The sequence below is a fragment of the Ochotona curzoniae genome, unplaced genomic scaffold (assembly GCF_017591425.1).
Source record: "Ochotona curzoniae isolate NIBS_2020 unplaced genomic scaffold, NIBS_Ocur_1.0 scaffold_3835, whole genome shotgun sequence".
NCBI lineage: Eukaryota > Metazoa > Chordata > Mammalia > Lagomorpha > Ochotonidae > Ochotona > Ochotona curzoniae.
In genome coordinates, this window is record NW_024467114.1 from 11,854,915 (window position 1) to 11,926,385 (window position 71,471).

Here is a 71,471-nt window from a genome sequence, read left to right on the forward strand (position 1 = left end):
TGATGGAAACCCTATCTGAGCTGGAGCATGATTCATTAGCAACTTGAGAAGGATAATGAGAGAAAGGAATGGTTTATCCACAAGATGTGAATAACACCGGTGTTACTTTAAAAAATTTTTCTTGGTCATTGTCTATGAAAATATCCTCATGTGGCTTATTCTTTGTGGTATAATATGGAAAACTAAAAATTCCAAAGCAGCTTCCCACTCCCTTTTCCATCTTTCCCTTGCACACTGCCATTGTGGATGTCAAGCTGCACTTTCTCCAAAGGTAACTCAGTTACCTTCCCCATTAATCCAGGCAATTAACTCACTGCTCACCCCGTTCTAGCTGAAAACCTACAGAGTGTAACATGCAAAGTATGTAACAGCGAGTAAACAGCAAAACAAAGCAGCACCATTCCCAAGCAGCAAGGAGCATAGAAAGGGCCTGGAACTCTATTCACAATTTTGTTTAATGCAGGCTGCTGCTACCTCTTATTATGACTAATCAAAAGCTGAGGTGTAATAGAAAGAAACCTAAACACCCGGAATGGGAAGCAGTTCTTGTTTAGCTTTTAATTCACTGTATGACCCTGGGCAGGTCATTTAATCACACAAGATTCCCATTTCCATCTCTAAAATGAGAGGTTTGGATGGGAAGTAATTTCAAAGCTCCCTTCGAAGTCTCAAATTCCCATTTATGATTGCAATATATTTATGTGAACTGAGCAATCATCTAATTTATTCCAGAAATGGCAAAATTAACTTTATAATTAACTGATGCTCTCCTCACTTTAATTCCGAAAACTGAATAAAATGGAAATTACAAATGGAAATCAACATGCAACAAAGCTCTTAGTGTTGCTGCTGTTGGCCAGAAAGTCAGCAGCTTGGGTTCAAGGGACGGTTACATATTCCTTTTGTTTGGCTTTTGCCTGAGCCATCGTTGCTGAATGGAGAAGCCCTGCCGCCTGCTGCCTAACTGTGCTGTGGGGTGCCCGGTGGTGGTGGGGCACACATGGACACAGGCGTGCAGAAATCTCAATTAAGCACAGAGGAAGGCAAAAGAGGGCTTGTTACTCAGAGCTCACAATTAATCTACTCTTTGCACCAGATGAGAGCTTCCTCTTGCAGGCTGTGGTTAGTCTTGCTTTTTCACTGGAGTGCTGGGCAGGCTGGTTCATGGGCACACACAACTTGGCCGCAGACTGTGCCCAGACCCTGCGTAGCTGAGAACCGAGCTTAGGTGGGGTGGTCCCGACCCTGCTGCTGGGCTCTCACAGGGTGCAGTACAGAAGAGCTCACATCCCTGTAGTGTCCTCAAGATTTTTTTTCTTTCTTTAAAAAAAAATTTCAGCATATCTTTGCTTCCCTTTGATTCTTTTGAGGTTAAGGGTGGCCACTGGCAGAATGACACAAATAGTGTTCACAGCTCAGCAGTCCTTGGATCCGCATTTGGAGCCCGACGTGGGTGGCATGGGAAAAAATGCCAGCAGAAAGCCAGGACTGATCTGTTAGCAGAAATTAAATGACTCAGGATAAAGCTTTCATTAAAAGACCCGAAAGACAAAGTGTAATAGTCAAAAGGTTGATTTAAAAATTGCTAATAGTTTGAATAGTAGTAAGTTTTCAAAATCCTTCTCATGTATTCCCCAATTAGTATTTCTAGTGCCTTTAAAATTGTGAGTCAAGGTAGCCTTTAGACTTGAAATCTAGCAATAATGGAATTGTGGAAACAGATTAAAAAATGAGAAAGATATCACCCAAAATAGAACTGGTAAAATACAATTCATTCTTCTAAACTTATGTCATTGTATATACAATGTTATCAGTTGTTTTGAATTTATCCTAACTTTCTTATTGGAAAGGCAGACATAAAGAGAGAAGGAGAGACAGAAAGATCTTCCATCTGCTGGTTCACTTCCCAAGTGGCTTCAATGGCCAGAGCCGATCATAATCCGGGAGACCGGCTTTTCCTGGGTCTTCCACATGGTGCAGGGTGTTGAGGCTTTTGGCCATCCTCGACTGCTTTCCCAGGCCAGAGGCTGGAACTGAAGTGGAGCAACTGGGACATGAACCAGTGCCCACATGGGATCTGGGCAGATGCAAGGGGAGGCTTTAGCCACTAGGCTATTGTGCTGAACACTCATCAATTGTTTCGATGCAATCAAAATTGACCTATTGATCTCAACTTTCACATCCTCGTTAGTGCAACATCATGATCTATGCCCATGCTTCTTTTTCTTTTCTTCTTCTTCTTCTTCTTTTTTTTTTTTTCAAAAGTATTGGTCTTCCTGTTCAAGAATAATCTGCTCAGGGTTTTCATCCAGAACGCACAGTGATTGAACAGCTTATACTGTTTATATGTAATGGAGTATGTGTGTATATATATATTTGTATATGTATTCGCTGGTCGTAGCCTGGGTTGAGATCTGTCTCCGAGGTGGCTTCCCACCTGGTCGGTGGCCACCCAGACTGAACAGCTGCTGATTTCTACGTCATGGTGACGTTTTCCTTCAGTTATCATACTGTGCTAGAATTGGCGTGGATGAAGACCTCAGACATGGTCTCCTGGGACAAATTTCTGTGTTCTTCCCTGCCTCTTTGCCAGGGTGATGATTCTCAGGCAAAGCTGTTTCCAACGGACTTCCAAGGAGACTCTCTGGCTACCAGAGGAGGGATTTCCGAAAGGGCTGTAGTGCTGGAAGAACTCATCCTAACCAGATATGTTCCCTGTGATCTCACAGAGCAAACTCAGAGAAGAGGCCCCGTGGAAGGATTCTCATGGGGTTTCTGCCATGGAGGGGTAACCGGGTCTGGCCCTGTGCACTTACACGGGGGAGATTTAGACTGGGAGGTAGAATTCTTCTCTGCAAATCATGGAGAAGGAAGGTCATGTCACATGGCAGGAAGCAACGTGTGGGCACCTGAGGCTCCCTGACGTCTTGCGCTGAGTCTGCAGAAGTTCCACTAGAGGCAACTCCAGTCAGTGCAGCGTCAGCTTCTGGGGATGCCTTGCTGAGAGGAGGACGTGACGCCACAGGCTAGGTGTCCTGAGTGCTCGGCCCCCGGGTCCTGTCGGCCCTCCTAGCTTGCCCGAGAGCTCTCAGGCACCAAGGGCAGCTTCTGGAAACTACCGTGGCTCGGTCTTTTGGTGTTGTGGACTTCAGTTCTTTGACAGAATGTTTTTTTTTTTTTTTCACAGAACATGTAGCAGGCTGGGCCTCTGCAAAATAAATTGACACCATGGACAACATGAACATGGATGAAAACCAGGATATGTCCACATTTATATGGGAATAGGTGACATTTATGACTGTGTTCAGGAAAAGCAGGACAAAATGAGGAAATGGGCAGTGCCTGTGGTGCTTGCCCTGGCTGGGGGCAGGGGAGTGAACAGGGGAATATCCAGCCTGTGGGCCACACAAGGTCCAGAAAATCATTTAGTCTAACCTTGTTAAGGCAATCATAGGCAGGACTTGAAATTCAATAAATCTGTAGCAAACTGACTTTTAAAAAATAATTATAGTTTTTAAATTGTAAAGGCAGATTTACAGAGAGAAGGAGAGATATAGAAGGTGTTCTATCCTCTGGTTTACTCCTCAAATGGCTGCAATAGCCAGAGCTGAGCTGATGTGAAGCCAGAAGCCAGGATCCTCTTCCAGAAATTCCATGTAGGTGCAGAGTCCCAAGGACATAGACCTGCTTCCACTGCTTTTCAAGGCCACATGCAGGGAAATAGATAGGAAGTCGGGGAGCTGGGACACAAATAGGGACCCTAAAGGATGCTGGCATCACAGGGTGGAGGAGCCTCCTGAGCCACATCACTGGCCCTAGATGAATTTTTAATTTGGTGGCTCTTGGTAGAAAAACAGGTCCCCACTCCTGCAAGAAAACTCTGTCCTGGACACAAATCAGTCAGTGGGAAGTGAAGATGACCTGCCACATCTCTATCATTATTAGACCCTGTAAACAGTTCCATGCATTAAAACAAATCCATATAGAAGCCACATCCATTGTACAGGCTTGTTAAAACATGTAGGATATGTATGATCAAGGGTGAGAGGCAACCCAAGTGAGATTGAATGTTATAGCTCCCGTGTGTAACAGCAGAGAACTGGTGTGCAATTTAAGACTGACAGGTGGTTCTGCCTCACAAAATAACTCAGGAGTTTGAGTGTCTTCCATCTTGTTGCTGTCTTTCTTTAGAGGTTTGCCATATTCAAAATTGCTTCACTAGCTTTTATTGTACTAGGAAAGAAGAGATGGGAAGGGAGATTAGATAAGTTAATTATGAAAGTATCTGTTAGCTTTTCTCCACACTCCATTGGCCAGGTTTTGGTTGTGTGTATCTGGCTCCATGCAGTTGACACTGGAAAACAGCCTCCCAGCTTGGCAGTCATGGATTCTATTAACAAGGGCGTTTTCTATGTCTGCACAGAAGAAGTGAGGATGGTAAGGGGACAATAGACAATACCTATGACAATAGTGTTATGGAGTTCTGGATTCTATTGGGTGATGCAGGTTGAAGCGATTTTAATACTGAAGTCATGGTGCTTTCCTTACATTCCCTTCTCTCGCCTGAGCTTTTGCCGCCACATCCAGGCAGGGGTCACTGGAGAAGTCCCAGACTGAAAGGAGATGCAGCTGGAGAGCTGATTGGCTCCAGGTTTATCAGGCACTTTTTTTGTTCCCCTTCAGGTATTTTTGTGCAAACACTGTTATTGGTAGTTTGAGCAAGAAATAAACCAGCAGGTACATACTTTCTGAATACCTGACCTGGCCCAAGCATTGTCTTGAAAACCCCGAGAAATGAAAGATGCACAGGTTGCTACGTGCTCCTTGTCTCTGGTAGTAGAAATGCCTGGAGATACAGAACTGATAGGGTACTGAAGTAAAAACATAGAGGGGGCATATTTTAGGGGTTGGGATCACTTGATCATGACAGTAGAGGAGTCTCATGACAGGCCCTCTGTAGGCTAAGTGCTGGGAGCATGCCTCAGTTCAAGCCCAAGGTCCTTAGTACCAGGAAAACCAGGAGTGGGAGTCTCATGTTGAGGTTAACAACCTGAGTGCCAGCAAAGGGGCCAGCCACAGGTGTCAGTGCTGGAGCCCAATGCCTGGAGCTGACATCTGAGGCAGGAGCTGTGCATCTCGACTCTATGAGCCCAGCTTGAATCTTGTGTCTCTTGGGCTGTGGGTCAGTTGGTGGTGTCTGCCCACACCAAGGCTGCGTCTTCCAAGCTAGTGCGCTCAGACTCACATGCTAATGCCTTTGAGACACAGAATCTCCCAAAATAATGCCTTTCTACATTTCTGGGCATCCCCTATTCCAAGCAGGATAACACAGAAAAAAATCAGCCATTGTATCTCGAAAAAGCACCCCATCATCCTGGGTTGGCTCAATCTGAAAAAATTAAAGAGCAGTGATATCATAAAAATAATTATTACAGTGTACTCTGAAACCACAAGAAAACTATGATCTGCCTATGTAAGCTCCCCGGTAGTTGAGCTGTTTTCATGCAAACTCAGCAAAGCTAAAAGCAACCCAGTTGAGTGGAATAAAGAGGAGAGAAAAGTTTTAAGTGCAAGTAGACCTAGACTGGATAACTTCTCTTGGTCTAGATCGTCTACCGCCTTACACCTTTTCATGATCCTGTGAACTCTATAGACAAGCATGATGGAGCTCGAGGGGGGGTGGAGCATGCTTGGGTTGGAAGCTCTCTCTGGAAGCTTCCTGAAGCAGTGAAGCAGTGTCACCTCTCATTGGAGGATAAAGAAAACGGAGAAAAGAAAGGAAGACATAAAAGCAAAAGTGGACAAATGAGAAGCAGCACTTGCTAGGACTGGCTTACTATTCCCACTCATTGGGGTGAAAAGCTGTGCAAGAATGCAGTAAAAGGACCTTGAGTATGCAGTCAAGAAACCTTCTGAATGTTCTTTCTGTTGTGTGAAGCAACTGGGTGGGCTTGGCTGCAGATGTTTTTCAATAACACACTGCACCTAGACAGTAAAGGGCTACCATTTAGCTGCATTAGAATTTAAATGTCAGATGAGAGTTGCGAATCACAGTGGTTTTTTCTGGAACTCGGGGCATTCACAGGAATTCCTTGCGATAGATATATATTTAAGGAGCTCTGCATCTATTACAGACTTCAAGTGTTTGATCAGTTTTGAATGTTTAATCAGCTTTGAGTTTTGATCATCTTCTGAGGAGCCTGGTCTCACAAGGCTTTCTTTGGAAGTTCCTAAACAAAAGTGCCTTTAGACAGGAGAGAGGAGAGTGAATGGTGGTTCACTGCCACCCCCACGCCTGTCCCAGCCTCCAGGGAGTGTGGGGGCTGCTCCAACAGAACCAGTTATTGGCACAAAGCCCTGAAAAGATGAACACAAAATTTATTCGTTGCAGTTTTCATGACTCAAGACAGCTACCCAGCTACCCATGAGCCAGTAGGTGACATTTCTTCTAGAGAATTACCAAAGTGAAAAAAAGAATTTGCTTGGAAGTAATTCTACTTTTTAGTTAATTAAGGGAAGGTAGAGAAAAATGAGTGATTTAGTAGAAAGGCAGGGCTAACCTTGAGCCTGCCTTGCCAAGATCCTCCCACAGTTCCAGTGGGAAGCATTGGGTGAGATGTATGTTTGATGGAAACGTGCAGTGTGTGTGTGTTGGTACCATCCCAGTGCCCAGCCCCTGGAGCCTGGGAGCCCCTCACCGACGGCTGTTAAATGACTGAAGGAGGTATTCTGTGCTGAACAGTTGTGAAGCAGCCACCCACAAGCAAAGTCGTGAACATAATCCTGCTTGGGTAGGTTTCTCTGCTTGCTTTTGTTTTAAAAATCTCAGAAAATTTGGAGGGTAAACAAGAGGAGAAAAGTATCAAGGAAAATATGAAACCACCTCCCATCTTTATGTTTTTAGAGGTTCCCACCAGTGACATTTAGGGAGATTTCTTTGTCTTTTTTTCTCTCTACACCTTTATTTACAGAAGCATGAGTTATTAGGCTACCTGGGTCTGAGGATGTGCTTGTATAAGCCCCTGTTATAGGTGGGCCACTGTTAACTTTATCACACTTGCTGTATCAACTGTTTCATCAAGCATGTTTAGAGTCTGCTGTGTTAACACACACTTGATAGCACGCATGTGTTCCTTCTTGACCTCAACTTCTGCAGCATTCATAGTAATCAACAACAGGAAAATCCAAAAGTTTTGAACTCTTCAGCTTTCTAATTATTTATGTATTTATCTGAAAGGTAGAGTCACACACACAGAGAAAAAGAGAGAGAGGAGAGAGATGGAGAATGAATCTCTTATCCATTGGTCTACGCCCCAAATGGTTGCAACAGGGACTAGTGTGGGATAAAGTCAGGAGCCAGCACCTTCGTCCTGGTCCCCATGCGGGAGTCACATGCTATCCTCTGCTACCTTTCCAAGTGCATTTTTAGGGAGCTAGTTGGGAGCAGCAACAGGGGTTTGAACCGGTGTTACATGGGATGTCAGCACTGCAAATCATGGATTCACCCACTGTACTACAACATTAGCCTCCGCTTTTTAGTCTAAATAACCGTTCGTCTACATGTGCCATTTATCAACCCTGGCTTTCTTCACTGAGGGTCTTAACAAAATGCAGAGGGAAGGCAGAGGCCTTTCCACGCCCTCCCATTGCTTATTCTGCTGGAACACGATTGCAGCCACTGACATTGGCTTCCTGAGGGGGCATCCTGTTGGCAGATGTTTGCTGAAGATGGTATTTGGGCCAACAAAATAGTTGAATACGTTGGCATTGTATGCTTGGGCATGAGCTTTGCTTCCCACAGGCCTTGGAATTCTCTCCACATACAGGGAAGTACCAAGGACTTTGGGAATTCCCTACCCTATCAGCTTTAGGTGAAATCATAGGCTTTTCATCTGCAAGATAAAAGAGGGTCTCTCTGAAAGGCACCTAGTTTGCAAAGAACTCTTCTGAGCTCTTTGCTTACCTAGCTGTGGAGGAGGTGAGGGCAGGAGGGGGGGTTGCAGGCACTCCCTGCTCCCCTTCCACCTCCCATCCCTTCACCACAACTCCAGCTGCCAAGGCTGAAACAGCCACACAGAGAGCTAAGGAAACTTTAAAAACTTGATTAAGGGGAAAAAAGCAAACAAAATAATACTATCGTGGATTTACTTTGTCCGTGGCCTTGCCAAGGGAAACCACAGTCTTGCATTTGTATGCTTCTTATATAAGACCTATCTAATTAAAACAGAAGACAGGACAACACGCTTTCTTCTAAGTTCATTTAAATACATGTTTATGTTGCATTTAAATTCCCTGTGGGGTAATGTAATGAGGATCCGAAGGCATAAAAGCAATTTGATTAGGCAGCTGTAGAGCTTCCTGAGTTGTTTTTAGCCTTAAGTACTTACGAATCAATGGCCGGACTGGACTTCAGAGAAGATCCATCTACGCAGTTTGGGCAAAACCCCAAACCCGGAGACGCTGCTGCCAGTGCTGGATGGCGCGGCCTACCCTTCTGGTGTTCTTTCTCTCTTGTCTTAGCCTTTTTACTCAAAGATTACATTTTACTTTATTTTTGTTCTTTTCTGTAATGATTTGTAAGAATTTTTCGTTAAAAAAAAAAAGAATTTGCTTGTTTGAAATACAGAGTGAAAGAAAGAGGGGGAGAGACAGAGGAGGAAGAGGATGGGGAGACCCTCCATTGGCTGGCTCACTCCCCAAATGCCCATGACAGCTAGGGCTGGCTAAGGCCAAAGCCAGTGCTGGTTCAGACTGCCAGTCCCTCCGGGTCCCCTGTGTGGGTTGCAGGAACCCAAGAACTTCCTTTGTTTTCTTTCGGATGCATTAGTAGGAAGCTGGATGGGAAGCGAAGGTGGAATTGATGCTAGATAGTTCTGTTGGGATGCGAGTGGCCAGGGGCTCAGCTGCCTGTACCACGGGCACCCGCCTCTCTGCCATGACTTGAAATTAGACCTCAATGTGAACAATATTTTTAATGATGTGAAATGCTTTATAAATCACACAAAGCTAGAGTTTTATTTCTCAATATGAAAGTAGTGGGAAACTTTCTAATCCAAGGTTGAAAGTTTAAAGCAAACAGAGTTGACCATGTGACCGGAAAGATGTCCTTTTTGTTCCCCTCATTTATTTGAAAGGCCGAGAGAGAGCGCCTCTGTCCATTGGCTCACTCCCCAGAGGCCCACCGTTGCGGTGGCAGGAAGCAGGAGCTCTGATGGCTTTCCCACATGGGCTGCAGGGCCCCAAACGCTGGAGCCCTCATCCACTGCCTCCCGGATGACCAGCAGGAAGTGGAAAGTGGAGGCAGCGTGGCTGGGAGTCAGACAGGCACTTTGGTATACAGGAATACCAGGCCTCAGCTGAACCGGCTGCACCTCAGTGCCCACCCGAAAGACAGCATTCTTTGACTACCAGCCAAGTGCATCGAGGACTAGCATCTTGCTATTTCCTTATCTTTGTTCTGCATGTAGATTTTCTAAGTTTTCGTTAAAGTTGCACCAATAGAGACTTCCTGCCAGTCACTCACCTAGCTTCAGAGCCCCTTCACGTTTGCCTTTACTATGGCTTCGAGGCAACCATATTGCGCATGACTGTTCAGTAAACTGCTGAGTTACTCCGGTTTTACTGATTTTCCATTACGGTTCTTCTTCTGTTCAGAACCCTTCCCAGATTGCCGTGTTGCATCCAGACACTCTATGTGGCATATGTTCGTGTCTGTCTTTCCTTGTTCTGTTAGGACCTTGAGATTGTCTTTGTGCGGGTTTGTCTGTCTCCTTCGTGGCCAGACCTGGTTTTACCAAGCCGCAGCTGCCTTTTTGTGGCTTCGTATCAACACAGACATTTTAACTGCTTCCAAGGCAGTGTGAGTAAGAAGGTGAAGCTGCCGCAGGCGGAATGCCTGTCAGCTTGGGTCTGGGTTTGAAGACGGGGTTTGTTCAGCTCTAGCTGGTGGTCGGGTGGCACTGGTGTCCCGCGGTCTCTGCCCTCCTCCTGTGCCCCACAGAGTCTGCACTTGTGTGTTATGCCAGTAGATGTGTTGGCTTGGGAAGCACCGACATGGGTACGGGCTTCCCGGACAGTCATCCCTCCGCCAGGCCAGCCCGAGATGGCAGGACCGCTCTGCGCCAGCAGCACTCGGAAAAGCGCCGCGCCTTTCGGTTTGGTTTTTTTATCTGATGACTCACCAGAGGAGCCGGCCTTGAAGAAGAAAAAATGAAGAAGCACAGCACACATTTTTTAACCTCCCCTTTAATTATGTCTAAATTTAATTTATGATTGTTCTGGATTCTAAAAGGATATTTTTAAAGGATGGAGTTAATTTTACATTTATGAAAACATTTTAGTCAGGTTCTTGTGAACGCAGAATTCCTTTAATATGTATTTAGGAGATACTTAAAAAGTCTATTTCAAAAAGGATTTAAAAGATAGGTCTATTTTGGTACGAAGTGTTTTTGAAATACATGCATTTTTTTTTTATAATATGTATTTTTACTTTCAGGAGAAATCCACATATGTCTATGAAAACCAATCCCTGGAGTCTTTATTCTCTCAAAGTTCTTGAAAAGGCTAGAATTCTAATACACATCTATGAAAGGAGACATGCATTTGTTCTTCCTTGGTTTTTATTTTTGTTAATACAGATTCTATCTGATCTGACTTTTAATGTACATTTCTTTTCTTTTTTTTTTTTTTAAAGATTTATTTATTTTTGTTGGAAAGGCAGATTTACAGAGAGGAGATAAAAAAAAAAAACCTATCTTCTGTCCACTGGTTCACTCCCCAGGTGGCCGCAACAGCCGGAATTGAACCAGTCGATCCAAAGCCAGGAGCCAGGAGCTTCTTCCAACTCTGCCACGCGGGTGCAGGGTCCCAAGGCTTTGGGCTGTCCTCAACTGCTTTCCCAGGCTACAAACAGGGAGCTGGATGGGGAGTGGAGCATCCAGGACATGAACTGGTGCCCATATGGAATCCTGGCACATGCAAAATGAGGATTGAACTACTAGGCTACTGCACCAGGCCCTTCCCTTCAATTTTAAGAGCACCAACTATAACAAAACATGCGGGTTAGGGCCTTCAGTGCAAATAAAAATAAAAAATCTTGAATAAAGAGAGAAGGAAAAGTGAATTAAGAGAAAAGTCTCAGCAGTCAGATATGTAAAGAACAGGAAAGATGTCACAAATGGCCAGAAAGAGATATGGGTCTGAGAAAACGTTCTTTGGAGAAAAATGACGGGGTTAGTTCGGTACTGATCCTGAATGGGGACAGCGCCTGCAGTTGGACCTCTCCAGGGGTTCCGCAGAGCAAGGCTGCAACCGCGGAGGTCAGAGGTGTGGGAGCTGTGGTTAACAGTCGGCTGACGTGACGAGAGCGGGCTTGGCCAGGCGGGGGCAGCAGAGCATTGCCAGTTGCTGGGGGCGGCTGGGCAGGCCGTGCGCGGTCCCTGAGCTGTTGCCGGGGAGCCTTGGGCTGGGGGCTGCAGGCACTGCACAAGGGGCTCACACACACGTCCCGGATCTCTGTCCAGGGCGTCCAGGCTGTCTATGTAAGCTGTGCTCCAAAATGCTCATTTTCCTAGAGAAATATGTGTTTTGGGGAGAGGGGGAGTGTAGCCTTAGGGAAGATTCTGGGGGAGCATCAGGCATCTATGTTCTCTCAGTTATGGTTTTTATTTTTCTTTTTTCACTTTATATTCTTTTCCTCAGAGACAAATTCCACTTTCATGGGTTTAAAGTGTTGTTAATTTCCTTGTTGCCGGGAAATCTCAAACAGGAGGCTGACCGTTTAGTAAGCAGCTCTCACGAGCCCAACATGAACGCCTTGGGCGTGTTTCCAGGGACCCAGTGTCTCTGAGAGGGCGATTTCGGCTGAAGTCCATGCTGGCTGCCCATCTGACTCACCTTAGGGGAGCTTCCAAGCACGCTCATTGTCAAGGTCACACCCACTGCAGTTCAGAGTGAGTCCTAATTGAAGCGCTTTGGAGAGAGGCCCAAGGATCAGTATTTTCTACGAGTTTCCTAGGTGATAGGAAAATACAGTGAAAGTTGAGAAGCACTGACTCAGGTCATTAGGCAACTGCACACAACTAGGCAACTTTTCAATGCATGCCTTAGGACAGGCTGCTCCTCCTAGCTCAAAATGACTAAAATAAGATGTGTTTCCACGAGTTGTTCTCCCTCCTGAATGTAATTGCTCTTGCAACAAAGGAAAATGTGGAGACCTCTTAGTCTTAGCCCCTGTCTTCCATTCTCTACCTGTGACTGGTCCCTAAATCCAGCATCCTCCGTGGTCCTACACCTGCTCTCCCCGAGCATCCCCAGGGTGCCTTGGTTACACTAATGCAGTGGCTGGCATGTGTTTGCTATGGGTCCTCGCAGGTCTTTTTCTTTGAATGAGCGAAGGTGGGAATTCATCTGTTCTCTCAATGGTGTGTCCTGCCCTGAATGCCAGGTTATTCTGTTTTTCTTTTCTTTTAAAAAGTATTTTCTAGATTTAATTTACCCAAAGGCCACAGACACAGAGACAGAAAGAGAAACCTTCTGTCCGATTTACTTCTGTTTGACTTACTTCTCAAACACCCATAGAAGCCGAGTAGAACCAAGCCAGAACCAAGAACCAGAAACTGCATTCAGGTCTGACACACGGGCGACCAGGACCCAAGTACTGGAATCTTCATCTGCTGAGGCTAATAAGCAGGAGCTGGAAGTGGGTGTGGAGCTGGGACTTGAACCCAGGAACTCTGAAATGGCATATGGATGTTCCACACAGGCATCCCAGTCACTGGGCTGAATGTCCTGCTCCGATTTTCCTTTATAAAAGACTCATCGTGTCCTCCTGGTTCAAACCTGGCAGGAAATGCCCGTTTCCAACCCACTAAAGATGAACTGCTCTCTGGACCGTGTAAACTCCCTTTGAGTCATCAATTGAGGTTTGGTATTTAACTTCCCTGACCCCAGTTTTACCAACTATTACAGAACTACACACACACACACACACACACACACACACACACACACACACAATCTGAGGGTGTTTCAGGCAGTTTTGCAAGGGGCAGGTGTAGCAGCACAGTGGGTTAGGACATCACCTGGGACGTGCATGCAGAAGTAGTGATCTGAACCCTTGCTTCTCTGCACTGCAAATCCAGTGCCTGCCAACACTCCTGGGGGGCAGCAGACAATGGCTCAAGTATTTGGCTTCCTGACACCAGATGGAGACCCAGATGGGGCTCCAGGCTACTGGTTGTAGCCTGACCTAGGCTGGGCTGTTGTAGGCATTTGAGGTAGTGAACCAGCAGAGGGAGTTGCTCTCTCTTTCTGTCTGAGATTCCGAGGTAAGATGAAAAAGAAGGGATCACTTCCGATGTTGGAAGCTTATTCTTCCTCTTCTAGATCTCTCAGCGTATGAAGTTTATTTAGGCCAGAGAAGTGTCTTGTCCCAGACTTTTTATTATTCTTGATGATTTTGGATTTCAAATTTTAGTCATCATAAATTCAAAATTGATCTAGGTATTCAAATAAAGATGTTGTTTCCTTATCGGATGAGATGAAACTATTTCTGAATCCTGTAATGCCAGCCGCTCCCACTTCCCCAACCCCTCGTTACATTTGCCATCAAGAAAATGCTTTAATGGGATTTGATAGCAGAGCTACGACGTTTTAGTGGTCAGACTAAGACATAATCCACGGTAGCAGTCCAGTGTGTGCCATGTGAGCGTTCTCTTTCTCTTGTTTTTGTCATTTTTTTTTCTATCTTGTTTGCTCTCAAAATTTTCTATAGTTCCAACAAAATTCTCTGGCCAGCCACCTCTTTGCTCCCTGTTTGTGCGGTAGGCGTTCCACGTGGGTGGAACCGTCTCGAAGAGTTGGCTGCCCGTTGATCTTCTCTGGGCGTGTGCCCGGCTGTTAGATTTTGTGGACCCTGAAGGGCTTAGATGGTAGGCACATTCCACACGCTTAGGATGAATTTGCCTCTTTCTCTTGCAGCAAAAACCCCTTCAAAGTATATGTTTCGCTTTATAAAACGTTGGGGAGGGAATGAGATTGATCAAGACTACGAGTTAGTGAAATTGGAAGTCCCCTAGCTCATCCGACAGAGGGGAAATCCAGGCACAGAGCAGCGCCTTGACTTGCTGAGTAACACACAGGCTGGAGCCGCAGGGAGAAAGGAGAAACAAAGATGGCAGGAGCTCGCCGGGGCTCCCGGCCAGGAAGAGAGCTCACATCTCGGCTCTTTTGACCACAGAATGGAAACTGGTCTGCAAAGTGAAAAGTCCAGGGGGTCATGGAAAGCTCTGTCCTCAAAGCAGAGCTCACCGTCCAACTCATTGTAAAAATCAGTCCATCAATCAGTCAGCAAGAAGGGCCACCTGTCATTATCCTCACTGCCCTTGCTAATCCTGCTCCCCCAGACCTGACCACACCACCACGTCTTGGCGTCTCTCTTGCCCACATCCCTATTTCCAAGGATTTATTTCCCAGTGCTTTGTGGATCTTTCCTGCTCCTTTTATGCTGAATTAATTAAAAAAAACCTATTAATTCATTGGCAGAATGTTTTCTTTCCACATTTTTCTAAGAGTTTTGGCTCTGAAATAAGTCTCCCTTGTACATGGACTTTAACCCCAAAGGAAACCAGAAAAGAAAGTAAACTGGAGCAAGAAATTAATTTTCAATTTACAGGGATATTAACAGATGAAGTATGGTTATGAAAAATTTCCTGAAATAAAATAACCGCACTGGCATGCAATCTTTGCCATCCAAATTAATCTTTGCACAATTCCAAATTAAATCTGAAATTAAAATTAAATCCAAATTTTACAAAAAATATTCAATGTCCTTTACATAAATATTTTCCTGAAATTGAAGTGAAAGAAATAACTCCATTTAAGACAGTGCATGCGGGAGTGCTTGCTATTTGTAAGGCCCAGGGATTGGCCAGGAGGACCGGGCTCTCTCCTGCACTTCAGCCTCTTTCTCACCAGCCAACAAGCCTTACTTAGTTCAAGGAATGTGCATTGCACGGACCACTAATCATACACGAACTATCATACACGTTAATAGCCCATCTTTATTAACAGCATCAGATTTAAAGACTGAGGGTCCGGGAGGCACAGGGGAGGAGCAAGAGGGAGTTCCCGCACCTCTGGGTGGGAGGGGAAGCACCTCACTTCTCTTTGACCTGTTATCTAGTGTGCATTTCCATACCAAACCAAGATTGCAGCTAGTCCCGGCTCCACACTGGCAAGGCTTCATAATCTCCTCTCTGAATCAATTATCTTCCTATAGATCTAATCAGTTGTCCTACAATGCACTTGTCCAGTCACCAGTCCTGGAGTCATCTATAAGTCACTCAATAGGCCACAAGATCCCGTCTAAATGGAATTGGTACAGTAGTGGTGAGAAACGTGGAAATGATATCAGTGCCAACGGAAAAAGGTGGGAGGTAAAGATGGGAGGACACACGGGATTCCCTGGCAGGTGCCTGGAGGCCGAGGGCCAGCGCAGCGGGGTGGGAAGGACTCTTGCGGGTTCAGGGAGGGTTCTGTCCATCTAACTGATGTCCATTTAGGCAGATCTGACAGGGGACACGGCTGGACGGAAAGGGTGGTGGGCTGGCCCTGCAAGGTGACAGCCGGCTCTCGCTGCAGCGCACGCGGCCCCCGGCCAAGAGCCCGGCCTTCCGCCCACTGTCCAGTCGGCGTCTCCGGAAGGACCGGATTCCTGAGCGGACCGGGCCGGCCGCTGGGGGCGCGCCGCCTTCCGCCCCACTTCCGGGTCTCTCCGGCTTGACCATGGGGCGGGGAGAAGCGCGGTCGCTGTGCGCAGGCGCCGGCCGTGGAGACGCGCGCGGCGTCATGGCCGGACCGCACATCTTCCGGGTCCGAGCCCTGTACCGGCGCCTGTTGCAGTTGCACCGGGTTCTGCCCCCAGACCTCAAAGCCTTGGGCGACCAGTACGTGAAGGACGAATTCAGGAGGCATAAGGCCGTGGGTGCTGCCGAGGCCCAGCGTTTCCTACAGGAATGGGAGGCAAGTGACCCAGAGCTTAGGGGGGGTTCCTTGCTGGTGTCTCGGGTTGCCCTGCTCAGAGCGCGCCTATCTCGAGCAGGGTGGAGAGGTGCCAGGCACGCCATCGCCTCCCAGGTCACTCCAACTTTTTGAGTTCTTGCAGAAAAATGCCAGGCGCTGGAAAGCCAGGGAAATGCACGGAAGACGGTCCAGGGCTCTAGAGCGCCCCGACGTGTCCCGTGCCTTTGCACCTGGCGAGAGCCCGTGGACCAAGGCAGGCTTCTCTCAGGTGGACCTGAGGTAGTGTTCACTCTCGGGCTTTTGACACTCTTGATTGGGCTTCAGCTGTTTTCCCCGTTTGCTGATAGGCAAATCAGGTAACAATATAAACGTGACTGCCTTTGGGCTTCTCAGCTAGCAAAGAAACTGGGCAGAATAAGGTTAGGGAAACTTGGCTTTTCCAGGATCTCAGGTCACACTACCGAGCCCCGTGACTCACTTCTGTTGCAGTAAGTGGCCCCCTCCTTAAAAAAAAAATGTGTTTCATTTATTTGAAAGGGAGAGAGAGAGAGTTCCTGTCTCCTGGTTCGTTCCCTAAATGGCCATGGTGGTTGCTGTTGAGTCAGGTTCAAGCCAGGAGCCAGGGGCGTCTCTTGTTGCCTGCAGGTGGGTGCAGGGCTGCAATCACTTGGCCACCCTCCGCTGTTTTACCAGGCCCGTTAGCAGGGAGCAGGATGAGCAGTGGAGCAGCCGGGACGCAAAGCGCCCGTATGGGATGGCAGCATTGCGGACTACTGCATGTGCTCAGACACACGAGCATTAAGGATCGGCTTGCAACCTTTTTTTGTCTTTTTCTTTTTTTTTAAAGGAAGGTCAGCAGATATGCAGGTGATTTTTTTTGGGCCCGGGTTCTACAGGACTCCAGAGTCGTGGTCCACAAATATTAATAAATGAATTTGAGGTTAAAACACTATCTCAGACACTTGAGGGCCAGAAATGGCGTTCAAAACGGAAGTGAGGGGTTCTTGGCTCAGAAGCTCATGGCTAAAGAGGAGGTAAAAAGTCTGCTTTTTTAGAATTCGCAGAAGTTTTGGTTTCGTGAACAGAGCTTTTTTTCCATTGAATTTGGGCGTGCGTGGTTCTAGAACGGCAGAGGCCGTAAGGAGGCACCCAGGGAATCACACAGGGTTGGCTGTGATGGCCTCGTGGAAGCTACGGACCGTACCGTACGTCTTAGGATGTAGATCCTTAATGTGTTTGCAAAGTGATTTGCTCTTGGGGCCAGAAGAACTGGGTTCAGTTCTTAGGTGTAAAATAGTAATAGTATTTATGTATTTCCAATTTACTCTAGAGGCACTTTGTTGTTAACTGCAGTTTATTAAGTGGTGTCAGTTTGTGGTTGGACAAGGAAGGATTAGCTAGCCCTGTGTGGGCTCTCAGAGCCTGAAGTGAAAGAACATGGAAGCTTTTTGGTGGAAAAAGTGGGGAAAAGCAGGAACTCCGGATACCTGAAATGGTGTAGGAGAGAAGAGAGTGCGAAAAAAAAGAACTGGGTACATTTAAAGAAGAGTGAGGTAGAGGCTGTTAATTAGGAATTTAGCTGCTCCCTGTGTCGAGGGCCCATAGAGCCTTCACTCTGCCTCGTGTGAGCATGTCAGAGAAGCGCGGTTTATTGATGCGCGTTTTGGGGGCAGGGGCTCTGATGCTAAGCAGAGACCTTGTTTCTTGTTCAGCTTTGCCAGGCGATGTTCCAGGGATGCTGGTCTGTTTCTCTATTCCTTCAGAGTTGGTCAGAGTACTTTTGTAGGGCGCTTTCGTCTCTTCCCACTGTTGAGCTTGCTTTCTCACTCAGGTGTTTGGAATGAAGAAGGGACCTCCCCCCCTCGCCGCATGTTAATGGGCTGGCAGCTGGGGAGACATAACTATACGGCTGGGGTGTGTTTGGGAGATCTGTTAGAAACATAGTGGCTGGTTCTCAGCAGGGCTGCAGAAGACCTTCTAGTTGGAACAAGGCTTGGCTCCCAAGCTCTGACAGACATTGAAACCTGCCCGTGCTTGAGGCGTGGAAGGTGGAGACACCATCTAATTATGGTGCCGGTGCGGGTGGGTCTGGAGGTCTCTGGGGGCTTGCCTGGACTCACCTGGGAGCGGTTGGCTTTAGAAGCTGAGCCTGTCCAGCTTCTGCATCCTTGGGCACCCAGGACTGTCCTCCCCTGCACTCCTCTCTCTCCAGGTGCCTAAGCCAAGGGAGTGGCCCCACTTGGGGTTGTGAAACACATTTTTCCCTCAGTTGCTGCTTTCTTTTGTGTAGTGGGGCAATGTGTGAGTGGAGGTTGTGTTTCTGGATAAAGCAAAAAATGTGTGAACAATCAATCTGTAAGCGGTTGAGATCATTGTTATTGCCGTAAGGGGCACAGAAATGATCATATATTTTCCTTTGTTGTTTTCCAAGTGGAATAGGCCAAACTAGAGAATTGTAATTCAGATTAGTCCCACATGCAGCGGACATTAAGAGGAATGGAGGAGATTGAGGGACCCATAGGAGGGTTAGGATGACTCATGAGCAAGTCAGTTACCATGTCAAGAAGGACTTTCTGGGTTGTAGTTGTGGCTTAGTATGTAAAACCGCCACCTGTGACACTGGCATTAGTAGGGAGATGGATTGGAAGGGGAGCAGGTAGGAGACGTACTGGCATCAGTATGCCATGTGGGCTTTGCATGTGGAGCCCCAGCTGGCCACAACACCGGCCTCCACTTGGAACATTTTGTGTTGAAATTTCTGGTGAGACCGTTTGGGGTAGAGGCTCTCGGCTCTGCATTGGTCTGCCACTTGTGACACGGGCCGTGTCTGGATTTGGAATTCAGTGTCTGTAGTTGTCAGTCCAAAGGTGTGTGTCCAAGTGCAAGCATACGCTTTTATCCCTTTTCAAATCATGGCTTAGTGACCATCGTATGGTGGGGCTCAGCGTGGACAGCCTGTGACAGAAGCGTCCCCATTCAGTAAAGCACCAGCAGGAGTCGAGTGAGTGTCCTGTAAAGCAGACAGTCCCACTGGCAGGTGCCCAGGTTACCCACTCGTGGCTGTGGCCATTCCCTAAGCAGGCCGCTGGTGCGCTGCTAGTTTCCACCAACTCAACCCAATAGAAATAGAGGTGTTCAAAGTAGTGCCCTGGTAGCCACAGTATTTTAATATGCCCGTTTAGCTGTTTGTAAATATTGGATTTACTAATCTATGTGAAATACGGTAATATTTGAAAGACATGTACTTCATTTTTATTACCCGTTTTGCTGTTACAGTAGCACTGAGGTAAGATTAGAAAAATCAAAGATGCCAAATAAAACTGTCAAGGAAGTTAAGACATTTGTCTCAGTGGCTTAGTTCATTTCATAGTGTAAATCATGCCGGAGAGGCCAGATTCTCTTTGGTCCATCTCTAACGTCAGAGGCAAACTCTTTGTTTTTTCTTTTGAGAATACCGAGGCTCAACCAAACCCTTCCTTCTCTTGCGCTTTGTGCCTTGCCGTTCTGTTCAGGCTGCCGTGGCTGTCCCTGCTGCCCGTCCATTTTCCCTGATGGGTAGCAGCCTTGCCGTGCTGTCCATCAGCTTTTCTCCGCTGTGACCGTGGAGCAGTGTTTTGCTCCCACTGCTTTTCTGCCACGACCCCCCTAGGTCCTGGGTCTCCGTGGAGATGTGTGAGTTGGTGGGTTTGTTGTCAGGATGGAACCTGGAACATCATGGGCAGAAGCCAGGCCTTTATTTTTTTTTTTTAAATACTGGATTTTGAGTTAAGGGACCTGCCTGGTTCCGGCCTGGTGGCACTGTCCCTGTCCAATGACCCTGTCCCTGCCTAGCTCCTGCCCGATCCCTTCCTGTCTGATACTTGCCTGATCCCTGGCTGATCCCTGGTGGATCCCTGCCTGGCCACTGCCTGGCCCCTGGGCTGATCCGAAGCCAAGAGCCAGGAACTTTTACCAGGTCTCGTGTGGGTGCAGGGCCCAAGGACATGGGCCACCCTCTGCTGCTTACAGCTAGCAACTGGTGCCCAAATGAGAAGCTGGTGCCTGCAGGAGGTGGATTAGCCTGTTGAGCCATGGCACTGGCACCTTGAATATGTCTTAATGTTTGGTAATCTGATGGCTTCAGCTTTGTTCTTACTGTTTAAAATTACTTTGTCAGGGCCTCTTGTGTTTTCATATAAACTTTAATGTCAGATTTTCTGGATCCAAGAAGAATGTAAGATATTTTGATTGGGATCACATTGAATCTGTTCTACTTTTGGCAGCATGTGCTTTTGGCTCATATCGAGTCTTCCAGTCCATGAACATGGAAGATTTTCACGTATTTTGGTCATCTGTTGCTTACCTGATTGTTTTCTAATCCTTATTGTGGAGGTTGTTTACATCCTTGGTTAAATTTGTCCTAAGATATTTACATTTTTTTGTAGTTATTGTGAATTGTACTGATCCTACAAGTGCTTTCTCAGCCGTAGCATTGCTTACGTACACAAGTGTTACTGATTTTTGTGAGCCTTTTTTTTTATCCTACCACTTTACCAAACTCTTATGAATTCCAGCAATCACTTAGTAGAGGCTTCTTATTCTCCTCTGTATAGAATTGTGTCATCTGCAAACAGGAGTAATCTCACTTCCTCATTTCCTATTTGTATCACTTTGATTTCTTGTCTAATGGCTCCTAAACTTCCAGAATTGTGCTTGGTAGTAATGGTGAGAGTGGGCGTGCTTGTCCTTTCAGGATCTTAGTGGAAATGCTGTGGGTCTTCCCCATTCTACAGGATGCTCCATGCTGGATGATCTGCTCGCTGTGAGTTTGTTACATATTGCCTTTAGTATGTTGAGATACGTTGTATCTCAACCCAACTTGCTTACGATTGTTACCATGAAAGGATGTTGTATTTGATCAAATGCGTTCTTTGCGCCCACTGGTATATTATACGGTTTTATTCATTTTGTTAATGAGGTGTATTCCACTTACTGATTTGCCTATGTTGGACATCAAAGGTAAATCCCCACTAGGGAGCTTTTTGATGTGTTGTCAGATTTTATGAATATTTTGTTGAGGATTTTGTGTCTATGTTCATCAGGGATGTTGGTCTATAGTTTTCTTTCTGGTATCTCTTCCTGGTTTTCTAAGCTGATGCTGGCCTCATAGAAGGAATTTGGAAGGATATCCTCCGTTCAAAATGTTTTTGAATAGTTTGAGAACTGGAGTTAGGTCTTCTTGAAAAGTTGGGTAAAAGCCAGCAGTGAAGCCATCCAGTCCTAAACTTTTCTTTGTTTTGAAGGATTTTTATGTTTGACTCAATCTCTGTCTTGATTATTGGTATATCGTGTTTTCTGTGTCTTTATGATCCCAGTTTGGAAAATTTATTTATTTATTTATTTATTTTTTATTGGAAAGGCAGATATACAGAGAGGAGGAGAGACAGAGAAGAAGAACTTATGTTCGGTGATTCACTCCTCAAGTGACTGTAACGGCCAAAGTTGAGCCAATCTGAAGCCAGGAGCTAGGACCAGTTTTGGGTCTCCCACGCGGGTGCAGGGTCCCAAGGTTTTGGGCCGTCCTCTACTGCTTTCCCAGGCCACAAGCAGCGAGCTGGATGGGAAGTGGAGCTGCCGGGATTAGAACCGATGCCCTTATGGGATCCCGGTGTGTTCAAGGTTAGGATGTTAGCTGCTACACTATCATGCCAGGCCCAAATTTGATAAAATTTTATGTGCCCTGAAATGTATTCATTTGTTGCAGATTTTCCAATTTTTGGCATATGGCTTTTGAAGTAATTCTTGATGATTCTTTTAGTTTCTGTGGAAATTGTAACATATTCTTTTGTATTTCTGATTTTTTTTTTAAAATTTGCATCTTCACTGCCCACTCCCTCCAACCCCCTCCCAGTTGCACCTTTTTGGTTAGTTAAGGCGATGGTGTATGCATGTTGTAATATTGCTCTCATGTGAATCGATGGGCACTGTGGCCTAGCCTGTGTTTTCTTGGCTCTTGTGCTCACCAGTGGGTGCTGGAACCTAGCCCAGACTGTCCTGCCCCCAGACCCAGCCCACATGCGTGCTGACAGCTGTAGCCTTGCCTACCCTGGTCCGCCCATACCCTGGCTCTCACGGTCCTTGGTGGGAGCTGTAGCCCAGTGGGGCAAACCCAGAATTTCCCTACCAGACCCACTCCCAGCCCTGGGTCTTATGTGTGCTAGTTGGTGCTTTGCCTCAGTCCAGCCCAGCCCACCTCACTTCACCCCACCCCACCTGCAGTCTTGGCTCATGTGGGTAGGTATTGTAGCCTAGTCCAGCTGGGTGCAGCCTACACCCAGTCCTGGTTTTCATGCTTGCTAGTGGGTGCTGAGGCTTGGCCCAGCCCATCATGAGCATGTATTTTTAATGTACAAATATGGTAGATTTGTGATAAAAAAATTAAAGTGATTGCCTTTGTGAATAACTGCAGTGTGCATTAAATATAAATTTGAGGGTGGAAGACTGAGATCAGGGCTGAAAGTCTAATACTAGTGGGCTTGTCTCTCTGAGAAAGTACTTAGAAATTCTAGCTGGGAGCTTTGTCAGACTCTCCTCCCTGCATCATCTCCCAGATCCTACACAGCCTGCTGGGTTGTCCCTCAGAAGGGAGCCCATCCCACAGACTTAAGTGCATTCTGTGAGCGCAGGTGGAGTGGAGGAGCAGCTGTGTGGGGGCCCGTCCTGTGAGCCCTGGCCTTAACAAGCTGCGTGTCAGGGATGGTTGCCGAGGGATTGTTAAGTTCCCAACAGGGGCGGAGAGAGAAGTGTGGAGGGCAGTTCAGACAAGGATGCAGAGGGAGAGTTCAAATGAGGCCGGGGGTCACGCTGGACGCCGGGGTTTCTCTTCCTTGCACGCGTGTCCTCCTGAGGCTGCAGGGCTCAGGCAGTGTGCTGAGCCCCGTGCCTCCCATGTGCTGGCTGAGGACGCTGGTCTTGGCAGCGGCGATTTGGGGAAGGCTTCTCTTTCTTTGCCGTTGGATTTGTGGTTATGCCCTTCTCTACCCACTCGCCTGCCCTGCCACTTGCCACCCCCATTCTGTGGCTTTATTCCAGGGACGTCTTTACGTTTCTTTTAAGAATGGCATTATGGCTGCGAGAGATTCCATTTTAAATTTATTGTCACTCACCGCTTTAGTGATTGTCTGACCTTGGTTAGCATCTCAGTGCTGTGTGGCTTGCTGTAATTTGATTAAACACTCCAAACCTCGGTTTGCTTATTAGTGAGATGGGTGTCCTAGTACTTCACAGTGAACGTAAGCGTTAAATAAGTGTGTGCGTGATAGTTGCTCAGCATTGGCTGTTTCAGTTCTACCATGGAATAAGGAGGTGGTTCCTGGCACGAAGGTTGAGGTGCCAGGGAAAGGTTGTGAGGGTAGTGACAGCAAGTTTTGTAATTTCCCTGTTCTTAATTCTCCCTTTATACACCTGATTAATTGCCAGATCCTGTTGATTCTCTTTGCTTTTTAGATATAATTATCTAATAACTATTTAATAACTAATCTAATAACTATGGCCTCTTTTTTCCATCCAGTTACTATCTCTGAATGTTTTTGGCAATTTCACCAATAATCTGTTTCCTTTTGTCTAATCACCATTTGGATAGTTTTGTTGTCCTCTCACTGCCTTTCATCCGTCTTCCTTTAACCCGGAAGTCAAAATGGTACAAACGTGGCCCCGCTGTGTTTCCCCTGTGTGTCCTGACAATCTGTCGTGCCCTGTGGCTCCTGGCCGCTTCTCCGAGGGCTGTGCTCTGCAGGCGGCTTCGCTGTCTCTTTGCTGTAAGTGTTTCCTGTGTGGCCCAATTCTAAGACAGCTTCCCAAACATTGCCAATGCTGTGCTCGCAAGCTTTTTTTTTTGTTTGTTTGTTTGATTAATTCTTTCAGTGAAAAACAAATTTCCATGTCTTTTTTTTTTTGTTAAAGATTTATTTATTTTTATTGGAAAGTCAGATATACAGAGAGAAAGATCTTCCATCTGATGATTCACTTCCCAAGTGAGCGCAACGGCCTGTGCTATGCTGATCCAAAGCCAGGATCCTGGAACTTCTTCCAGGTCTCCCATGCAGGTGCAGGGTCCCAAGGCTTTGGGTCATACTTGACTGCTTTCTCAGGCCACAAGCAGGGAGCTGGATGGGAAGTGGAGCTGCCGGGATTAGAACCGGCATCTATATGGGATCCCAGTGTGTTCAAGGTGAGGACTTTAGCCGCTTGGCCATGCCGCCGGGTCCAGATTTCCATGTCCTCTAAATTTTTTTTACATTTATTTGGAACTTACTGCCTTGTACCCTGCATTATAATCATTTCTGTACAGCCTGTTGCCACTAGAAAATAGTAGGTCTCTTGAGTACAAAAAAATTAAAAAATATTTTACAATTCTTGGCTTGCTTTAAAATGACCAGGACAGCGTTTTTAGATTTACTTATTTGAAGGGTAAGATGATAAAGTGGGAAGACAACTTGAGAAAGAGCAGAGGTCTTCCGTCTAGTGTTTTCTTCACAGATTCTCCCAGTAGCCAGGACTGGGCCAAGCTAAAACCAGGGTGCCATCCTGGTTTCCCCCGGGGGGCTGGGCCCCAGCTCTTGGCCCATCATCTTCCACTGCCTTCCCAGGCACACCAGCAGGGAGCTGGGCCGCAAGTGGAGGAGTTGGCACCTGACTAGTGTTCTGTAATGGGATGCTAGCATCTTCTATGCCAACTTACCCTACTCCAACGCAATGGCAACACCAGCATCTTTTTTTTATAGATGCTCAGTAGGTCTTTGAATTTTACCCTTAGCAAAATGTCTGTCCCCAGAAAAAAGTTGAACCAAATACGCAAATTGTGGTGTTTGTACAGATTTATAATTGATGCAAAGCTTTAAATTCCTAAATCATATTTTGTATATATGTGAGAATTCAGTGTTTCACAGATTAGTAGGCATAGGCAAAGTACCTAAATTCATGGGTTGACTCAGTTTTTATTTTTGTTATGTGGGTCTTTTGATCTTTATAAAACTAGTGTTAGGCACCGCTGGTTCCTAATATTCAGGACAAGTTAATGTGCTTGTTAACATATTCCTGTTTCTGTTGACAGTTGATGCAGTATCATAGCAGCATGTGTTATTTCAGCAATCGCCACACGATGGCAGTAGATCCTTATTTCTGGAAAGACTAAGAAAATTGTATATTCCATTTGCATCTGAAAATTTTTTTTCATTTTCTAACTAGCAGTTTCCATGTTTGTACTGTCTGGCGTGTGTATGTGTGTGTGTGTACATATTTTAAATATTTTAAATGTTAACAATACACACACACTAACTTTACAGTAGAAACAATGTTTTTTTCTGTTATACAATTTAATTTCATTTTCAAGGTTTCAGCAAAGTGAAAGTGTTCTTTCAGTATTTGTTTTGGCAGTTGTATTTTTTTTTCTTAGTCTCCCTAGGAGGAATTGAGCAAAGCTATTTGTTATTTATAAACATATGCATATAAAACCCAATACACTAAAATTTTATTTGACTTTATTTTGAAAAATAGAGAATCAATTCGACATACACTCCCTTGTGTTAAGAAGTGTGTCCTTTGATCGTCGCCAGGAGGTCTTAAGTCTTCTTTGAAAATTTATTCATTGAGCAAATATTTATTAGTTGACCACTGTAATTCAGATAACAGCTTAGATGCTGGTAATTCCCATTCCAAAAACATTCGCAAAGCCCAGGAGGTTTTGAAGTCCTTGTTGTTTGAAGTCCTCAGTCGTGCCAGGCAGGAAGCCCTCACGTATGTGCGTGTGTTTAAGTGGCTAGTTAGGGCTGCTAGTTCTTCTTCTTTAGAATTTATACATTTTTATTTATTTAGTTCCATTTCATTTTGAAAGAGAGAAGCAGATTCAGAGATATTCTGTCTGCTAGTTTACTCCTCAGATGACCACAATGGCAAGGGTTGGGCCAGGCGGAAGCAGGAGCTAGGAACCAATCCTGTTCTTCCGGTGGTTGTCAGGGACACCAGAGCCTGAGTAGTTCCTGCTGCCTACTTTACTGCACATCAGCAGGATCGGGACTGCAAAGTGGAGCTGAGGAGTGAACCCTGGTCCTCTGACAGCTGAGGGCTGAGCCCTGGTCCTCCGACAGCCAAGGACTGAGCCCTGGTCCTCCTACAGCCGAGGACTGAGCCCTGGTCCTCGGACAGCCGAGAGCTGAGCCCTGGTCCCCGTACAGCCAAGGGCTGAGCCCTGGTCCTCCTACAGCCGAGGGCTGAGCCCTGGTCCCCGTACAGCCAAGGGCTGAGCCCTGGTTCTCTGACAGCCAAGGACTGAACCCTGGTCCTTGTACAGCCGAGGACTGAACCCTGGTCCTGCTACAGGGCAGGCAGGTATTCCAAGCAGTATCCTCACTGTTGCCCAATTGCCCACCCTCTGTCGTTTTTATAATAAATTATACACAGATCAAATAGAAAAGATCAGATAGAGGTTTGGAAATTCTGTGAAAATATGATAATCCAAAATTTTAAAGTATTTATTTGGAAGGCAGAGTTAAGGTAGCGAGAGCTTCCATCCCCTGGTTTATTTTCCAAATGATTTCATAGGTGGGGCTGGGCCAGGCTGAAGCCAGGAGCCCAGAACTCCAGGCCTCCCATGTGGGGGTGGCAGGGGCCCAAGTGCTTGGGCCATATGTACTGCTGGCCCAGGTGGGACTTGGATTGAAAGTGGAACAACTCAGTGACGCCCACATGGGATGCCACCATTGCAGGTGGTGGCACTGAGATGCTTTGGTTCACTCCCCAGATGACCGTAACAGCCAGGCCTGAGCCAGGGGAGAGCATGTGGGAGTGCCTGGTCTTCCACTGCTCTCCCAGATGTAGGAGCTAGATGGGCAGTGGGACAGCCGGGACTTAAGTGCTCACGTGGATGCTGGCCTTAGTGGCACAGTCAGCCACTGTGTTACCACTGCACTGTGACACCAGCCACCCTGCTGTGCTTTCTGAAAGTTCATATTAGGATAACAAGAAAAGCTCCTTTGCACAGTTGTTGAAATAGTTCAGAAACTTGGGGAGAGATCTGCTTACTGGACATAGTCTCACATTAGTATATTTTTAGTTTAAATGTGTGAGTTTTTAGGCCCAAATATATTTTTAAAAGATTGTTATTTATTTAAAAGTCAGTTACATGGGGCCCGGCATGGTGGCCTAGCCTTGAACGCACCGGGATCCCATATGGTTGCTGGTTCTAATCCAGGCAGCCCCGCTTCCCATCCAACTCTCTGCTTGTAGCCTGGGAAAGCAGTCAAGGATGGCCCAAGGCCTTGGGACCCTGTTCCTGTGTGGGAGACCTGGGGGAGGTTCCTGGCTCCCAGCTTCTGGGACACCTTCCTGGTCTATCCTGGTCACTTCCTACTGCTTGAGACTCAGGTTAGGTGGCACATTGTCCTGGTCGCCTCGTGGGCCACAGGCTGGTGACTCGGCCCAAGTGCTTCCAGTGAACTTGGTGTCTATTTCAGTTGTGATGCACTCATGGTCTTCATTAGACAGTGTGGTAATTAGCTTCTCATTTGTTTGCTTCCCCCTAAATCATAAGCTTCTCTGACTCAGACGTGGTGAGCTCATCTGTGTGTGTTGAGCCCGGCCTTTACTGAGTAACAATAAATGATCAGTGCTGTGTGAGCAGCAATGCCCCATCTCGTGACTCCCATGGGGAGGGCTTATTTTCCAAAATTACTCTCCCAAACTTTTGGAGCGATTTATCCTTCATGTACAATTGTTCTGTAAGTTCTGAACTATCTTATTATCGTAACATACACTTCGGGGGTGCGTGCATGAACAACTGTGGCTAATTGGTAACTCTGAACATTTGGGGTTCCTTTGTAGCTTGATGGTCCTGCCATTTTAGAAACGTGTGGGATATTTGTCACAACTCGTGAATCAACGGGGGCTACCTGACTCCTGCCTGGAGTCTGCTGCTCACTCACACTTCACATCGAGTTAGCACTCGCTTGCATTGCTTCCTTCACTCCTCACAGCTTCCAGACTCCCCACTTCCCGTGAACTTGGCACTTTTGAGGAGTGCTAGTAGGTAGTTTGTGGACTGTGCCCTCGTTGAGATTTGTCTCAAGTTTATCTCATCACGGAGCTGGGCTTACAGGTTTCGTATGAGGAATGCAGAGCTGAAGTGCCACTTGAACCCCATCAAGAGTACGTTGCTGGCCTTGTTTCACCTTATTAATGAGGCTGTGGAGTTGGAACCGGAAGTGCCCCCTTTTCCCTTCTCTTCTGTGTGTGCATTATTAATGCTGCCTTCCATTAGAAGGGTCTTTGTGAGCATCTCTTAAAGGAGTTAGTTTAATTAAGCTAGATAATGTAAATTATGAATCCATGGAGCTGGCACATCAAACAGTAGCACATCCAGATGCCGTACACGCAAAGCCAAGGCTGTGGGGTGCAGGAGGTCTCTGGGGTCACGGGGAGCCCCTCTTCTTTCCTCACAGTAGTTACCGTCTGTCATTTATCCCATGTGGATTCGATCCACCCCCCACTGCTTTCCCAGCCCTAAACAGGGAGCTGGATTGGAAGTAGAGCAGCCTGGACAAAAACTGCTGTCCATTTGGGATGCCGGCGCTGCAGGCTGAGGATGAGCCCCGGAACACCTGTTTGCGTCTCAGCTGCTCTGCTTCTGAACCTGTTCCCTGCTAATTCATTTGGGAAAGCAGTGGAAATGGCCCAAGTCCTTGGGCTGCTGCAGCTCCCGTGGGAGGCTCAGCTGGAGTCGCCGACTCCTGGCTGTGGTCTGGCCCAGCTCTGGCCATTGAGTGATTGAATCCGCAGGTGAAGAGCTCTTTTTCTTTTCCCTCTCTGTCACTGTATGCTTAACACATGGTAAATATTTTTAAAGAGATAAAAACAGAAGCCATAAGCTTCTTCACCGAAGCGCCTTCAGAAGTTCAAGGCACTCTCCACAGAACAGACCATCTGGGGAGTTCTAGCTCTGGCAATGCAGTTTTGTGTGTATTATTAACTGCAGAAAAAAAAAAAAACATGCCCTTTAAGGATGTTGTGAGATCAGAAAATCAAGAGGGACCAGAAGGGAGATGCGCAGTGGTCCCTCATTGGCCCCCCGTGTGATGGGGCTGAGGCAGAGGAGGACTGTCTGAGACAGCTTCTGGGCTGTTTTTCTGTTAAGGCGTTGGCTGATGGTCTCCACACGCTGTCCTGATAAAGGCAGTTGGAGGAGGTGGCCTTTGTCAGGGTCAACAAGCAGAATGCCCTGAACCTCCTCCAAGCCTGTTGCCAGGACCTTGCTCTTGACCTGTCCCGGTGCTGTGCGCAGAGCTGCACGGCCACCACTCCCACGGTATGTCGTCCTCAGGTTAATGCTGGTGAAGCCATATTTCGTAGCCTGTTCCAGGTCTTCAATGACACACCTCAGCGCCTTGGTCCCACCTGTTTGAGGTGTCCATTGAACATGCCGCTCCTGTTTGCAGCTGTGCCCGTATCCACTGGGCAAAGTCTGCCACTTTAGTTTCTAGTAAAAACTTTGCCCACCGAAACATTCAAGAGGTCTGCTGTTGGCTGCTGTCTATACTGCTGGTGCCTCTCCCTCCAGCTAAGAGCATAGACGAGGCTAATGCTTCCTTGCGTGTTGATGTGGGTGGTTTGCTACTGCAGGCTTCACTTTGAGCAGCATCTTGTCTCTTCTGAAGATGCTATTCATTTATAAACTAATTTTTTTGGGGGGGGGAACATTGTCCTTACAATTAATTTTTTAAAAACTTAAAAGATTTATTTATTATTGGAAAGGCAGATATATAAAGAGGAGGAGAGACAGAGAGGAAGATCTTCCATCTACTAGTTCACTCTGAAAGTGACCGCAATGGCTGGAGCTGAGCCAACCCGAAGCCAGGAGCCCAGAGTCTCTTCTGGGTCACCCACATGGTTGCAGGGTCCCCAGGCTTTGAGGGATCCTCAACTGCTTTCCCAGGCCATAAGCAGGGAGCTGGATGGGAAGCGGGGCCACCAGGATTAGAACCAACCTCCATATGGGATCCCAGTGTGTGCAAGGCAAGGCTTTTAGCTGCTATGCTACTGCATCAGGCCCTAAAAATATTTTGAGAGAGACATCTCCCATCTGCGTGTTCACTCTAGTGGCCACAGTGCTGGGATGGGACCAGGCTCGATTCAGATGTGGGTTGCAGAGATGTAACCACTGGCTCTAGCCTTGGCTGCCTGGACGGGGAGCAGAGCCAGGGCTTCCACATAGGTGCTCTCATGGCGGAGGCGGGCGGTCACAGTTGGTATTCCAGCTGCTAGGCCGACACCTGCCACCACTCCCCGTAAACTAATAAACTATCGATGACTTTGCCATTCTCTCACCAAAGCTTCACCACCAATGTGATGTTTATTTTTCTTTGCTTCAGTTTTAGCTGTGTTTGTCTTGCTTTCAAGGGGACTGTTCTCAACTTGTTGTTTGATTCTTCTTAACGCTCAAGCTAGATCCTGTGCAGACCTTTTAGCAAATGGCAGGACTTTATTTTGGTGCAGAAAAATTCTAAATCCACGCTTTTTTTTTTTAAATATACACTTCCGATGAATATTTTAAAGATCCTCTCCTACATGAATTGGGTCATTGGAAAAACGACATTATAAAATAGTATAAATATAAATAAAATATAACTCAGTCTAGAATTTTATTGACACAAAAAGTGAATTTAAACTGTGATTAATTAGCACAGATTATTTTACTTCCAAATAGATGAGTAACATTAGGAAAGCCTTCGGTGGGTGGGTGTTTGTGGAAGTAGCTAAGATGCCCCATCTTAGGTTGGGGTGCCTGGGTTTACGTCCCAGCTTCTCCTCCGATGCCAGCTTTCTGCTGGTGTCCCTGCTGGGGGCAGCAGGGCGTGACTCAGTGCTTGGGCTCCTGCCCCCCTGTCCTGTGTGGGAGACCCACACTGAATTCTTGGCCCCAGGCCTTGGCCTGACTCAGCCCTGGCTGTTGAACTTCTGGGAGCGTGTTTTTCTCTCTCTCTTCCTCTCGCTCCCTCTCTCTACACCTGTCCGCATTCTTATGATACAATAAATGAGTGAAAAATGGTACTTTTTGGCATGGTCTTTGGTAACAAGTTCTTTGCTTATGGAGTTAATGTGCTTGGTATTTTTTGAGTCATTTCTTGAGTTCATATCCTATTGATATATACATTAGAACAGTTTGTAAAGTGATCCTTAATTTTTCTTTTTTGCTTAAAAATGTGTATCCCAAATGAATGCACATTTAGGGCTTTGATCATTCTAGTTTAACCGAAAAGAATTGCATTTTTTTCTATTACTTTCCCTTTTTTTTTAGTGATTGTGTTACTATTTTGGATTGTTCGCTTGTCATATATTACTCATGTAAGGCATTATCATTCAGAGAAATAATTGAGTGGATTTGAATGCAATTTGCATACACTTATGTTGGCTGTGCTGTGTACTCATTTTTAGCTGGAAACTTACCTATAGATTTCATAATTTTACTGCTCCTAAATTTTAATGCTAAAACTATGGTGAAACCTTAAAAAGGTCCACATGACAGCAAGCTTACATTTTAGTATACCTGATTCCTTTTCTTGGTGATTTTTATTATGAAATTTAAGGTACGGTTGGAGTGAGCAACATAGATTGTTCAAGATAAATTATTAAGAAACATACACAAATATAGAAAGTCAATTTTGATGGTTTTGTTTTCTTTTTTAATGTTAGTAACTTAAATATATTAAGATAAGTTTGTTGAAGTTTAGCTAGAATGTGAATAAGTCAACGCATTTTTTTTTTAAGTTCTTTACTCTTTTATGGCAAAATACCATGCACGTCTTCTTCTTTTTTTAGATTCCAGTTCTGTATCATTTTGTTGATATTATTGATCAACTTTTTCTTTGAAAAAGATTTATTTTTATTAGCAAGTCAGATATACAGAGAAGGAGGAAAGACAGAGAGGAAGATCTTCTGTCCAATGATTCACTCCCCAAAGTGGCCATAATGGGTGGAGCTGAGCTGATCCAAAGCCAGGAGCCTGGAGTCTCTCAGGGTCTCCCACACAGGTGCAGGGTCCCAAGGCTTTGGGCCGTCCTCAACTGCTTTCCCAGGCCACAGGCATGGAGCTGGATAGGAAGTGGAGGTGCTGGGATTAGAACCAGCATCCAGATGGGATCCTGGCTCGTGGAAGGCGAGGCTTTTAGCTGCTAGGTTACCCTGATACTAACTCATATAAGAAATAATCCCAAAGTCTCTGCCATTTGTGTGACAAAAATGGATGCCTTCCTCTTGGAAGATGCGTTGTCAGTGCTACTCCTGAGGCAGCTCTCCACAAGGAGTGCCCTGTAAGCAGTGACGGGAATCCACATCCCTTGAGCATCTTAAACCTGGAGATTCCCAGGAAAAACTGGATGCTTTTCAAAACATCTCATTTTCCAGTTCTTCTCCCAAGTGGTTTTGTTCCCCTGTGTGTCCCCAGTTTCCCTGGCGCCGGTGACTGTGCATTGGCCTTGCCTGTTTCTGATGGCTGTCCCCCTGGGTTGGCGTCTCTGGCTGCTGGTAGGACTGTGAGACAGGCGAGACCTTTGAGCTGGTCCTCTGGGAAACTCCAAAGCCTTGTGAACAAGGTGTGTGGTGTTGCCTGTGGTGCCTGCCCCGTGGGCGCTGCCCAGCTGGGGACGTGGAAAGGGGTCACCATGAGCTGAAAGGCCAGCCTCGCTCACTGGGGTACAGGTGCCCTTGGAGTTGAAGGGGTCTGAGGATGCTGGCTTGGCCAGCGTAGTGCTTTGTGGAGGGACAGAATGCTTGAGCTTCCTATTGCTGTGTCCTCGGTGACGTTCAGTTGAACACATGCTAGTGAGCAAGTCTGTCTTGCAAACCTTAGGAAAGGCTGTGTTGAGAGCAGCCTAATGGCAAAGTGTCCAAATGGAGATACATTTTGGGCGGTTGTAAATATGGGACTGTAGTGAAAGTCAGTGGTGTCAGAGTTGAGATTAGGCCTTGGTTTTGGTCATTCTAACACTTTGTGTTAGAATTTGGAATTTGTGGAATAGATAGCCAAGGGTTGCTGAGGCCTGAGAAGTAATTGGAGAGCAGTTAGTCGATGTAGGTAGAGAGCTATGAAGTGGGGGCCACAGAATTTTTCTTTAAGTAGGAAAGCTCTTTGGAATTTAGTAAAAAATGAACATTAATTTCTTTTTGTTCCTATCTTTTGGTTATTGGTTTCAAACAATGTGCAGAAATAGAGTACAATCTGTATTTCTTAAAAAATGCTATTGTGTAATCTGCCTGTTTCTGATAGGTTAAGATTACAGGAAGGAGTTGTTGCTGAAAACTCAGTTCTTGTCAGTAATGCAAAATCGGAATAAGGAGAACCCGATTTGAAGGTGAAGTGGGAGAAAGTCTAGCTCAGTGTAGATGAGGACGGTGACAGATTTCTGGCTTGAGCACTGCATCCTGCCCACTGAAGATGCTTTGGGGTTCTTACAGAGGCCATAGAAAGGGGGAGTCAGGAATAAGGGGACCAGGGATGGGAACAGGTGGTGCCTGGTGGTCTCCAGGCAGGTGATGTCTGACTTGAGTCACAGTGGTGGTTTGATCTGCTTCGGTGTTCAGCACCTGTCCCAGTTCCTGGGTGGGTAGCTATGCCGTTCTCTTCAGGAATTTATCTGATGACAAGGTGGGCTTCAGGACTTTCGGCCCTGGACCTGGAGGTCTCCTAAGCAGTACTCCTCAAGACAGTGCAAGTCATCAAAGCCTTGTTTGTTGGCGAAGCACCTGACTTCAGGAGTCCAGTGATGAGAACCTGGTAGGACTGGCTGTACCACTCCCTCAATTTCAGCTGAGGCGGGGAGGGTACACTACTGGGACTCGCTGGTATCTGGCACCTGCATCCCAGGCCCTGGCTGGGGCTTGGCTTCAGAATGGTTGTGCTAGCATGGCACCTCTACTTGCTTTTTCATTATTCATTGGTGCTACAAGGAAAAAGTCCCAAAGTCATTCTTGTTTTCTTGTCAGCTTTCAGGTTGGCAATTCCCATCCTAAACTCAGGCAGCTTACTATATTTGTCACAGTATTAGAGCTTTTTAATCTGTGCAATGAGCCTTTCTTATTGTTAGTTTATTTTGAAAAGATTTATTTGAAAGGCAGAGTAACAGAAAGGTGCAACGCACACACATTACACATTTACATGTGCAAACATAGGAGAGAATGAGAGTAGATGAGAGACAGAGAAGAGTGAGTGAGTGACCTTTCATCTGCTGGTTCACTATAAATGGCCACAACAGCTGGAGCTGGGCCAGACCAAAGCTAGGATCCTGGAACTCCAGCTTGGTCCCCCATTGGGTGCAAGGGGCTGAAGCACTTGGGCTATTTCCCCGCTTTCTCAAGCTCATTAGTGGGGAGCAGGGTTGGAAACAGAGTGACCAAGATGCAGGCTGGCCCTGCAATAAGAAATATTGGCATAGTGAGTGGTGGCTTAACGTGGTGCACTACCATGCTGGCTTTTGAACTTGACCAATCCATTTAATAAATACCCGCTCTGTGTTATGTAGTCTTTCAAGTTGTCAAGCCAAGGTTATCTTGGTCTCTGTTTCATCTAGTTCTTCTTTATTTTTCTGTCTTTACTTCTGTCGTTTAATACTTTGCATAAAGACCTCTAGGCATTCTATAAGAAGGCAACACTATAATATCGGCCGAAATCTGGTATAACTTGCCCGTTTCCTGAGTGGGATGCTCAGGCTTTAATTATTTGGAACTACTACAGATACCATTGAGTTTCAAGCGTATTTCAAAAATATGATATAAACTGTGTTATTACTTGTATGGGAACTTCAAAATAATTTCTCTCTAGTGACTTAGTGTGTTACTCTTCTTTGAAAAATCAATCCCTAATTAGGCTGGAAAAGGTAAGCTCTGCTCATGGAAGTTTTAATTGCTCCCTAAGTGTATTTTGCCACACTAATTGGAAAGGGAGGGCATTCTATCATAGGCTATACTAAAGAAAATAGAAACACCAAAAGCATTTCCCCTAACAGATTGGTTTAGTTAATGTGAACAGTTTGTCTTTTAATGAAGTATATGCATTTTAAGGAAATTTAAAGTTAGGTTCATAATTCTTTTTGAAAAGTTAACTGAAAAGTTACATTAAAAATACTGCATATAAGAGCAAATGAGATGGTAAATTTATTTTGTAAACAATTTCTTTTCCTTAGGCTGGTTACCTTTGACTGGTACATATACAAGGGCAAATAATGTTGTATTTGTAAGAACTCAGAAGTTTTTGTTACCAGTCTTGAAACCTTTTGTCATGAATTTTCTTAAAAAAGATTATTTTTTAATTGTAAAGTTAGATTTAGAGAAGAAAATAGGGGGAAGGAGAGAGAGAGAGAGGAAAAGAGAGGAAAATGGAGGGAGAGTGAGTGGGAGAGAGAGAGGAAGAGAAAGAATGCAGTCTGTGGTTCACTCCCCAAATGGCCACAGCGTAGCTGGAGCTGAGCCCGTCCAAAGCCAGGAGGCAGGAACTTCTTCCAGATCTCCCACGTGGATGCAGGGGCCCAAGCATTTGGCCCACCCTCTGCTGCTTTTTCAGATCATAGGCAGGAAGCTGGACTGTTCCAGAACCTGTTGAGCCATGATGCCAGCCCCACAGGTAGATGCATTTTAAGTGATCAGAAATTGTATTTTTCTACTTTTTAATCTGAGTCATTTTCCATGTTGACCATCATGAAAATCTGTCAGATTTTTCTCTACTTTGCTTAAAGTAAAAAATTTCTAACTATGTTGATAAAATAATTTACTATAACATAATGTATACCTATTTCTAATAAGTCTAGTCCTAACAGGTTGATAGACATGCATTTTAAAGAAACTTTAAATATTACTTCATATTATAGAACATTCTTGTGAAGTTGGTAATAAATTGTAGTTCTATTATTTTTATCTTGGGATTATACTGAATTGGTTGAATTTCCATTTTAATATAATGAATATGTTATAGCCAAAGTAGAGGAAAATTTCAGAAAATTTTGCCAAGTAAAACTGATCTTTGCTGTTTTAAGCTGGTAATTTTTTAGAAACCAGAACTCCTTACAAATTGTGATTATTGCTGTTGAAATTTACTGTGGGATTAAGCAAAGTTCCATTAAACTATATTACTCTCTTCTCCAATCCACATTCACCTGATTGTCAGTAATGTTCCAGGGCCCATGTTAGCTTTTTATCTTTAAAGTAGAAATTGATTTTTCCAAATATTTACTGAAGTGAAATATGTAAGACACAGTATGATGTGACATTTACGAATGCTGGGATTTTGATTTGAATCCTTTATTAAATCTTAAACTGTCTTCTTGGGCTGTATGAGAAAGTTGTCTAAAATTTGACTTGAAATTGATTCTTAGAAACTTTATTTTGGCTTATCGGCATTTGCGGACATTTGCTTTATTAGCAAGGCTTCAGAAAGCACGCGTCAGGGTGAGCCAGAGCACGCACACCATCAGAAGCAAGTGTAGTGTTCCAGCAGTTGTCTCACACGACTTGGTCCCTTTCCACAGCCGCTGTGACATTTATGTTAAATAGAACTTACTTTCTGCAAAGGTTACACACTTACATGTAATCTGCCTTTCACATCCATGGGTTCTGCATTCCTGGTCAACAAACCCCACATAGAAAACACTCAGAAAGTTGAATTTGTACTGAATATGAACAAGCTCTCCAAGCTGAGTCCAGCAGGATGCTCTGCAGGGCCTCTTCCAGTAGGGGACTGGCCCTGTGCAATTTCTGCTGGATCGGGGCTGGAGCCCAGGAGGACGCATTCCTAACCGGTTCTCAGAGGCCGGAGCTGCTGCTGCTCCCCGCTCTTTGCTGTGTTTGAGACTTACAGCCTAGATAAGGGCTAGCCAAGGCCACCACACCAAAGGCTTCAGGATGTGGACGTGGGCTGGGAAGGAAAGAAGCCGTTAGGAAACAGGGCAACAGGAAAGTTAGGTGTAGTGTGTGGGCTCCTAAAAAATGTTTGTCATTCTTCTTAAATTTTTTGCAAGTTTTATATTTCCACAAGTGCTAAGTGAAAGTCAAGTGCTAGCAAAGCATTTATATTTAAAAAAATCACTATTGCATCCGTCCTCTCCTGTGTAATTGTTTCCCTGAGGCAGTCTGTTTTGTTATAAGTCAAGTCACATGGTCGGACATGCCTTTCTTCAGTTTATCTGTGTTCCCTAAAACAAGACAAAATAGATTTATCTGATTGAAGTGCAGAAAAGAGCATTACATTTTTTAGTATACAAATCATTAGAAGTGAGTACATTGTTATGATCTGATATACATAAAATAATTTTATTGTTAATTTGATGTCGGCTTTTTTTTTCTCAAACAGTGGATTTCAAAATATAAGGGATTTTATCACTTCAATTTTTACCTTGGTTTTCTGATTTCTGTTTCATGTAAATTATTGGTAAGAAGCATGAGGGCATTTCTGGTGGAGAGAGCAGCAAAGTATTAGTTAAAAAACAGCATAAAGAGGAGCAGAAATTGATCTGCTAAGAGATCAATTTCTTTACGGTAACCTGGCTTATCCAGAATTCAGGCAAGTCTCCTGTGGAACCTGTCACGATTCTAGCACTTTCTGCATGCCTAAACAGAAAGGAGGCATAAGAAGAGAGAAAGGGCAGCTGTTTTATGAGGATAGGGCGAGAGAAACGGTGGGTGATGGTGATCTTGAGAAAGCCATCTGCCCTAGTGTGTCCTCTGCTTTTGGGGAGAAACCTTCCTGGTAAGCTTGGGGCTGGTTTGGGGCACCCAGTGGTGCCCAGTCCCAAGAGTCTGAAGTGGAGGGATGTAGGCTGCAGACCCCATGACCTCACGTTATGGTGCGGCTTCGGTGGGGAGTGGAACTGATATGGTCCCTCCTTCTGGGGGGTTAAGGGCGGTCTTGTGACCTGATCGCTGGGTGCTGGATGGGCAAGGGCCAGGTGGTTACCACTTGGTAGGTCATGGGAGGATTCTTTTTCCTGGTGAACCTGTTCTTTGTCACAGTGTGTTAAAGTTTTGCCATACTGTGTCACATCTGCATTTGTAAGGGCAATAGGTCCTGTAGGGTCAGAGCTCTCTGGGTAACTGTTTCCTAAGGAGTTCATGTCTGTTTCCCAGTTGGGATAGATCTGAGTGTCATAGGACCAGTGGTAATATCCTTGGGCAAGCAAGTAATCTAGTCGATTCACTTTGACAATTTTTTCTTTAATATTTTTTATTGAAAAGTCAGATTCACAGAGAGGAAGAGGGACAGAGAAAAAAATCTTCCATCCATTGATTCACTCCCCAAGTGGCCGCAACAGCCAGAGCTGAACTAGGAGCCACGAGCCAGGAATTTCTTCCAGGTCTCCCATGTGGGTGCAGGGTCCCAAGGTCTTGGACCGTCTTCTGCTGCCCTCCCAGGCCACAAGCAGGGTGCTGGAAGGGAAGAGAAGCAGCTGGGACACAAACTGGCACCCATATGGAATCCTGGTGCATGCAAGGCAAGGACCTCAGCCACTAGGCTACCATGCCAGGCCCAACTTTGATAATCTCAGTTTTAAAAACAGAAATACTGCCACTTGAGGCTCTAATTTTCAAACAAGTATATTGTCCTGACAAACCAAGCACTGGTTTTCACATAGATAAAATATCTGCCTTTTATCCTTTCAGCAGAAGTCAAGGCTGGAGTAGACAGGTGTGTCTTACTACAGAGAATATTAGTTTCAGTGACAGATTTTTTGATGTTACAAGAGAAGGAATGAGGAGGGCATACTGAGAACTGCTTTTAAGTTAAACATGTAAAAGGCTAGATTATGCTTGTTTTCTTCTGGCAAGATAACGTTTCTTGATTTCACAATAGGATGCCTGAAATATATTTCCTGTGTAACCTCATCCGTTCCAATGGTCAAGTGAGTTTTTGAGAAATTGAGGAGGGTAAGGTGCAGACTGCAATGCGAAATTGGCAGTGTCACTTTTCACAGAACTTGTCAGGTGAAATAGAGCACTGAATTGTGTTGGTCAACTCATTTTATGTCCTTCTCTCTCCCTGCTTCTCTTCAGTAAGTGCATGTCAACACCAGGTGCTCCTGGCTGCTAAAGGCACATGCATTTCCAGGTATGAACTTGGCCTTCATGACTTTGCCTCTGAGTGTGCATAACATGAACTGGGCATGGATGCACTTGTGTAGAGTGCAAGGTGGTTACAGGGGCAGCCCCAGGCCAGCGAGTAGTAAGGATGTTGCTGAAGAGGGGGTATGCCTGGGATGTGGGGAAGAGCATGGAATATTTGGAAACTATGGGTATGGCTTGTAATGAGGCTGATGAAATAAGCAGCCAGACGATTTGAAGAATCAGGTACATGTCTAGAAGTTATTTGATAAGCACAGTGAGAGTGATGTGTAAGGGACTTTGTGACCTAATTGTGAGTGTCCCACTTTTCTGCATTCGTGGCTTGCATGGCAGATCGACATGGATTTGGCAGATCCGGGTGCTTGGTCACTTGAATGCTTGCCAGCGCCTTACACTTGGTGTCATGCCACAGCGGTTAGTGGGTGTGTTCAGGATGGCCTCGCACTGTGCCTTGGTGCTCTCTTGGGTTTTGTGACTATCCTTTTGATGTGAGATTGAATTTTTGTAGCTTCTTTGAATGGGATTACTTTGTAAATGTCTTTCTTAGCAACTTTGTTATGGTGCAAAAAAAGGTACTTTTTATGTTGGTTTGGTATCTAATGACATTACTGAATTTATTATTACTAAGTTTTTGGTGGCATCTTTAAATTTTCTGACTATGAAATGATGTCTGTAATTAGAGGTTATTTGACTTCTCCCGTACTTGTTTAGATGCCCTTGTGTCTTCCTTTTGCCCCATTGCCTTTTCGCAGACCTCCGGGTCCTCCTGGAGAAAGAGTGGACAGCATTGTCTCGAGCTGAACTCAGAAGAAATGGCTTTGGCTTTCCTCACTTGGGTATGGTTTTGTCTGGGGCCCTAGATTTGATCTTTATTGTGTATACCTACTTTATTGAGGGTCATGATGTTGGATTTTATTTGTGCACCTACAGAAATAAAATGGTTTTTTTTTTAAAGATTTATTTATTTATTGGAAAGTCAGATATACAGAGAGGAGGAGAGACAGAGAGGAAGATCTTCTGTCTGATGATTCACTCCCCAAGTGAGTGCAACTGTCGATGCTATGCTGATCCGAAGCCAGGATCCAGGAACTTCCCATGGCCTTGGGCCATCCTCAACTGCTTTCCCAGGCCACAAGCAGGGAGCTGGATGGGAAGTGGAGCCACTGGGGTTGGAACCTGCGCCCATATGGGATCCCGGTGCGTTCAAGGTGAGGACTTTAGCTGCTAGTCCACACCGCCGGGCCCTAAAATGGGTTTTTGTTGTTGATTGCATGGATATAACACATTAATTTAGTTTATGCATGTTGAACCCCCTTTATACCCATGGAAAAATCCACTTCATCATGTCTTTTTTGATGTGTTGTTTTGATCTGCTAGGGTTTTGTCAAGATGTCTGCCTCCTGTGTTCATTAGGGATATTGGTCTTTGGTTGTCAATTGTGTTACTGTCTGGTTTTGCTGGGATAATTCCAGCTCACAGAACGAGGCTGGGAAGGACTCCCTCTCATCAGTACTCTGGAAATGTTTCAGGAAAATTGGCATTCCTCCTTTGGTGAGATCCCTCTTGGCTCAGGGGTGACCTGGGATATGAGCCGTGGGGACTGTGTGCTGATCAGCCCATTGGTGGTAACAAGCCACAGTGTCACTGCTGCCTGCCAGGGCTCTGTCTTAAATGCTGCCAAAATACAGCTGTTGCTTTCTCCTTATTTGATCTTCTGTTGCAGCAGAGGAAACACACAAGATACTTATAGTCAGAAATCTTACTGTTTCCAAGAAAATGTAACTTTAGCATAGTATTAGGTTTATAAATATTTTTAGATGAAGATGTCATTAAGTAAGTATGTACTTGAGCTCCTGCTGCCCACGTGGGAGACCCGGATGGAGTTCCCAGCTCAACCTGTTGTCGGCATTTGGGGAGTGGCTAGCAAGTGGAAGATGTGTCTCTTCCGTTGTCACTTAAAAAAAAATTATTTCATTTTGATAATCTTTACATAGTTGATTAGGGCACAGAGGATCAAGGACTACAGGAAAGTGGGTAAGACCATTTTTTCCTCTCTCTTTCTGGGGGAAGAGGGGAGATTAAGGGAGCCCCATTCAGCCTCCCACCCTCCCCAGGTCCCCAACATGGGGCATGCTCCAGGGGCACCCCTCAAGTGGTTTCGAGAGTTCAGCAGCTCTGAATTGCTGCCTATCCCCCCATTTCAAGCATGATGAAATCTCTCCAGAATCCACTGGCTGACGTAGTCCACTTTAGAGTCTGTTTGCCCAGGTATTCACTGCCAACACATGGCTGGAGTAGTTGATCGATTTGTTCTGTCCTCCGTCCTCTGCTGTGGCACCAGGTGTCCTCTGCAGGTTCCAACGGACTGTCCTATCCTCCACGTGCACCTGCATATGCTGTGCACTGCTCTGTCTTAGCCCTAAGGAGGTTCAGCTTTGTCACTCTGCCTTTAAAGCATCAAACGAGTCTTTAAAAAAAAATAGTTCTAAATTACTTGGCTCCCAGCTTTATTTTTATTGTGAGCTTGGGGTCAGAAGTCTATGAGATGCAGCAGTAAAAATATTGAAGTACTTTTTTTGTAGGAATTTAAGTACAGTGCAGTTCCTAAGCTTCTAGGAACTTTCGGATGAATTTCACAGATATATGTAGAGCTCCCACATGTGATGTTGTGATGAGTGTGTGCATGACTCACACGAGGCCGCACAGAATTCACCCTGGACAGCACCAAGGGTGTTTCCAAGCCAGATCTCGCATTTGCTCACCGCCTTTGTTCTAGCTCCCGTGTTGCTTTGTCCCCCCTGGAGTTACTGATGAGTCCCGAGTTAGATCTGCTCACCTGAGTACACACTCTTGTGTGACATGATGTTACACTCTTGTCGACTACTTATGTCCTGTGAATCAATGCCGCAGAAATGCCTGGGGGGGCTGAGAGACTGCGGGTGATCATGCAGCAGGGGCGTGGGTGTCGCAAAGCCTGCCACGAAACGCGATTGATTCTCCTCCCCAGCAGACTGCTGTTTCCTATAGTATGTTTGTATTGGGACTTGGGCAGATGGGCTGCAGGTTTCCGAGGTATCTTTGGCCTGGTTCTTGTGATTTGGGCCACTTTCAGGAACTTTAGCCACTAGGCCATCACACTGGACCCTTCGCTTAGAGAGTTAAAGGTACCCTTCTTAGTTCATGGCAATAGCTACATGATTTACACCTGTCCGGTAAGACCATTTAAAATGATTTATGTTCTTAAAAAGGACAGACTATTCAGCTTCTGATTTTGTGGGAAAGAATGTAGCATTTTCATGATTTAATGTCAATTCTTCATATTATTAAGGAAAATATTAAAATATTGGAAAATATTAAAACATTGGGTTTTATGTATAGAATCAATATTACTTATTGTCTTGAATTATACTCTGAATAGTTAATGCCTTAAAACTGCTATGTCCCGAAGATGTTTTAAACCAGAGATTTTGCTAAATCTGTTTTTTCTACATATGAATCTTTCTGAAAACTTAGTATAGTTATAGAATTTGACAGTTTTGATTTTTTTTCAGATCATTAGTTTACTCTGGGGTTATGTATTTGCAATTTTAAAGAACAAGAAAGGACGCTTGATCCTAGACACTTGATAAATTGTGTTTTCTTCTGTGTTTATGGTCATCTCATTACAGTTACACTAAGTAACAATACAGTGTCTGGCTAGGACCAATCCTAAAGTCAGAGCTCTAACTTCCCATTTCAGCATTTCTCAGAGCTTCAGTCCTGTTTTCTTTCTCTACCGTTTAGTTATATAAAAACTTGCCGTTAAAGACAGCACAGAGATCAGAGGTTAGGAACAAAAATTTCAGCCTGTTCTCATTTTTAAGTATTGTATTCTTATGTTTTAAATATTTATTTACATATGTTACTATATAATGCAATTTCTTACTTGGGAAGCTTTTCATGTCACTATGTAGGTGTGCTCCAGGTGGGTTTACCCATTTGTATACGTGTGAGTTCCTCCCTCACCACCTGTATGTGAATGGGTCCCGTGGCTTTTCTGTACGGATATTTTTGTTACTCATAGTTAGTCTCCCAACTGTGACATCCATTTTAATGATTTCTATGACTTTGATGTGTTCCCACATCTTTTCCCTTCTTAAACCATGGTAGCCAAGATGTGTTCATAAAAAACCAACCACTCCATTTTCAATGATGGTATTTTATAGGATCTTTTATTTGAAAGGCAGAGTGAGACATGTTCCATTTGTACCTTCTCTACCCAGATCCCTTTAACAGTCAGGGATGACTAGGCTGGCTTCCTGTACAGGTGATGCAACACAAGGACTTGAGACATGCTCTGCTGTCTTCCACAGTGCGCATGAGCAGTAAGCTGGGTAAGTGGGGGAGAGAGACAAACCCTACAGGTCTAGGTACACTCAGGGTCAGAGAGAAGGGAAAGATAGTTCCACAGTCATCTTCAGGTCCTGTCTCAACACAGTCCCACCAGGGTCAGGGAGGAGGAGGAGAGGTAGCGTCGAGACAGAAGAGTGGGGACCTTGCACAGCTCCATTCAGGCCCCTTCTCCAAACTCAGGCATGCCAGGGCTTGGGGAAGAGAGGGCTAGGGGACCGTGGTCATCTAACTGTCAGAGGAGAGGCGAGGCTGGATAACGGAGGACAGACGGGGATTAAAAGGAATCGTGTGGGAGAGAGGGCTAGTCCTTGGTCATCCTGCTCAGGTCCCCTCGGCAGACAGCCATGTCACAGGTGAGCAGAGGACAGAGGCAGGAGACAGAGCAACACGTGCTATGGGTCCAGACCCGCCAGGGGTTAGGGAAGAGAGTGAACTCTGACAGAGGGAGAGGACTAGAGCAGCTCATTCAGGCTCTGCCTTCGAACAGTCAGCCAGGGATTAGAGAGGAAGGGAGTTCCTCATCCATCCTCGTGCAGGCTGTCTCCAAGCACAGTGAGAGCAGAAAAGGGTTAGGGAAGAAGAGACGAGGTATAGAGTACCTTGGTCATCTCTGTTCAGGCCCTGTCTGCAAACACCCAAAGCCGGGGTGAGAGGAGAGATGGGGCAGGAAGTGTACAGAGGATATAGACAAGCAGGGGGCAGCATACCTTGGTCATCTCCACACTCACACCGAAAGTTAGGGATAGAGGGAGGAGATAAGATAGGGAGAGAGAAGGGAAGGGAAAGAAACAGGGAACGCTAGACTGATGTCTGGGGCCTCCCCACGTGCTTCAAACAGTCGGGGTCAGGCACTCCAGGAGCCTCTCCCGTGGGGGTGGTAGCACCCCAAGTCCATGCACCATTTCCTCTGCCTCCAGGCTCACCAGCAGGTCTCTGGAGGAGCGGCACAGAGGAGGTGAGAAATCAGGCATTGCAGGGTGCACCCCAGGGCTGCCTGTCTGAAGTTTTCTGGCAGTTCCATTGGGGCAGTGCATTACTGGGGAGACGCTGAGAGTGTAAGTTTCAGGAGCTGCCTGCTGGCTTTAGGATTTAAAGCTGGTGCCGCCTACCCTGATGGCTTGGTTCCAGGTTTCTTCTCTGTAAGCTGCCATGTTTCCATCACTGCTTCGGAGACTCTGCAGGTCTTGTTTGGATTTTGTTGGTTGATGACTTAAGCCAAAATCCAAACAAAAAACCACTTTGTTTCCTTCTGTCAAATCTGCCTTTCAGTTGAGACAAGTATCTTTCACCTGTTGGCCCACTCACCAAGTGATTGCAGTATCCTTGGCTGAGCTGAAGCCAGAAGCTTCTTCCAGGTCTCCCACGTGGATGCAGGATCCCAAGGCCTTGGGCTGTCCTCCACCACTTTCCTAGGCCACAGCAGGGAGCTGGAAGGGAAGTGGAGCATCAGGGACATGAGGGGTGCCCGTGTGGGATGCTGGCCACCACGCTGACCCCTCTGGTGGCAGCTTTTCCTGATGGTGACACTTTTTCTGCCTCCCATGTTTCCTACAAATTCACAAAGAGGTCTGTTTGGTGGTGGTTTGTTTTGATACAGGCCCTACTGTATGCTTCTATGTTAGAGACCCGTAGTATCTGCTGCTTAATTACAAAATCTAGTCAAACAAATATGCCATTTTTATTCTGAAGATAGTTGTGTCCAGGGTGAGGCATGTGAGGTGCTGCTGGGCTGCCTGCCCCCTGTAATTGAGCTGGACTCAGGCCAGCGTGGTCCCCAACTCCAGCCTCCTGCTCATGTGTGCCTGGGGTGACTGCAGGCTCCTGGAGACACCTGGGGAGCACAGCAGCCACTGAACATCTCCCTTAGCCTTGCTAAGATTGGTGTGACAGAAATCAAATTGTTCATGAAAAACATTCTAACATATCCTCACCACCTTGTTGCTGGTAATTCAGTGGTACCAGTTCAATTCAGACTGATAGCCAGGTTAATAAGCAGCAGGAGTCCAGTGGAGGCAGAGCTAGACTTAAAACACCTCCAAATGTCATATTGAATCAGTATAGTATATGTCCTCTTTCACAAGCTTGTCAGGAGCAGAAGTAGCAAGTTATACCCAATTTCTTTTTCAGTGGTCAAGTTAAGGTGCCACTTCGATCCCAAGTTAGCTTAGCAGGGAAGAGTATTCCCAGTTGTTAGCAGGGTTGGTTGCTCCTTAGTCCTGGTGGGTAATGTTCCCTGCAGGAGGCCGGGTCTGGGAAAGCCCGTTTCACCTCCAGTGGAGCCTCACCCCGAGAGTGCAGGTCACCTGTGACCTCAGGACATGAAATGTGTTGGTATGTTTCATAAAGCAGCATTTGTGCCAACATTGACAGTTACACTGAAAAAGAGCAAAAGTTCATGAAAAAGTAGTGTTTTTTTCCTAACAGAACTATTGCTGAAGGCCTAAAGATTTAAAAGCATATCACAGAGAAGCATTTTAATTAAAAGGTGATTCAAAGGAGAGGAGTGAACTTAATGAATGTTGAGACTTACCTTGGAGTGCACAAGGACTCCTTTGCTGTCGCGGGCCGTGTACATGTCCAGTTTGCAAATGGTGTTGGGGGTGTGTACCTGCCCTGGGAGCCAGCTGAGGGTCCTCCCTGGCGCTGATTCACTGTTGTGACCCACCCCCTGCAGTCCTGAAAATGAGGCATTTCAGATTACTGCTGGTATTCTGTTCTAGGCCACTTGGATTTGGGATTCTTCCCACTTGCGGGATTAGACAGGAGAGCGCGTGCCTTATGTGAGCTCTGCTGATCTACAGCCTTCCTTTCCCTCCTCCTTTTACCAGGCATATGCAGCAGTGTTATGGCAACAAGCCAATAACAACAGACAAAATCCAACCGAAAAGGCATGTTTTGGCACCTTTCTCCCAGAAGAAAAGCTTAACGACTTCCGTGATGAACAAATCGGACAGTTGCAAGAGCTGATGCGAGAAGCCACGAAACCTAACAGGCAGTTCAGCATTACCGACTCTGCAGACCCAAAATTATAGTCTACATGGTAAAGCTTCATCTGGAAAATTCCGTTTTCTTTTTCCACCTTTCATTGAAATAAAGTTAAACATTTTAAACCTTATTTCAGCTTTGAGAATACTCGGCACTGAAGCCATTTTTGGATGATATGAATATAGTATTTATCTGAGCATCCCTAGGAACAACTGTAAAGCCTTTTTTTTTTCTTCCCTTTTTCTGTATCAGTGTGTATGTCAGAAATGCTGTTCTGGCACCATCCCATTGCCTGTTCTGTCGTTGCCATGAAGCACTTACCAGATGATGCCAGAAGTATTGTTGTAATGTATGGTCATTCTGGAAGTGTCACCAATTTTAATAACCATGTACACGCTGTGACTATTCCATTGTCCAAATCATTGTTCATAATGGAAGGTTAAAATGAAGCATCATGCTTTATTGTTATACTATCAAAATGTATTATAATAATCCTTTAAGTTACAGCTACCTTGAGGATCTTATTCCTTAATGCTTAGAGTAAAAACATTTTCATAAAGCTTTATTACAATTTATTTATAGGTGAAGAAACCCAGATAGTGGGGTTGTCACTGTGGTATGAGGCCTAAGTCGCCACCTGCCATGCCAGCGTCCCATGCAGGAGCTGGTTCAGCTTCCTGCTAATGGCCCGAGAAAGAGCGAGGGAATATGGCCCAAGTGCCTGGGCCTCTGCCATCCATGTGGGCAGCCCAGAAGAAGCTCCTCGCTCCAGCCTGGCCCATCATTGATCATCACAGCTGTCTGGCAAAACAGTAGGTGAAAGATTTTAGTTTCTTCTCTCCTTGTAACTCTGCCTTTCAAATAGATTTTTAAAATTCCAATGGAAAAAAAAAAGTCTTTTAAGAAAGTCAGATATACAGAGAGGAGGAGAGATTTGCCGTCCACTGGTTCACTCCCCAATGGCCGAAGCTGTGCCCATCCGAAGCCAGGAGCATGGAGCCTCTTCCAGGCCTCTCATGTGGGTCCAGGGACCAAAGCTTTATGTCATTCTTGACTGCTTTCCCAGACCACAAACAGGGAGCTGGATAGGGAGCAGGGCTGCTGGGAATAGAACTGGTGCCCATCCCAGCACTGTGGCCTAGTGGCTAAAGTCCTCGCCTTGAACACACTGGGATCCTATATGGGCACCGGTTCTAATCCCGGCAGCTCTACTTCCTATCCAGCTCCATGCCTGTGGCCTGGGAAAGCAGTTGAGGACGGCCCAAAGCCTTGGGACCCTGCACCTGTGTGGGAAACCCGGAAGAGGTTCCTGGCTTTGGATTGGTGCAACACGGGCCATTGCGGTCACTTGGGGAGTGAATCATCGGATGGAAGATCTTCCTCTGTCTCGCCTCCTCTCTGTATATCTGACTTTTTAATAAAAATAAAATAAATCTTAAAAAAAAAGAACCAGTGCCCAAATGGGATTCTGGTGTGTGCAAGGCTACTCTGCTACTGAGCTGGGCCCAATTTTAAAACAAAATATTTTTATCTGAAAAGCTGAATTGTAATAGACAAAGTTTCTATCCACTGGTTTACTGTCCAAACAGCAACAATAGCCAGAACTAGGCTGAGCTAATCCAAAGCCATGAACAAGGAGTTCTCTCTGGGTGCCACACATGTGTACAGGAGCCTAAGTACTTGGGCCATCCTCCACTGCATTCCCAAGCCATTAGCAGACTGGAAATGGAGCTGCCAGGACATGCACCGGTGCCCGTGTGGGATACCAGTGCCTCAGACAGACTTAGCGTGCTATGCCCCAATAAAATTCTTAAAATCCTCAAATGGTACTCAGTCACCTTTAAACAAATTTGTGGTTTTCACATCCTGAAACTCTTTGCAGTGTTAGAGAATTCTAACGTATGTGAAGACATTGCCCTGCTGGGGTCCCAGCCAGTGGGACCTCGGGCTTCTTTATAGAGAGCCTCTTCCTGTCTCCCCATTGGATGCCCCAAGGCCCTGTCCCCCTTGTTTCCTCATCTGTGGTACACCTCCCCATCTCCGTTCTTGCCACCATTGTGAGCTTGGTACCCGCGTGGCTGACTTACCAGTAGTTTTATGACGTCAGTCTGTCACTCAGCCACCTGGGTCACAGTACACCCTGAGCCGTTCCTCCTCTGAAATAAAGAATCAGCACAGGTCAGGCCTTTGTCGTTTTTGTCTTTACAGTGTGATCCACATTCTCTCACCGCATCTCGCTGTTCACTCAGCAAGTATCTGTTGAGAGCCTCAATGTGCCAGGTACATTTCCAGATCATGGAGATGGCGCACACACCAAAGTCAGCACGCTCCTCTCACTGTAACGGAGATCTGTGGGTAAAACACGGCAGCAAGGGAACACTGAAGCCAGGCCAAGGGACCGCGCAGCACTTCCCTAACTGAGCTGGCATGCACCGGGGCACCAACAGGGCACTCCGGAGTGCCGAAATGGATTTCATGTTTGAAGAAAACCACAGCCGTGGTCCTTGGAAAAATCACCGGCTTCAGCCACTTCAGCCTAACTGCGAGGCTGGAGTTTCAGCAGTAGCTACGGTAAAGGGAGCCATCAGCTCTCAGTGACAGAAAATGGAATTGGTGTTCAGCAGGATTGCAGCTGAGGAGCCGTGTAGCATCCCGCAGGTGCTGTGTCAGGAAGACATAAATCCAAAGATTTGGACACTTCCAAATAAGACAAGGTGTGCTTGTTGTTGTTTTTTTCCTCAGTGTGCTGTGAAAATGCTAACTTGTGGATCGTGGAGACACGAGTGTCAAACATGGTCCTCCACCATGTGCCACCTTTGATCACTGAATTCATTTAATGTCATCCCGCTGCTTTCATTTCTGTCCCCATCCACCCTGGTCCCCGTGGCCTGGCACTCCAGGCAGCCCTGGGCAAGCCGGGTGTGCACTCGGGCACAGTGTGGGTCTCCCCTCTGCACTCACTTGCCAAACTCGGCGGGACCTAGACGAGGCTGAGACCCATAGGAAGTGTCAGGTATGCAGTGCTCCCCTTAAACCACTATTGCTTTCAGTGTTGCCTAATTCTCCTGTATGTTTTCCAGTTTTAGAATGAATGGCTTCTGTTTCTATCGCTACAAGTCTTGCATTACATACCCATTGCTGCGGAGTATCAGCCTCACATCTACATTTCACGCCTGAACTTCAGCTCTCTGTTAGAAATTCACATTAACGTTTCCAGCTCCTACCCAAGGCCAGGCTTGCCTTTCTTCCCCTCTCAGTGATAAGGCGTATTAGCATACCTGGTTTACAAGGTCAGAACTCAAGGATTCAGCTGACCTGTCAGCAGTTCTAGAGGCCCCGCTCTCATTTTACAGCAACCCTGGCAGCGCGGTGGTGGGTTGGGAGGTGCCTGTGGTGCTCTGCTGCTCCTGGTCCCCATGTCCTTCGCCAGGCGCCTCTGCGTGTCCTCGCGCCTGTTCTCCAGTTCAGGACTCCTCTTGCCTTGTAACTGGGTTTTCTTAATAGAACATGATAGTGACATATGCCCACTCAGGGTGGAGACCTCCCAGCCTGGCGCAACACACACTTGGGGACCTGCCCACCTACCCACTGCTTTTGCTGGCTCACAACATGGTCAGTTTGTGAGGAGCAGAGCAAACCACCCCAGCGGAAGCCAATTGTAGGTATAAGAGGAAGCCCTGCCAAGACGCAGCTGTCTGGCCTCTCCTGCCCAAGTTGTCCATCAGAAGCTAGAATCTATTCCAGGATGCAGTCACAGCAGACATTTTACCAGTGTGACAGTGGGCGAAAAGAATCTTAAGTAGCTTATGGAAATTAGAAATGTTACCTTTAACATGATCATTACTTGGAGACCTAAGATTCTATCACAAGGAAAATATTCGTAAGTGTGGACCAAATGTTTCATACCAACATATTATTAAAAATGGTTTCTAAGAGAGTGATAATTTGAGAACAGTAAACATGCCCCAGACATCAGGAAGGTGAACCAAGGTGTGATAATCTGTATAATTAAGTTAAATTGAGGTTTCCAAGTACTTTTTAGTGAAATGGGAAATTTTCTAACATTACTTAGAAAAGATGTGGTAAAATAAATAGCATTTTCACAAAACAATTTTTTTCAGTAATGTGACGAACTATATTGAAACTTCAGAGTAGAGGGTTTTTTGGAGAGGTATCTAGAAGCTTGCAAATACCCTCAGATTGAATAATTGCCAGTTGCTTTGGCTAAGGGAGTGAGGGTGAATGTCAGCTCTGGCTGTGACAATCCTTTGTAACTTAGTGGGCGGGAGACAGCACAGAGCCCGCCGGAGGTGTGGAGTCCCAGGGACACGGAGAACTACACCTTCCGGTCAGAGTGGGCTGGGAGGAAACCTGCAGCCCCAGTGCAGAGTGCCGGCCGACCGGGGAGAGCAGCCTCAGCTATGCAGGTAGCACAGAGTGGCTCTAGAATGAGTATCTGGCAAAGGAAAACCCTGCTGTGACCCTACTATCCTCCAGACATGATTCTGGGCAGAAAAACTGTTGGGGCAAAAGCATTGCTACGGATAGAGCGAGTTCTTCATGTGATGAGGGCTTGATTTACTAGGAAGGTAATTCTAAATTAACATTCAGTTCACCCAAAGGATATTTAAGTTAGTGAGTAAAAGATTAAACTCTGGCCCATCACGGTGGCCTAGTGGCTAAGGTCCTTACCTTGAATGCATCGGGATCCCATATGGGCACTGGTTCTAATCCTGGCAGCTCCACTTCCCATCCAGCTCCCTGCTTGTGGCCTGGGAAAGCAGTCGAGGACGGCCGAAAGCCTTGTGACCCTGCACCTGCGTGGGAGACCTGGAGGAAGTTCCTGGCTCCTGGCTTTGGATTGGTGCAACACCGGCCGTTGCGGTCACTTGGGGAGTGAATCATCGGATGGAAGAGAAGATCTTCCTGTCTTTCCTCCTCTCTGTATATCTGGCTTTGCAATAAAAGTAAATAAATCTTAAAAAAAAGAGAGATTAAGCTCCCTGGTTTCTGGAAGTTAGCATAATTCTAAGTAACAAAGTAGCAACCCTAATGGAACTTAGAGGAACTGGACAGTGATTAAAATGTTTAACAAAACATATGGATTGCAGTTAAAACAGTACTTGAAAGAAATTGGTTGAACTAATGTGTCTGGCTTAAATAAATTTGACTATCAACAAAAGAAACATCTCAGAGCACAGGAACAGAGCAGTCTCAGAAGGACACCAAGATGAGGAAGAAACAGTTAAAATCATCCTTGGGAAAGAACCAGTGACAACCTCTGGCAAAGTTCAGAGCAGGTACACATAACCTATATTGAGGAACAAACGAATGCAATTATGTTGTGACATTAACTAGATGCTGAACCCATTCTATTTTTTTTTAAATGACTACTTACTGGAAAAGCAGTTACTGTGGGAGATGTCAGGAGTGAGGGGAGTCTTCCATGCTCCCCTGAATGGCTGCAACAGCTGGGCTGGGCCAAGTCAAAGGCAGGCACCTGCATGGCCATCTTGGTGTCCCACAGTGATGGCAGGGTTCCCAGGACTTGGGGCATCTCGTGCTGCTCTCCTGGGTGCATTAGCCGGGACCTGGATCGGCAGTGGAGCAGCGGGCCTTGAACTGACTTCCGTCCGTATGAAATGTTGGCATAACTAGTGGTGGATTAACCCTTGACACTACACTGCTATGCCAGTCTGCCCACTGAAGACCAGTCAGTAAGTAGTGTGTAGCAGTGGACAACTGTTAAAAAAAAATACAATTAATAAAATAGAGGACCAATTCTATAGCAATTAAAAGTAATTGACTCAGCAATTAAAAATATTCAGAGGAAACTAAACCTTAATCTTTATGGCTAGTACTGCCGTGGAGAACCAAGCAGGTCTAGATTGAAACAGACCTTTCCAGAGAACAGAAGCAGATGAATACTCCCTAACTCATGACAGCAACAACCACTTGATTCCCTAGGAAGGCTGAGAAGGAAAATCACTGGTCAGTTTCACCTCGGGACACACACACATGTAAAATCCCAACTTAAGACAAACCCAGCGAAGGGCGAATCCAGCAAGATGCAGTAGCAGGCACGCATGCAGGAATCCAAAGTTGTTTTTGCATTAGAAAATCAATGACTATCCAGCACATAATCAAATTAAAGTGGAGTTAATCACGATCATCTCGTTAGTTGAAGGATGGTTTGCTGAACGTTCAGCATTCATTCATGATGAAAATGCTCTTACACTGGATATAAAGTGCACTTCATCAATCTAATTAGAGGGTTTCCAGCAAACATCTGCCACCGGCGTATGGCATTCCTGAAAGCTTTCTCCCGGAGACGGTGCAAGAGCAAGGGTGTCTGTCATCACTGCTTTTCAAGTCTATAATATAACTGGGTACGCAGAAAACGAAAGGAATCTACATTGTTATCTGAATAGAAGAAGATAGCATGTTTCCTAGATGCAAAAATTGCTGTGCAAAATTATATTTCTAGATAGCAACAAACTGCAAAAATTTTCCAAGCATATTTTATCAACAAACATTAAATACTTCAAGGAACCAATTTAGCAGAAGATCTTCAAAGCTGGAGGAAATTATAAAAATGTGACTTAAGGACACCAAAGATGATTTAAGTCAGTCAAGTGCACTCCATGCTCAGGGTTTTGGAAATAGGTTAATTGTCTGCACGTGGCTTACACTTTCAATGCAGTGTTCATCACAATTGCAAATGCTTTTAATTGACGAGTTCATTTAACATTTATGCCTAAGAGCAAAGTATCTAGAAAAGCCAAGAGACCCTTTAAGAAGAACTAAGTGACTGGGCTTATCTTACTGGTCATAGAACTATGATGGCTTTAAATATTAACAAAGTGTAGCGTTTTTATAATATGGAGCTTTGGTCATGGTGTAGTGCACTGCAGTGGAGAAAGGCTGCTTTTCCAAGACTGGCCCTGATACAGTTGGTTGTCTGTGTGAGAAAGAAACTGCAGTGCCTAGAATTGGTTGCAGGTTCATGAAGGATCCAATCGTAAAAGGCAAAGCTGTCATACTTGTGCATAATTTGAAAAACAGCCTCCTCTGGGATCCCATATGGGCATCGGTTCTAATCCCCACATCCCTGCTTCCCATCCAGCTCCCTGTGAAAGCAAAGCCTAAAGCTCTGGCACCCTGCACCCATGTGGGAGACCAGGAAGAGGCTCCAGGCTCCTGGTTTTGGATCGACTCAGCTCTAATGGTTGTGGCTGCTTGGAGAAGTGAATCAAGGGACAGATCTTCCTCTCTCCTCCTCTCTGTATCTGACTGTCCAATAAAAATAAATCTTTTTTTTTTAAGATTTATTTTTATTATTATTTTTTTTTATTGGAAAGGCGGATATACAGAGAGGAGAGACAGAGAGGAAGATCCTCCGTCTGATGATTCACTCCTCAAGTGAGCGCAACGGCCGATACCATGCCGATCCGAAGCCAGGAGCCTCTTCCGGGTCTCCCACATGGGTGCAGGGTCCCAAAGCTTTGGGCTGTCCTCGATTGCTTTCCCAGGTCACAGGCAGGGAGCTGGAAGGGAAGCGGGTCTGCCGGGACTAGAACCGGCGCCCACATGGGCTCCCGGGCGTGCAAGGCAAGGACCCCAACCACTTGCGCCACTGCGCCGGGCCCTAATAAAAATAATCTTAAAAAAAATGTAAAGCAGCTTCAAAACATTGGAACAAGAGGATTTTTGATACAGGAAAAATGAATGTGATTTTGTTAACATTACTTAAAAAATACTGTTTTGAGGGCCTGGCACGGTAGCCTAACAGCTAAGGTCCTCACCTTGCATGCGCCAGGATCCCATATGGGTGCTGGTTCTAGCCCCGATGATCCTGTTTCCCATCGAGCTCCCTGCTTGTGGCCTGGGAAAGCAATCAAGGATGGGCAGGAGCCTGGGGACCCTGCACCCACATGGGAGACCCGGGGAGGCTCTGGGCTTCTGTGTTCAGATGGGCACAGCTCTGGTTGTTGCAGCCAGTTGGGGAGTGAATCATCGGACTGAGGATCCTCCTCTCTGTATATCTGACTTTCCAACAATATTTAAGAAAATCTTTAAAAAAAAAAAATACTATTTTAAGGGGCCAGAACACTGGCTCAATTGGCTAATCCTCTCTCTGCAAGCATTGGCAGCCCATATGGTACCAGTTTGTGTCCTGGTTGCTCCACTTCTGATCTAGTTCCCTGCTTATGTGCTGGGGAAACAGTGAAGGATGGAACAAAGCCGTGGAGCCCGGCACCTGCTTGGGAGAAGCTCCTGACTCCTGCCTTTGCATCAGCTCCGACCTTTGTGGCATCTCGTGGAGTGATTTAGCAGAGGGACGATCTTTCTCCCCATCTTCTCCTCTCTGTAAATCCGACTTACCAATAAACATAAAATAAATCTTAAAAATATCCTCTCTAGAACTTTAGAATAGTAATAATAAAAATAAAAGATGGCACTCCTCTCTATCTCCCTCCCCACCCCAAGAAACATTGTTTTGCTTTTACAGTGTTGCTGTGGGGATAAAATGAATCCGTGTGAAATGTTGGGAACAATGCGTGGAATACAGCAAGCATTGTAAAGCATTCGCTGTCATTGTTGCTGCTGTTATTAATATGACATGGCCGACCGCCGAGCCAGTGTCAGCAGCCTTGTACCCCCATGGTCCAGGACAAGTGCTCATGAAGAGCTGTTCGAGCAGCTTCAAATCAAGCAGCCTGAATGTCTCTGAACAGCACAATTACAGCTTACGAACACTCAGCAATTTCCATGAATGAACTCTCACCTTGATAAACATACTGATTAAAATAATTGAAATACATACACGAGTCCACTTGTCCCAAGTTGAAAAAGAGGCATGAGACAATGCAGGTATGAGTGGCTTAAGCTATGAAGAAAATCAAGTATTAAAACAGAACAAAAAACAAAGCAGAATAGTGGTGAAGTGCCCGGGAGGACGAAGGTTGTGATTGGAAATACACAGCATCTTCCCGGTTCCTGGGAGCAATGTTCTGTTTTTAACTGGGTCATCATACATGTTTCAGATAACTGTTCACAAAAGGACATGGGAACAAGGATACACCGGGACCTTTATGTGGACTGCCTGAAGGTCTTTAGAGACACTTGCCATGCCGGAGGCCAGCTCCGGCCGAGTTCGGAGCCCGAGGAAGGGTGTGTGGAGTCGGCAAAAAGGAGACACGACATGGTCACTCGGTGCCCTCCATCAAGAGTTCAAGAAGCTGTGCTGTTTATTTACTCAGATACATTACAAACCTCTGCACGAACAACTGATTGTTCTATTTTTAACAATGACTAAGTGGCCATCCACTTTTCACTTCTGAACTAGATTCACTATTCCAACTAGCTCTGTTTTGGAAACATCTCTAAAGTCCAGCATACAGAAAGATAGGATCTTGGCCTCAAATGCATTTCAAGAAATGCATCCATTTTGCACAAACTGTAAGTTAACTTGTGCTGTTATAGCAAAGGGAAAAGAGTTTAATGCTAGATACCTGAAATAGTACACCTTTTCCAAGGTCTCAAATTACATTAGTGCAAAAGCCAAAAGAAGCTGAATGTTGAATAATGGTTGCTATGCAACATTAGGAACATTGCTGCAGAGTGACAGGGGACCCAGGGGGCGCTGCCACTCACAGCAGACAGGGCCCTGGCCAGGCTCTGTGAACAGGGAAGATTTACAATATGTAGATATCTAGTACAGACAGGCATCCTGAAAAGTGATTCAATTTTAAACACAATTAAAGGAGATTATGTAAAAACACTTGAATAAACTAGATTTGAATAACTTGGCTCAAGTAATTCATAATCCAAGTTTTCTACAGCACAGTGAAGACGTGCGTCTGGTCTTAACACTTAGCCTGGCGAAACAGTCTACTACAGCCCGAGACATCTGTCTCACATGGCCAACTTTTGCTCCAAACTCGGGCTGCCATGGTGATGGCGAATGTCACTTCCTGAGGGCAGGTGTTCTGTTTGCTGATGCTTGCCCGTGAATGAATGAACACCTAAAGACCGTGTTACCAGTCAGGGTGCCTTCCAGAGACAAGACTGACTACTGGAAAGTTCAGCTCACCCCTGTCCGAATGGCTAGACTCCAAAACTTGGTATAGTGAATGCTGGTGAGGATGAGGACAAAGGAGAACACGTGTGCACTGTAGGCAATATGCCAATTAGCATCCTCACTGTAGAAAACTGTGGAGATGCCTTCAAAACCCAGAAATAGCCTGCTGTTTGATCCAACCATCCCACTACTGGGCATTTACCCAGAAGATGTAGGACAATAAATCAAAGAGATGCCGGCTCCATCGTGTTTATGGTAGCACTGTTCATAGTAGCCACATTTTCAGATCAACCGAGTATGATGGTAAAGACAGTGTGGTCTATATACAGGTGGAATATTATTCAATTATAACAAAGAATGAAATTGTATCATCTGCAGCAACTGGAGGACATAAAGTTGAGGGAAAGAAGCCAGACCCAAAAAGACAAACGCTGCAAGACTCCTTTATGGGAACTAACATTTAAAACAAATCTGTGTGCATCGGTATTGCTGAAAATAGTTCTGAAAAGCTTGCTTGCTTTTGTCAAACCAGTGGTCAAGAATGTTCTTCTGCCGTGGTTTCAATGCCTGTGATTGCTTGCAACTTCCTGTGTCTGGGTGAAGCAGTCATCTTCCCACTCCATCGCTGTTTCTAGGCATTGTCTGCATTCCCAAACTAAGGTCTTTTTGCTTTTGACTTATTTGATGAAGTATTAAGCCTTTTCACTATAACTTAAAATATGTTATCTTAAACACGTAAGACAGCAAGAAAAGGGGAAGGGAGGAGAGCGGGAAGGATATATCAGTATGTTCTCATTGTATCTACATATCAGACTGGATTTATTAAAAACTAAAAATTAAAATTAAATACAGGAAGAATAATGGGCGAAGAGACTAAACAGAACTTTGATGGCTGTCCTAGGGCTGCAGCTGCAGAAGGGCGGACAAAGAACCCTGCTGGGGAGCAGAGAGATTTGCTGAGCTGCTTCCTGTCTGCCAAGTAAGCAGGATGCCTCTAGCTGGCAGGTGCCTGTTGCTGGCTGGCAGGCTCAGCAGTACAAGGCGGGTTGTGGGGATCCAGCTCATTCACTCTAAGGCCGTGTGCATGTCTACTATGGAGTGAGGCAGGCCGAATGGGGCCTGGGAAAGGGTGGGCTTGAACACATGGTTTACATGTCTGTAGGGACAGAGCGAGAGCAAGTATTGGGTATAGATGGGCAGAGGCTAGTAGTCAGGAAAGCACAAAGAGGGAGTCAGGTGAGATGCCAGGAGGCCTTGGGGTGCTCAGTGTCAGGGGGCTCCAGTGAGGTCATTGCTAGTCTATGTTAGGCCACCAGCTCACGCCCCTGGCTACTGAATCTTGTAGCTGTCCTTAACCACCACCTGGGAGACGTACGCCACTCTGCTGATGACCAAGCAGCAGTACCAGACACTGGAGTCAGGCAGAGGAATCTTGGGCTAGGAACGACCCTCTAGCGTCCTCCACTGGCCAAACCTAGCAGTGTGGTCACTGCTGTGAAGAAGTGGCCAGATCTGGACACAGAAGGCAATATCTGAATTTGCAAGGTATCAAGAGAGAAATATCCCTGATTAATCAAAGAATGACACCAAGTGGTGCCAGTGGTTGAAACAGTCTTCAAAGGAGATTAAACGCCAGTAGATCCCTGCAGACCAATGCTCCCACTGTCTACCTTTGAGTCAGCCCTATGGATTAGCTAGGACATGAAGTTTACTATTTCAGTACAATTTTTACACACCTTTCTAAAAACAGGTTTTTCTGAACATCAGTAGCATTTCTTATTCATTTGACAAATAGTTGGAGAATCACGGAGCACAGCTGTTCGCATGTAGAAAACATTCAAGGGAAGTATTTAAAGTGTTGCAAGTCAACAACTGAAGAAAGTCAAAACTTTTCAGAAAGAGCCAGTTTTCAACAGAACACTAAGAGTAGGATCCGCCAAGAGAAGGTGACTTCATGGAGACTGGGCTTCCACACCATGTCTGAGCACTGCTGCCTGGCAGCGCCTTTGTTCTGTGTTTCCTTAGCTCCTTAACATGATTTTGGTGCATTTTTTGGGGTCAGGCTACTGGCTGGACCCACACTTCCCCTAAGGCAAGGCCTGGTGCACACTCTGTTGCCCTCCAGGACCCCACGCAGCATCCCATAACCAAGGAAGCCGTGGAGGCAGAGCCATGCTTCTCTCTCCGCCCTGAGCAGTTTTTCAATCTTTAGAAAGTGATTTCAATTCCTGTCTGTCAACTGTGACCCAAGATTGACCAAGATAACACAAGGAAGTCTTTGAGGGCAATAAGGAAATATCCAGTTAGCCACATAATGCGACAGATTACACTAAAAGAGGAGCAATGTGAGAATTGAACTTTTATCTTAGGATAAACATGCTAGCCAAGCCACGAAGGACTGACGTAATCCTCTAGTTAGATTCCCTCGACCAGGATCTGGAGCCCCCAGGTCTAAGTTCTCTCCTTTATTTTCCGTTCTCCCTCTCTTCTGGTCACTCTGTCCCTTTAAGCAAACACGTCCACGTCCACTCTCAGTTCTCTCCGTTTTCCTTTCATCATCCCATTTCTCCCATGTCCACAGCCCGAACACTGAGCCTTAGGGGTCTCCATAAGGAAACAGGCCAGGGCAGAGACCCCAGGCCTAGGAGAGGAAAAAGGGAAGATTTACGTACGCTTATAAAGGGACCCACTATACACTGTGAAGTGACTGAGACAAAAAGGAAAAACAAAACTAAAATAAAAAGCTAAATTAGTTTAGCCTTAAGATAGTAAGGTGTGTTGCTGTTTATTTTGGTTCTTCCTACTGCTACATATTTTAAAGGCATGGGGATTATTGGGACTATGTACAATGGGGACTGTGGCCAGTTTAAACAAGTAAGCATTTAGTTTTATGCTATTTCACAAGGAAAGATGGACGGTGAAGGCCTGGTATGGCTGCACCATGCAGCCATTGGATGCCCACCCTTGCTGTGGCTTCCCATCTCATCAACAGGACATGTGCTGACTGTGAGCAGCAGGGGGAAGCTTCCTTGGTATCCCCAGGATTCAGGCAGCAGAGTGGAGGAAGGATCAAGGGCTGAGTCTACATCCTTTCTAAGAAGTTCTCCCCAAAGTCCCATATTCGCCTGCTTCGCTCCATAACCGCATCACACACCTACATCTGCCAATGAGCCCGTGATATATGAAAATCAAGCCGAGTGTGCAAGATTTGTTGCATTGAACTGCAGGTCCCATTAACAGGAGCTAACTACCTGTACCCCTCACAGCAGTGTGCTCCATCAGTCAGTGGACTTGCTCAGTTGCGATTCACAAGCAAGTATCATGGTGGGGAGGGGGCTCTATGCTTAGTGAACAAGTGAGCACGTGGATGGAGATGTGTTCATATGCACACATCAGGATTAGAACTGACTCAACTTTTAGAAGCACATTGAACCGTCTTTATCTGAGAGTGTCTGTAGCCACACAGTGCGAGTCCTAAATTCAGAAGGTAGACAGGAAGCAGCTGCACCGTGACAAGAACTTGGCTGCTTGCTTTGTGGCCTTTCTTTACCTGGGGACCAGCAGGACAAGCCTGCGATGAGATGGCGACGCTCTCCAGCATGCTCCTTCTCTTTAGGTTCCAGAGCTATTTTTTCTTTGTGTGATCCTGTCCTTGGTGGGCCCACTGCCTCCCCGATTAGAGGGTCTCCTCCCCAATGGTGGCTCTTTCATTTCATAGTCCCATGGCCTCAAGATCCCAGCCATCAGATTTTTTTTCTTTCCTTTTCCCAGAACACATGTGTCATCCTACAGAACTGGGAGTTACAGTTGTAGCTTTTCTACAGCTGTTGCAGCCAAGCAAGAGGTTAGGACAGATGCTGCTGTCCGCACCGGAACACGCATGCTCCATGCTGCCCATCGGTTATAAGCCAAATGAGGTAAGTGAAGGATCCCTGGCATGGGAGAGTGGGGCGGGCTCTGGGCCAGTCTGCTCTAAATGGAAACTTGGGATACATCACACGTTCTCTCCTGTCTGTTTCCTCAGCTGCTCCCAGAGAGGTTTGGGCTGTGTCTCTTCAGCAGTTCATCTGGCTGTCACGTTATATAACCCCATCATTTAGGGTGAAGCTATTCCACACGCTACAGCTTCAGCACCCTGGAGGACCCGTGACTATACAGCTTGTGCGCAACGGATGTCTTTGAACTCAAAATGCATCCCGCGTCAGAACCTTCGCTCTTGTACATCGTCAAGCTATTTTCAGATGCAAATAGCCTGCCTGTTCTTGCGTTCATGTGACTTGTATAAAAGCTCACTTTAATTTACATTCATAATGTGAGCCTCAAGTTCTAAGCATGTTGTACATTATTTCACAGATATTTAATATTTAATTTCCTCTGGGAAAGTAATTTTAAGAAATTAGACTTACAGATGAAGGGAGTGTGCCCAGTGGCTTTTCATCTGCTTTGGAGGCAAACATGAACTTGCCTCTTGTAGTTTGCTCTGGCCATGGTAACAGCACCTGTTAGCACCACACAGGGTAGGCTTATGTGTCAGAAATACGTTTCCTTGGTTCTGGAAGCTGCAGGTCCAAGATTGAGTTGCTAGCATGCTTTTGTTCTCATTTGTTCTTGATTATCTCCTTAAACTCTCTCTCCAAATACAGTCACACTGAAGGTTAGGGCTTCCACACAGGAATTGTTTGTGCATGTGTGTGTGGAGGGGGAGTGGGCAGCATAATTCAGTCCCTAACATGGCCTCAATGGGGCCAGTCAACATGGAGAGAAGTTCCATATCCTTGTACTCTGAGTCAGACCTAACTAATCGAATTTGCATGCACAAAGGAGACAAAACCAAACCAAATGTTGAATAGCAATGATGATGTAGGCGTTATCACCATTGCTTTACTACCTTGGAATTCTCGTGTCTGGCTTAGTTTCCTCATAGATCGGCTCTTGCTTCAGAATGGGCAGGCATATATTGTATTGCCTCTTTAAGATGAAGTAGTGATCAGAAAGATGTTTGGGTTAATTTAGGAATAGAAAATCTATTGGTGTCAAACGATATTTATCCAAAACTTTATTTGGCTAAGGATATTTTTAATCTTAATGGACCCATACCTAATTGTGTCAAGTCATTTAGTTCCAATTACAGGGCTAATTAACAAGAGATTAAAAACATGCACAGACTTTGGCAAAGTCCTTCAAGTATTTCTCAGGGGCAGGTTCTCTTCTGCCTTTGTGCTGGGCTTGATTTTGGCCAATCATCAACTATGACCAATCAAGTGTGATTCAACTGGCAGTGTATGTTGCTCATACAAAATGTTAGTGGCGAGCAGACCAGCTTCCTGGTTCAGCATTGTCATACACGGAAAGATTTGTGCGCCGAGTTTTGCTTTCTCAGGGCTCAGGTGCTTCCTAAGCTCCCAGTTCTCTCCAATTTCAAACTAATAAGCGGGGTTACAGATCTTGAATTATTTAATTCTCAAAATGACCTGCAGGTCTTTTGGGGGTTTTTCTACAATGAGAGAACAGCAGGCATGTTCGCCTGAGAAAGTCGGCCAGCCTTTGTTGTTGAGTGGAGAGAGTGCGGGGAGGCCAGCAGAGCCACCTGTAACCTTGTCAGCCCTGGGGGAAGGTCATTAGCGCAAGGAGCCTCTTTGGCTGACCTCAGCACCAGCAGCAGACATCAAGCGGCCTTCCTGAAGTCCTGAGGTTCTCCCTTCGCACTTAGAACTGCTCACAGATCCATCTGTGATGGCTGCAGGAAGCCTGCGGCTGAACAAATACTTTCTAGTTCATGACTTTGGCTTAAAACTGGTCTCTTGCAAAAATGAGCCTGGCGGAGGGTTTATAATGACATAGCATCTTGTTCCTTACTAATTAGAAGAAAAACCCCAACAGGCATTTCAGGATGGAATGAGAGTGGGTTGCTTAGGAGGATAAAGTGGTAAAAATCAACAGAGTTCAGAGTGCAGGCTTGAAGCATGACGCTGCACCTGCAGGGATGTCCTTTGCTAACTTACTTTCCTTACGGACTCTCCTGCAGTTTGCCGCGATGATAGAAGAAAGACAGCGGGGCTGAACGTTGGTACCCAGATCTATCAGTAACGTTATTTCAGATAACAAATGAAGAGATGTTGCGTTTGTCAAACTATGGGTTCAAGTGAAAATAAGGACAGTCAGTCACAGTCGGAGGCTAGGGTTAGGGAAGACCCACTGAGCCAGTCCTGGAGAAAAGAAGCCATCTCTAAAGTGATGCCGGAGTCGGAGGCTTCCCCGAGGCAGAGCTGGTGCCAGATTTAGTCAAATTCGCATTCCAAACAAATTGGTGTCCACACAGAATTAAAAATTGCAACATAAAAATGGACATCCTAAATGAGTATGTATGCATATACACATGTGTAAACCCGCCCATTATATGCAGCTACTATATCTAACTGAGCAGGTGACTTTGGAAAATTCATTTCTTAAGTCTTCATTTTTTCTATGTTAAATGAGATCATAAAGATGGTCTGCACACTTTGGGTTTTTATTTTTTTAAGATTTATTTTTATTGGAAAGGCAGATATACAGAGAGGAGGAGAGACAGAGAGGATCCTCTGTCTGATGGTTCACTCCTCAAGTGGCCGCAATGGCTGGAGCTGAGCCAGTCCAAAGCCAGGAGCTTCCTCCGGGTCTCCCAGGAGGGTGCAGGGTCCTAAGGCTTTGGGCTGTCCTCAACTGCCTTCCCAGGCCACAAGCAGGGAGCTAGGTGGGAAGCGGGGCTGCTGGAATTCGAACTAGCGCCCATATGGGATCCTGGCACATTCAAGGTGAGGACTTTAGCTGCTAGGCTAACGCCCCGGGCCCTAGGTTGTTTTGAGGTATGAATACTGAGATAATTTTCTGGGAGACCTAAGTGACAGCAAGCTGCACTGAAGGGCAGATATAAGAGCAATGTTCTAGGCAGAACCGCAGGCAAAACAGCTCACCATTGGCTTCTCAGCAGCAAAGACAGGTGGGAACGCCCATTGCTCAAAGGGTCAGTAGGAGGATGAGCCAAGGAAAAGTCTCGCTTGTACACAGAAGACCCTGAAAAGGTAAAGCCTTGCTATCCCTACCGACAGCAGTGGTGCAAAAGTCTAAGAATACGAGCCTCTCCTGGGAGCATATCAGACCTCCCTAACTTCCAAGATACTTGATAAATAAGAAGAAAGGAAAAAAGAGTAAGAAGGGGGAAGAGAGAAAAGAAACAAGAAGGTCCAGTTTCCTACAGCAACAAGCAAGCAAAAGCAACTCCTTGGAGAGCTGGGTAGTTCCTTTTACTTGGGGGGAAATCGTGGGCATTCTTGGAGCTCCGCATAAAAACCAGATGAATCTGCCTCAGACGTATACCACGCAGATGAACTCACCCAGCTCGCATTCGTCCGGGGTCTCCTGGGCAGTCAGCTGCTGCCCACGACAGAAGGACCACATGGGTTCTCTGCTCGTCTGCCAACAGCAGAAGGCCAGTGGTCTGGGGATTGGAACGTGTCACCTGGTACTTGAGTTCTTTCGGATGCTACTCTGTCTAGGAGGCATTTAATGGCCAAAGAATTTCTGTATGAGCAGCAATTCAGGAAGTACAATTTCGGGGGGTCATAAATGACTGTTTTTAGCAATACAAACTGAGAAAATGTAATCCTAGCACAAATCTGGAAGACACTTGTTGCTTAATAAATGCCCATTCTCTCATCTTATGCTGCTATAATGAAAAGCAGAAACAATTTTAATCACAGCAGTGAAATGAGGGAATAACTTTGTTTCCTCTAATCTCATGTTTTACATTCAGGCAAAGCAAACGTAATAATTCTTTCATTTAGTTCATCAAGATACAAACAAAATAATGATTTAAAAAATGGAAATAATATAGTATTTCTGGGCTGGTTCTCTGCATAATAAGTTGTGGAGATTTATGTAGCTTGGAATTAGATACCTAAGTTTTCTTGAGATAAGAGCATTTTGAGGGGCCAGCAGTTAGCACGATGGCTAAACTGGCTAATCCTCTGTCTGCAGGTGCCAGCATCCCATATGGGTGCTGGTTCCTGTCCTGGCTGCTCCACTCCCAGTCCTGGCTGCTCCACTCCCAAACCAGCTTCCTGATTGTAGCCTGGGAAGTCAGAGCAAGATGGCCCAAAACCTAGGGACTCTGCATTCCCATGGGAGACCTGGAAGAGGCTCCTGGCTTCAGATCAGCTCAACTCTGGCTGTTGCAGCCATCTGGGGAGTGGACCAGCAGCTAGAAGATCTTTCTGTCTCTCCTAAGTTTACAGAGAGGAGATAAAAGTAAATTTTTGAAAAAGTAATCTCAAGAGTAACGTATTACTTATATTTTTTATTTGCAACCTGAACATTGTTTTATTACATATTATTTCACCCCATACTAATTTTTCGTTTGATAAAAAGATACCTTATTCCAGTATTATTGCCAATGATGACATACATTTCAGAAAATGCTTCTGGATTCAGAATTTTGTTTTCTATATGATAAAATTCTATTGATTGATAATAAATACTTAAAACTTGTTAGGGTTTTTTTTTTTAGACCAGAAGTCATTAGTATCCTTGGTGACAGATTTAGCTTACTGTCTTAAAAGTCTAGCAGAAGTTAGAAGTTATGTGGTTTGTTCTCAGGATGCCAGAGTAGCAGATCACCTAGGGATTTCGATGTGGACTGAGAGCTAACTAGCCAGACCAGCACAATTTCAAGGTGTCTCCCTTTCCTAATACTGTTTCCTCTATTTTAAAAAGCCTTGCTTCTTCCATTCCTACAGCATTCCTACTTGTTTCTTGCATGCAGCTGAAGTATCAACTCTATAAAGCCTTTTCCAGTTGCCCAATGCACGTTCATGGATTTGCTTTTACTGTGTCTCACATTTACCCTGTGTAAAACTCCAAACATCTCTCTGGTAAGGGCGGGTGTTGGTGCGTCTGTTCATTGTCCTCCTTCTTTGAGACTGTGAGTACCTAGAAAATGGGGCATGTCACACATCTCTGTATAAACACAAGTGACTCAATGGCAGTTATTGCTTGAATGGTGTATCGGTTCCCTTGGGCTATCAAGAGGATCACAAAATGAATGGTGGTAACAGAAATGGACTCTGTCATTCTGTAGGTTCAGAGTGTGAAATCAAAGTGTCACACCGCATACTCCAGGGAAGGACCCATCCTTGCCACTTGCCTCCCCTGAGAGGCCCAGGCGATCCCTGGCGTCTGACAGCAGGACTGCAGTCTCCCTTAGTGTGCATGGCATTCCATGCTCCAGATTTTCTTCTTCCTCTAAGGGCTCTGGTCCTGGTTCACGAATGACACAACCTGCTCTAGTAGACCCAATCTTCACTAACTACACCTGCAGCGGCCCTATTCCCAAAGAAGGTCGCGTTTTGGCATGCTGCGCTTTGGTGTATCAATATATCTTTCTGAGTGTAGTTCATCCCTAGCAAATGGTAGGGGTCATAGTGAGATGGCCCTCAGAGGTATAGTCTATGCCTTCCACTCCATTTTTGTACAGACATATTCTATTTCCAAATTAAGGCCACAGGTAGCCTTATTAAATAGAACATCAGGATTGAAACTAGTGTAACAGCAAATGAGTACATTAATCTCTTTAGTATAAAATACTGCTCACCTAGAGTTCTTTAACAGTTAATGAATGAAAATTAAACTGTCTACAATTGTCAGTAGTATGAAATACTATTACTCTTTAAGTATCTGAGCCAAAGATTTAGATATTCACTCCAATTTATTAACCAAAATGTTCATTAACCTATCGGCAGCTCATGTGTAACAACCTCAATAAATAACAGAAAAACAGGTTAACTAACTCTTGAGGATACCATGGGGATATATTTAAAGGTGGATGAAATGCTGAACACCCAATATTTTAGCGGTGTAAGTGTTGGCATTAATGGCACTCGGCACTCTGAGCTGACAAGCTGACATCAGCAACTCTGAGCAGGTTTTGGGAGCCTAGCCCCATATGGGAAAACAGGGAGATTCTCCAACTGCAACCACGGGGGTCCCAGCAATGGTGGAAAATGATAGCATGACAAACTGACAGCAGAGGAAAAAGTGGCAAGGGCCAAAGTGGCCTTGAAATAACACTTCGGATGCCCTGTTTAGATTTCAGAATCACTTGGGAGGAATGAGATGGAACAGGCAGGCATTCTGGAATTTTGTCAGAACCCTATGCACAGGCATTCCAGAATCAATGCAGTGCCTGGTTCATGATCAACTTGCACAATGACCTTATTCTCTCTCCGGGCTTGAGTGGCTCCGAGTTCATGATTCTCCATGGAAAGCAGGCAACAAAGAAGCAGCAGCCCGAGGGAGCAAAAATGTAAACAGCACTGCAGGAGAGAAATGTATAGGAAGATGATTTAGAAGGAAAAGAGGAAACGGAAGTTTCCAGGGAAACCAGGAAGGCCTAACGCTTAATCATGGAGGCTTTCAGAGTAGAGGCAAAAGTTCTCAGAACTGACCAAGTCAGGAAGATATTTTGAAACCACTAATGAAATATAATAAAGGGCAGAGTTGGCTAAGTAATTTTTTCTTTTTTCTTTCTGTCTAGAAGATGGGAATGGTGTGGTGACTGTAGTGTGAGTTTCAGAAAGTGGGGCCTGGGAGAGGAACCGGTAGACCGGGAGCTGGATGTGGAGAAGCAGATGGGCAAGGCAGGTTGGCAGGACGTGGGTGGAAGGCTGTTGACTAACTGGCAAAGCCTGTGGGCGTGTTTACAGGTAGGACTGCTATGCACCATCATGCAGAGAGGGGGCGCACTAGGGCAGCTTACTGAGCTGGTGCATGGGGTCTGGATGCCAACACCTTAAGCAATAAGACCTATTCTGGGAGGTTATCTCCCAGGAAGATACAGGGGAGACTTTATAAAATTCACAAACACTACTTGGGCTAGGGTAGCTTTGACCAATCCCATTTTTCTTGCTCGTTTGGCGGCTGGGACACCAATGCAGTTTTCTTCTCTACCTGCTTTATTTGGAGACAACTCTGGTCTATCTCCACTCACTCTAATGCCTAGAGCCTCTGCTTAGTTTCTCAATTAGCCTGGATGGAGGATTGGACATGAACTTGGGGAAGCCTTCAGTTACTGGCAAATATTTTTCCTACCTTGACACCTGTCACTGAATAAAATCATGAAAATGCGAACTCACATATTCTGGACTCAGTCTCCTTAATAAAGTTTGCATCACATTCACTCATCTTTTGCTTTTATTCTCGCCCCAGAGGAGACGCCCCAAAGGCTTTGTTTTTGCTTTTCTCAGATTAAGACTTTCTCTTTGCAGACTTGAATCCATTTAAATATTTGTAGGCCCAGGAGACTACAAATTTCCATCAAAGTGCACTCAACCACATGGACATTGTACAACTCATTCACAACACTTCCTAAGACTTCTGTATGTTAAATCTGATTACTTTTTCTTTTGTACAGGTTACATTCTCAAATGCAAATACAAATGTGACGTCAAATGTTTGCAGTGGATAGAAGCACCTGTGCTTATTGCCACTGCTTTGGGGAAGCACTGACTGGATTTCTCTATTGCTTGGACCCAACTTCATTGGCTGATTCCAGTCCCTTGTTATGCTAACTGATTTGTTACAAATATTAAAATATCTGAAGGAAAAGATGAGATTATAACACAGTCATAGCAGGAGACTTCAATACCCAAATTTCAACAATGGACAGATAACCAGAAAATAAGAAACGTTGACTCAAACTAAATTGTAGTCTAAACTGTAGGCTACATGGATCCAGCAGATATAGCCCCATAAAGGCAGTATTCTATCCAATGGCTTATTCTTAAGTAAACATTGAACTTTCGGGAGGAGGCAGTATGTTATGTAACAAAACAAGCCTGAACAATTTCTAGAGGATGAAACCCTCACTGGGTATCCTTTCTGACACATTACATCATCAGAAATCAATGACAAGAGAACTCTTGGAATCTTCCCCCAAATGTGGAACTTAAACAATATGCTACTGAACAACTCATGGTTCACAGAAGAAACTAAAAAGGAAACTCATCTTGAGATAAGATGAAATTCAAACACATGAACACTTGTGAGATGCAGCAGAAGCAGTTCTCTGGGGAAAATTTATAGTAATGAATTCCTGCATCCAAAGAATAAACTTTACACCTCAAGAAAGTAGAAACTGGAGAACAAACTAAGTCCAGAGTTAGGGAAGGAAATGAAGACCAGGGCGGGGGAAGCAGTATTGTGGTGGAGCAGCAAAGCTGCCACTTGCAACACCGGCATCCCGCGTGCGCGCCGGCTGTGTCCCGGTTGTTATTCCTCGATAATGGCCTGATACAAGCAGCAGCACATGGCCTGGGAGCTGGGGCTCTTGAAGCCCACAGGAGAAAGCCAGTTGAATTTCCTGTCTCCTGGCTTCTGCCTGGCCAGCTCCAGCTGTTGCTGCCTTTTGGGGACTGAACCAGTAGGGAGGGAAGATCTGTCACCCAATCTCTGACTTTAAAATAAATGAATAAACCTTTAAAAAAGACCATTAGTAAATAAAATGTAGGTCAGAAAAATGGGCAGAACAATGAAACCAAATGTTTTTTCATAAAAAGGCCACATCAACATGTTTGATTTAAAGTAAAAAAAAAAAAAGGAGAGGAAACACTTGAATTGATGCCACAGAAATACAATGAATCATGAGACTGATATCAGCAATTGAATATAAACAACCCAGACAACCTAGAGAAAATAGTGTCTAGACACATACAGACTACCAACACCAAATCAAGAAGATCTGAGCAATCCAACAATGAGGAAGGAGATTGAGGCAGTAATAAACAGCCTCCCATCAGAAAAAAAAAAAAGCCTAAAGAGGCTGGTGCTGTGGCAAAGCAGGTGTGGTGCTAGCACTCCATCTAGGCACTGGGTTAAGTCCTGGCTGCTCTGCTTTGGCTCCAGCTGCCTACTATTGCACCTAGGAAAGCAGTGGAGGATTGCCCAAATCCTCAGGCCCCTGCGTGCATGTGGAAGACTTCTGATTTCAGACCAGCATAGCTCTGGTGATTGCAATCCTTGGGGGAGTGACCCATCAGATGGAAAATCTGTCTCTTACACTCTTCTTAATCAATCTTATTTTTTAAATCTCAGACCTAATGCTTTCATGAAAGAAGTCTATCAAATATTGAAAGAAGGAAGAATACCAATCCTGCTTAAACTTGTACTGAAACAGATGAAACAGCCACCAGCATCTCAGGAGGACAAGGTGATGTGGCATGACCCAAAGCCTTGCACCGGACATGCTGTAAGACTCTGCAGTGTGACCAAAGGTGCCCAGGGAAGGAAATAATTGTTCCAGAAAGAACATTCCAAGGGCTTGAAGAGGACTTCCTGGCACCTAGGTCAAGGCCCAAGCTCCTTGCAGCTGAGTTATTATACACAAGTCTTACTGCACATTTAGATTCCCTGGGCATCATGGAAACACGTAGCTCTTTATCTTCAATAGCTAGCAATTCAGTGGCTTATGTATCATACAACATTTCTGAATGTTATCGTCAACTGCTGTAGCAATTGTTTCTGGTAGCTTTTACAGATGAGGAAGTAGACCCAAAGAAGCAGCGAACAGGCCCACAGTCACCACCAGAGTAAGAGCTGGCCCGACTCCCCCGCCTGTGGCACCACCGGGACACCTCCCAGCAGGCTGCACGTGTCATGGGCTTTGCACAGCATACACAATGGATGACCATTGCACACAGTGATGAAACTGCGATGCGATGAGACACATGTCTTTTGGACCAATCTGAAAATTCCTATGAGCTGGTAATCGAACACTTGCCTTGCCAACACATGGCATTGGCACATTGCAAAGTTCTACCCTTGTCATTTTTGCTATCGTTTTTCTTATGCTGCTTTGATTCTCATTCCGCTCTCTATAAACTTCAGCTCAGTACTAGTATTTAAAATGCTTCATGTTCCATCTCTCATGAATATCTGAATCTGTTTTTCCATCTCCTTAGGAAGATCATTAACTTTCAGGCATGCTCAGATGGGATTAGGGTTAAGTTCAGAATTCATATTTAATTTTCATCTTGTTTCAGCAAAAGCCAAAGACTGGCTCCCCCAGCACCTTCCTGAGCCTCAGGAGCCAGGACTGTAATGGAAGCCTTTCATTCCAAGTGGTGGCAGATTGTCTTTGCTGGGAGAGGGGCGATGCAGCCGTGTGTCAGGTGGCCTATATTAATTAGTAAGTACTAAACATCGAGTACCTCAGGGAGCTGATAATGGGATGAAACCAATACCATGTCAGACAGCCAGAACCATACATCTTCTACCCTTAACAGAGATTGAAATAAATCTAAGCCAAGAAGGCTGACAGAGGAAAGCTGTATATACACATCTCCAAGGAGACCCCAATTAAATTAACTCCTACCCACTGCTTTTTAAGATGAGGAAATGGGCTCCTTTGATGCTGGGCAGCAGTGCTAGCAGCAGCAGCAGCAATGGCCACTGCTTCCTAAGATGCTTCTCAGTAGCAGGGAGCATGTGAAGGACAAGCACATTATAGCATCTACTCCCCACAGAGTCTGAGATAGGAATAATTATAGCCAACATGTGTAAATTAGGACTGAAGTTTACAGAGATTAAGTTGACTGAGTATTCATACTGTTTGAATGAAAGATCAGCACTTGAATTGAGAAGCCTACGTCTCCCACCTTGAGCCATTTGGAAGTATTCTGGCCAGGAGACCTCAGTCCATGACAGACATAAAGACTCCATCACAAACAAATGCATCTTCAGATTTAATTGGTAATTGTCCTAATCTTATGCTGGGAGCAGCCATGTCATCAGGAAGGCTAATGAAACCGCTAGAACCCCAGCCATCTCT

General features: G+C 45.5%; 1 protein-coding gene across 2 annotated transcripts; it reads left to right on the forward strand.

Annotated features, from left to right (window-relative positions):
- Window positions 1-15,829: 15,829 nt before the first annotated feature.
- Window positions 15,830-50,196, forward strand: SDHAF3 (succinate dehydrogenase complex assembly factor 3). 2 transcript variants are annotated; one of them, XR_005882081.1, is made up of 3 exons: window positions 15,830-16,023; window positions 46,374-46,744; window positions 48,739-50,196. XR_005882081.1 is itself a non-coding variant. In XM_040964858.1 (2 exons), the coding sequence occupies exons 1-2, from the start codon at window positions 15,850-15,852 to the stop codon at window positions 46,575-46,577; spliced, it is 378 nt and encodes a 125-aa protein (XP_040820792.1). In that variant the 5' UTR covers window positions 15,830-15,849; the 3' UTR covers window positions 46,578-47,000. The 2 variants fall into 2 exon arrangements, 1 of the variants encoding a protein (XP_040820792.1); XM_040964858.1 differs by lacking the exon at window positions 48,739-50,196 and having other exon boundaries at window positions 46,374-47,000.
- The last annotated feature ends 21,275 nt before the right edge of the window (window positions 50,197-71,471 follow it).

What these genes read in the sequence shown, in the direction of transcription:
- SDHAF3 (XM_040964858.1), top strand. Translation starts at nt 15,850, where the DNA reads ATGGCCGGACCGCACATCTTCCGGGTCCGAGCCCTGTACCGGCGCCTG. An exon ending in GTTTCCTACAGGAATGGGAG is followed by an intron (nt 16,024 to 46,373) that starts GCAAGTGACCCA and finishes TCCTTTTACCAG; the next exon opens with GCATATGCAGCAGTGTTATG.